Here is a 72,089-nt window from a genome sequence, read left to right on the forward strand (position 1 = left end):
CAAGTGAAATCTGTTGGCTGTGAAGCAAATGAAACACTTCTGATCATTATGCATGCTTTGTGTCACCTCTTTCACATCATGGGAGACAATGAACTTTTCCAACTCGAGATTTTCTTCTCCCTTCCCTGCTCCCTCCTTCCATTATATTTTCCACGAGATACTATGGCTAAGAGCAGCCAGACTCATGTGAGGAAGAAAAGTGTGGATAAAATCTTGCAGAAGAGATCCAGGAGACAGTACAACTTTGTGAGAAAAAATGTTGGCTTTTGATACTTTCTGGCATACTAGGTGATTCGTCTGGAACCCACCAAAAATTGAATGTTGGTGAGGCTTGGCTGCTGCCTGCCTTACTGGTGTTTCCTAGCTCACACTCTATCAGCACTGAGCATGAGGATACTTGTGGGATCCCAGAATCATGTGGTCAAATGTTCAAAAATAACCACATTTTTTGTCAATGCTGCTAATGCTTTTCTGCAGATTTCAAAACCATTTTTCAACCTTAGAGTGGAGGAAAAGTTCTGATAATTTATGGTACCCAGATGTTTTAAAATTCAACAGCTTTCACTACCCATAAATTTAATAGCATTAAACACCTGCTGGCTCAGAGTAGCAGTTCTTGCCAAAAAGAAAAGGAGGAGCAGAGAGATACACTACTAATGTGCTCTCTGTATCAGAACATTATGTATCAGAACTAAGGCTCTGAGTTGAAGCCTGGCACAGCATTACCCCATACAGAGCAAGTTTTCCTGCCTCTCTACTTTAGAGTAGAGGACTCGCAACAACTCTAGACTGCCAAATAATGAAAAAAAAATGAAGGGGGGAAAATGAAAGAAAAATAATTTTGGAAAGTTAGGAAAGATGCTTTTCTTAGGCCCTTACTGAAACTCAAAAAGTCTGATTATTGAAAACTGTGGAGAAATGTATAATGAAAAATCAAAGCCTGGGGGCTCTTGGTGGGGTGAAGGAGCACAGGTCTGTGACAGTCAGCGGCACTTATAGCACTCTGAGAGCTGAATCTGAAATGTCAGGTAAGTATGAAGGATCTGATTGCAACAAACAAGTATCATGGTGTTGATGAGCTTCAAAAGGACAGGTTTTAAAATCCATGGAGAAACTCATGAAGAGACTGCTGAAGGGAAAAGCAAAAATATTAAGCAATTGAATGAGATTGGAAGTCATTTAAGAGTATAGTTTTGGACGCAATACTGATTAGAAACCAGAAAAAATTATGTGCAGAGAGGCAGGCTTGGCTGAATGTAGCACACGAAAGTTTTCAGTAGCATCTTTACAAACAAAATCTTCAGCATGGTGTCACCAGGTTTATGAGCCTTTTATTTTCTTTTTAATGAGTATTTGCATGGATTCTTATTTATAGCAGACTTATTGTAGAAGAAGAGCATAAACAGGGAGGTGAGTGCTGACAGATTGCTGTGGGTGAGTTGCTGATGAAGAAACAGAGGAAAAGGACTCTGAGAGTGTGTGAGGGAATGGCAGCTGCTGCTGCCTTCTCTCTGATGGACTTTGGGGGCTGGCAGCAGGGAAGTGAAGCACAGCTTTGGAACAATTTTTATAGATGTTGCTGTGGTATTATGGTGGAATGGCCTAGCAATCAGGCTGTGTTTGCAACATGACATTAATAAATAAATGTAATAGAAATATTTTAAATTGGAGCTCTAGCAGAACAAGCAGTCATCTCTGTCCAACTGCTGCAAGACTATAATAGCCAGAAACCTGTGTGGCTAAGCCACTGCAAGCGGCTTAGAGTGCAGTTTGTGGTCACTACCCTCTCCCAGCAGGGAGTAGTGCAGAGAGCCAGGTGGTTGTTCTCTCATACCTCAGCCCCTGCAGCAGGACTGAACAGAAACAGCACTGCTTTTAGGAGCAGCTGATTGACAAATCAGTGGGAAGCACACGCCTCCAACCAAGTAATTTATGGGAATGAATTTTTTCAATGTAGCTTATGATGGTCCTCTACATGTACACAATAGCTTAGTTTGATTTGTGTACAGAAATAGTCTTGAGGTTTTTGTTTCAAGAAACATCTCCAGGTAGAAGCTATAGTAATAATGTTTCACAAATAGGAGGCAGTTTACATTCTGTTCTTGGAACAAACCAATAATGTAGCTCAGACTCCAAAGGGAAATGTATTGTTAATGGAAAAATTGTCTTCATGCTGTCTTTCTATTTAAGGCAGCCTTTGTTGCCAGTGTATCACGAACACATAAAGGTCTAATGTAGTACGGATTAGATGGTATAAAAGTAAGAGAGCAGCAAGAACTCCAGATGTTCATTAGTGGAGTGGCTATTGTAAAACACCACTGAGGAACTTCATCTGTTCTGTTCCCGCAAAGATTTCCAGTCATTAAATAATTTTCAAGGGACTCATATCAGCAGATTATATTGTGTTTTATAAAATCATTCCTTTTGAACACTGAAGGCTGAGTTTGCCACTAGCATCAGTTAAACAGTTTCACTGCAGTTGCACCCACTTGTGTTAGTGTTGAATTTAGCCTGTTGCATTACGCACACATACTGCTAAGGTCACTCAGGTGCAATGACAGATGGAGCCTCAAAACTTTATTGCCCTGTATCTAGAAATGTAAATAATAGTCAATTTTGTGTTGCTCAAACATTTTTAAAAGTAAATTGAGTTTTTTGATTGTATTTAAATCTTACATTTTTAATAAAGTATAACAGGCACCAGCCTTAAAGCCACATTTACAGGATTAGATTTTCCACTTAGACAAAGAAAGGCATTTTTTTTCTGCAAACAAGATACATTTATGCTTGCAATTGCAGTGAACTGTGTCCTGCTGCTTGCTGTTGTACCATGCACTGTAGAGAAATGCCTTATCTACCAAGAGAGGATTCCAGTTTTCATTTTGTTCAAAATGTCAGAATAACTTAAGTCATAGAAAAATCAGAGGCTGAACACTTTTTTTTCCAAATTTTTTTCATTCATTAGTGTGTATATACACATGAATGTGACTGGGTGGGATATTTAGAGTATTTTTATACCATGTTAAGTAGAGGAATGGTCCCCTGGGTCACCCAAAGATACTCACTTGCTCCATTTTCTGAGTCATCTTCTCTTTTTGTGCTCCTGCCCGCACCATCTGTCCTTTGCTTCAAAGTACAAATCTTGCCCTTATTTTTCACCTAATTTCTTATGTTGTAGCTGTTCTTAAATACTTTTTTTATAAAGTGAATAGTCTTGTAGTGACAGGACAGAACACTATTATTAACTTCTGTGACTTCATGGAGATCTTGCCTCTTATTGGCTTACAATTGATCAAAATACCACAAAAACACCAAGCACTTCCTTTTTAATTAAAAGACATGCAGTTTCTAATGGAACCAGTTTTTAAGAAATACACATGAAGCTTTCTAATTTTTGCTTCAGAAAGTTTTCTAATGCAATTTAAAATATGATCTTCTGTTACAAAAACCCAGCCACTAGTCTTTTGTTCCTCGTGCTGAAATACACAGTATAGAAGGCATAACCTTTCCTCAGTCTTTGTTGTCACAGGTGATGACACCATTGTTTAAGGCCACATTCAATCCTTGATTAGAATGAGAGATGGGAGCAGATGCCTTTGGGGGGAAAAGTGTTTTGTATCACAGAATCACAGAATAACCAGGTTGGAAGAGACCCACCGGATCACCGAGTCCAACCGTTCCTACCAAACACTAACATGAAATGGAAGGTGTCGCTAAACTTTTTGATTAGGCTTCTCTTTCACTATGTGCACATATGAAAAAAAGCCAAAGCTGTTCAGCTGAGAAAGGAAGCCAGACAAAATGTACTGAACTGTATCCTTACCTGATTTCCCTCAAAAACGGTTGTATTGGAGCGTATTTATGATGGTAGAAGATCTCAGCCATGCAAGTGTTGTTCCTACAATGTTCCTAGCTCTGTCAGAGCAGATCAATTCCACATTCTCACAGTGTAGTGGAATTACAGTCCTGACAAGAAAGCATATACTTTTGAATGTACAGACATGACATTTAATCAATAACTGCATTATTGTAAATTATTTCCTAATTAGGTATATACATTTATGCTGATAAATAGAATGGAGAGTCATACAGCTGGTCCCTAGTTTCAAGGCTCGTGGCACCATAACATGACTGAATGCTAAATAGCATTCACAGATTAATAGTCACTTTAAGACTTCCGTTTCCCTTGTTTTGAAACCTGAAAAACATTGATTATTTGCACCTAACCCAATGCTAAGCCCAATTAGTGCTAGGTCCAGTGTTAAACAACTGGGCAGCAGCTGCTCCAAGTGCAGTCCACAGTCTGGGGATAACTATCTCTAGTCTCTATATAGTTCCTGGGAAAAGAGTTTTTCCTCCAAAGGGCAAAATAAAAGCAAAAGGAGGGAGAACTGCAGCTAATCAGGACAAAACTCTCAATGGATTGGTTTTAACTCTCATCACTTCACAGGACTGAGAGGTCATTTTCAACTCTACAGGACTCACCAACTGGCACCCTTTCCTGAGGGCAGGGGCCAAGAAGAGTTTCTTTCAAATGTCTGAGGGTCTGAGCTAGGATAACTCTTATATAGCATAGCCAGCAGATAAAATTAACGTTTTGTAAATTAGTCTTGTGCTTAATGCACTCATCCGGATGCAAAGGCTCTGTAATGCACTCCTCCCAAAAGAGGTGAATAAGCCCATCTCCCATGTGAATGCCTTAAATCCCATGCCGTGAGGGTAAAAAGCCCAATTTTTCAGGTGGAGTAGTGGCATTGGTCAGTGAATAGAAACTGAGCAAAACACACGGGTGTGGCCCATAGATCCCATGTTATGAGACTGTGGTTACGTACCCTTTAAGCTGTGTTTACTTAACTGTAAATTGATGTCCTGTTCTTAATCTCTTCTCTCAGAGCTGCTCATATATATTATATTAAACTATAACAAACTAAAAAGCAAAAATAATTTTGAGAGCGACACATGCATTGTTCCAATGTTCCTCCTTAGGAAACTGCTAGCAGATCTCTTCAGAGCTTCAGAAATCTGATAATCCTGACTGACTTAACAGGAAACCATGGGCACATTGCACTTTCAAAACCAAAAATCATCTGGCTTGTGTGGCATGTGCCACAATAAGAGTACATCACTGGTATATTTGTATAAAACTTGGCCTAAGTAGGTGATGGTACTCACCCCTTCATGGTAGACTAGTAGTGTCTCCCAGTAAAAGTATTTTGAATAAAAAAGGAAGAGTCAGAGTGTTTCCAGAGCTCACAGGCTTGGTATCCTAAATAAGGGTCTTTGCCTTCTGAGCTAAAGCCAATACTTTAACAGCAGAAACCTGGTTAGATCATAGACACTTTTGTGTAGTGTGTAGGATTTGTGATGTTAACTAAGTGAACATTTAGAAAGGATTATTTTTGCTTTTTATTTGATCATCTTGTTTGTCTGGTTGATTTATCCTCCTGTCCTCCTTACACTGTCTACACTTTAATCTGTTTCTGGTTTATGGGAACTATAAAAAGACTTTTACACTGAGAGATTTACTTTATTTGAATGCAAATTAAAACTATTATCTTTCAGTTACAGGCCAAAGATTGCAAAATAATGTTTGTTTGTAACTTGAAAAACTAATCTTTTCCCCCTCTGTAATGCCATGTAAATTGTTCAGTTAAAGCAGTAATGTACAGTTAATTTTTGCCAATCATTTGTATGTTGTATATATTAATTTGCTGTAGTAGATAACACAACAAAGAGAGAGTTAGTTTAAAATTATATGAAACAACAATACTTTGCTGTTGATGACTCTAAATAAATACAGTCTTGGGCTCAATCTCCTTGTGGTGGTTCCACTGAAATCAAAGTAGACAGGGCAGTCTATGTCTGGCTCATACTTTTAGCATTAGCGCTTATGAGAGCATGAAATGGAAGTGATGGAAAATCCACAGAGAGGAGGAGAAGAGCAAGAACATATGTTAACTTTAAACAAATATGGTAGCATAGATGATATTTTGAAGGGACGTGAAGAAATAAAATGTATTTCCCAGACATTTGCCCCACTTCTTCTGTCTGAGAAACTGCTGGTATCATGATCACATCCTTTTGTGGGGTAGAGAATCTGACGATCCAGCAACTGAATGTGTAGTGTGCTTGTGTACATATAATGATATGCGTGCACTAAATTATTCTATGCCAAGTAATATCTGTCTCAGAACGAAATAATTCTGTTTCTTTGTTGTAATCACTAGCAGGTTTTGCTTTCCTTTCCACTTTTGTACTCTTAGTGGGAGGATTTAGATGTAGGAAGAAAAAAACTTGTTTCATGAAATGGGAACAGGTAAACAACAACATTACTTTACTTTGTCATTTATAGCTTGTCTTTGACATGGCTTGGTTTTGATTATGGCTTGTCTTTGTGCATAGTCCCTAGAAAACAAGCAAAGATCTGCAGGACAAGCCCCAGTGTAACACATCAGTGATTTTAAAGGACAGGAAATGTAGGATAGAAGCAAGGACAGAGACCTCTGGACATCTTTCTTTCAATTTATGAATGCAGATCCAATATAAAGGCCCAGCAGCTCCCAAAAATCATAGCTTGTTCTGAGATCACAGAATCACATAATCACCAGGTTGGAAAAGACCCACAGGATCATCGAGTCCAACCATTCCCATCAATCACTAAGCCATGTCCCTCAGCACCTCAATATGGAAGTAACTTTCTGATGCTAAAGATCACCAGCTAGGAAATACATTTTACATAGGGTATGTGAACAACTTTCATGATTCTGCCTGATTGTATCTGTCCCTTGGCATCTCCATCGCTCTGTGCCCAGGGAAAACAGCATCCTTTCCTGCAACAGGATGGTGTGGTCCACCAAGCTGGGGCTTGGCCTAAGTAAAGAGCTCTAAATCATGTTTCTTTGTCACGTTTGCTTGGAATCACACACCTGCTGGAAAAAAAAACTAGTTCTGTATTTCAGCTTGGGTGCATGGACTCTTCTTTGTGCATACAGTGCTTTTGTGTCTTCTCTTTTCCTTACAGTGTTTGAGTGGAATTACATGCATACACTTCTCCCAGTTTCTCAATATTGGATTAATTTATACCTCTGGCAGACAGAGATGAGGCAGAAATAAAGCAAGGACTGGAGTATCCATAAATTCCCAGATGTTTTTAGTAAATAAATTAAGAAATCATCTGTACATCTCTGGATATGCACATCAGAAGACAGAAATGGAGAATAAAACCTGAATAACTTAAATTCCTCTGGAAAAGACTTAGTCTAGTCACTCCTTGCTCAGATGTAATGACACAGAATAAGGGGCCTCAGGATTTCATGTTGCTCCAATAGAGAAGTCATAAGGAGACTGTTTGCTCATTCACACGTTGAGAAATTAATGGACACTCGAGGCCATGCCAGTAACTCCAGCTTGATTTAATTTTTCAAGGCTGACTGGACCTACCGGTGACAGAAGAAAAGACATTTATAAAGGTCAGACACCTCCAAATCACATCCTTTTTCTGTATTACCAGTACTGTAATTAGCTGACACGGAACTTTTTTGGAGCTGTGAGAGCAGTTCTCTTTAAGCAGTGAAAATAATTATTGATTACCAGCATTCTGATATTGGGTTTGGTATTGTCTGCTCACCAAGCAGGCAGTTCAGTTGGCTGAGGAAGAAAGGATTGTCATACTGAAAACTGATAACATAGCCAATAATGACTACCTTAGGTCCAAAAGGTTTTGCTTCAGATGAAACATTTTTTTTCCTATTAAAGACTGAAAGTGTGAAATTTCAAAGTCCTAAGTTCCTTCCAGAACTGGGAGAAAAAGCACTGTATTGGTTTCTTTTCAAAGTTCTTTGGAGGTTTTCACAATACAAAGCCAGATTCCCACCTAGCACAAAACATGCTGGTTTCTGCAGCGTGGAAACTTGGAAATTCAGTTCATGGCTTTGACTGCATTTGGTAAAGACATTCCTGTGGCATTAAGGTCATTGCTGGGGAGCACAAAAAACTTTAGAAAGAATAGCAATTACAGTCTTTGTTTTCCTTTTGTACTGGTCCAATCCTGTTTACCTTAAGCCAACCAAAATTAATATTTAAACTGAAAATATGGAGGCTTTTTCTTTACAGAAAAATACAATGAAAGCATACTGATGCTGTGGTTTCTCAATGCCTCTTTCAAGATAGGGAAATGTCTTTCAGAAAATTGTTTTCCTTGTTAGAAGTTTTCATGCTAAAAAATAATTTTGCGTAACCAAAATTCGCAAGAATAGAGAGGTCAATGTCACTCACAGTTTTAGGGAATTCTATCAAGAAATTCAGAAGCAAAGATGTTGATTCACACTTTCATTTTGAAGTAAGTTTGTGTAGATTTAAAGTGTTTCTTAATTACATAATTTTAAATTATAATACCTGAAATTATATTCAGTAGAATTGTTGATACAGCATTGAGAACATATGTTTCAATATGCAGGGAATCTTCTGTGTGAGCTAACTTTTTCTCTAAAAAGAAATCTAAGATGTATAGTGTAAAATTTATCTTAAAAACCTGTGGTTTGGAATTTATTTATCCTGAAGCTTTTCTTGATCATTGCTTAGTATAAACTGACTTGATTCCTAAATAACTTGAATTGGAAGGGGGATGGGGAATATAGATATAACCTTAACATATTGTTTCTCTTAGTGCTATAAGAAGAAGCTTGGCTCGTTTTGAGTGATATACTTCTAAACTCTGTTTTGAAATACTTTAATTTGAAGCCTAAACTGTGAAATAACAGGGCTAGAGGAATTTCCCTTCTCTTTTTACTGCTTTCCAAATTGAGTCATATGGGTAAACATCTTAAAATCCAGTGACAGTGTGTGGCTTTACTAAGAGTATCTATGTGATCGTATCATTCCCAAGAAAAGCATGTTTCAAATAAAAAGGAAATGTCAACCTTAAGTATTTTTTATTAAAACCCTTTTCTTCTCTTCAAGTTCAGCTTTAGCTGGCCACTTCCTTTGTCTAGTTTATTTTTATTAGAAATGAGCAGATTCATTAACTGTGCAACTCAGTGGTCAGGCAGGGACTGGATATGTCCAATAATGGGTAATAGTTGTTTTTTTTCATTGGAAGACCAATGTTTGCTTTGGAGATGGCCTGGGGAACAGATGTAATCTGAGACAGCTCTATGTTTACCCCTTGTTTCACTGATATGCTGAACATATTTGAAACCAGTGAGAAAAAAACCCAAACATTTCAGAAGAAAGTACCTGCAAGCACTCACTCTTTTCCCAGGCTGCATCCCTGGGCTCCAGCTAGAAACTCCACAAACATAGGACTGTGCACAGACATGCTCTTGAATATGAGTGTGCTTACATAAACACTCACACACACACACACACACACATTTCATATACAGTCATGCCCTCAGCCTGCCTGGTTCCTTGAATGCTTTCCAACTGATCCTATGGTCTACTTTTTTGCTGTGAGAGTGACTGAACACTAGGCAGGTTGCCCGGAGAGACTGTAGAATCTCCATGTTTGGAGATGCTTGAAAGCCATAGGGACACGGTCCTGGGGAACCAGCTCTAGACAGTCCTTCTTGAGCAGATGAGTTGGACTAGATGACTTCCATAGGTCCCTTCCAACCTCAACCAATCTTTGATTCAGTGATTCTATGTGCATGTAAGCCATTTGATGAACTACTTGTCAACTGATGCAGGTCAGCATCAAGGCTACCGACTAATATCTATCTGCTCATTGGAAAGCTTTTTTGATATACATAGTTTCATGTAGTGGAATTAATATTTATTTTTTACTCCTGCTTGTGCTTTATTTCTCCTCTTTCCAGCTATTGTCACTTTTTGTATGGATATTTATTGGTAGTCAAGGTCATTCGAAGTGCTTGCTACATAGGTGACTCAGATGAAATAAAACAATCCGAGGAACATGAGCAGAAGTATTCCAATACTATATGCAGTATTGAAATAATGAGATTCTTGTCTCCTCGTGTTTCTTTCAGCATTATTTTCCCTGTCAAAAAGACTAAATTTCAGATTGCAGTTTGCATGCAGGCAATGAGAAGCACTAATCTTTAGTAGAAGGAGGAAGTGGGTGAGGAACTGATGGCAATTCATATTGCCTATTTCCCAAAGCTGTCTCATTACTCTTTAATTGTTTCTTTTGCCAAGAACTCTTACTATGGCAGCAGAATAAAGCATTCATCCAGGCTTTGCACAGTTGCCAGCATATGTATTTGAGTTCAATCTTAATTGATAAAAACTGCTGTAGACTCTGAGAGGCATTGCCCACTTCTGCGAGCTACTGTATGTCCCTTGATGAATATTCAGTGGCCAGTGTGTTTCTTTCATGTGGGTCTAGTAAGCACTGGTCTTATTTGATGTCATGCATGCAGAGGGAAGTAGTAACTTCCCACTAAGGCTTTTCAAAATCTACAGGGTTAGTTTGTGTAATGGCTTGCGAAAGGAAACTCTCAGATATGCTTACAGTACATGATAACATGACACATTTTGCAGAGGGCAAAGTTTCTATGTCTACAAGGTAGACTGGAAGGAAAAGAGAAAGACCAGATCTAAGGGCAGAGTAAATCATCCTCAATTACAGCTATGTAGAGAAAATCCTATGAAAGACCAGCCTGTCACTGATATCTTTGTGGCACTCTGGACAAGTTTTAAGAATGTCCCTAAAACAGGCGTCCCAAGCTGGGAAGGACATAGCTAAGGGCTTTCCTGAGGAAACAGAAGCTGTTGTTGAGTAAACACCCTGTCAGTGCAATAAACCAGTGTGTACTGCATGCTGATGGAGGATAGGCTGCAAACCTGAGCTTTGAATCTAGCATCCACTTCAAGCAGGAACTGGGTTTGCTACAGGATTTTCACTCTGCTGGATGGGGGATGGCAGCCTTGGTGCGAAAACTACTGCCACTGATGAGCTGGATTCACCTGCATTATTTTCCAGTCGCAAACTCCCTCCTTCCTTGCAATTTTGTTACATCTTAAAAAGCTGTAATTGGGTGAAAAGGGGTTACTGTGAGGCAAGCTATTTATAAGGACTCTCTTTAGGGCTGGAATTTTTAGATTCTTCACTGCCCCAGAAAGAGTGTGAGGATTCAGACTGGGCCACCAGATGGAGGAGACAGACAGGAGTGGAAAGATGGGGTAAAAGAGACAAGGGACTGCCAGAGGCACGGGTGTTACCAGTAATGTTGCTTTGAGGAACAGGGCAAGGAAGACTTGCTAGCTTTGATCCTAGGATCTATCATGTCAAGAAGTTACATTAGCCAGTGCTTCATCAAGATGACAGTGTTGAAAAAGGTCCTCCAAAGAACTGTTAGTCATCCACATTTTGTCTCATCACTAGGTTGTATAACTGGCATGTGACAGGTATGAGGTCAAGGTTGATACTCTCCAGTAATTCAGATATGTTTGGGTACATTGGAGAGGAGGGCTTTTTCTGGGGCCAGGTCATGTCAGTGGGAGGTAAAGAGTGCATAGTATCATTATATTAGTTGGTTTTCTTCCCATTTTACACTATTCTGGAACCTCACTTGTCCCAGCCTCACAATGCATTCACAGAGAGATCACTACGAGTGATGGCAGGAGAAGCAGTCTTTTGGGTACTACGTAAGTGCTTATGTGATGAACTCATTGTGCCTTTCTGGAGATATTGCATATGTTTGTTTTATCAGTACCAAGCTCAAGGTGGTGTGCACTGAGCATAAAAGTATTTAACGCATGGTGTTCCAGCCTGGAGTGCCTTCATTACCTTTAAAAGCAAATCAACACAGTAGATATTGTCACAGCAGACGACATGGAAACATGGAGGACTTTGGGAGCGTGTCTGCTAGATTATCAGTGAACAAAGAGTTCCTACATAATTTGACATATTGCACATATGCTTGACTTTTCATCCTCTTCTTACTCTTGGAATTATTAGAGAAAAGTTTTACAGGAAAGATGTGGTGGATTACTTCCACATGTCACAGCAGGTACTATTTCACATATTCAGTCTATGTGACTGCTGCTCTCTTATATATTGAAATAACAGAGTACAAGTTTTGCAAAATCACAGTCCTTCCAGTACACAAAAAACTACTTTGGGAGCAAACAGGCTGCTGAGTAACTCCTCTTCCCATTTCTTTAAAGTGAAAAATGAATGCTAAGGGCGGTATTCAGATAAAGTACTTATTCTGAAGTCACTTGAATATTTGATTCCCTCTATCATCTCTGTTACATTTAGTATTTCATATGGACCCTAGAGGCTTGCTAGTATTGATGCCGTTTGGTAATTTTATGGCCCATCTTTCTTTTCAAAGGAGATTCTCTAGACAAAGAATGTTGATTTGTGTTATGTTGTTGAATGTGAAATCATTCTCATATTTAGATTTAGAAACAACATGTGAAATAATTTCAGCAAAAGAAGACCAGGATAGAACAGAATCCAGGTGATGATTATAATAATGATGATAATTAAATAAATGCAAAATACAACACATTATTAAATAGCAGATGTGTTTCTTTACAGCTAGTTTTTGCCACTTTCAAATTAAAATTAAGGTCAGATTTCTGGACTGAATAATATTCCATGCAATTTCGTTAAACTCAGAGTGGCTCCGTGGCATGTAACTTGGCTGAAGTTAGAGTAGAAGACTTTATGGTTCAGGTGCAAAATACTGCTCTGGCTTGCGTCTGTCTAAAGGTTTATTATACCTTGGACTGTACTTCTTTTCTTTGTTTCAAAATTCAGCAGATCAGCTAAACTGTTAATTTTCTCAATTTCCCTCCACTCCTTCCCCTTAATTCTTCCTTTACTGAAAACAGATTCATTTAAAAAATACTGATTTTTAGTCCAGAATGAGGACTAAGGTCAGTTGGCAATTTTAGAAAATTAAATCAGACAAATGAATACTGGCAAATTGGCTACTACAGCATACATAGATATTTGAATATCTTTTTATTTTTCAATGTGCAAGTCAGTAATAAGAATGTAATAGCTACCATTCATGCAATGACACTAGGAACATGTGAGAAAGGAAATTATTTGCTTTTGTTTTTCTTTCTCTTTACAAAACACAGTGGCAAGAATACTTTAAGTAAAACCGATGAATGTTCTTGCTCTGCAGGTATCCTAGAACCGGAAACTGCTCAATGATTTTCTTAGGTGTCTAACAACACATATCTAGCATTAAATTCTTACATATGAAAATATTTTGCCCAAGCATCTTTATTGCACTTCATACACACATAGAATCAAGTAATACCAGATCTGCAATGTACCTCAGTGTAACAGGGTATTTTATGTGACTATATTATTTGTTGTTAATCAAGATTGTTCTTACCTCTTTTGCTTGAAGTGAACATTCAATGGCTTGTACTGTGCGAACATGGATTCTGTATTTGTTCTCCTCTTGTATTTCCCTGCAAGGCTGCTGACACATTGCTAACGTACCAGCATTCTGGTCTAACAGTCTGCTAAATATAATTTTAAACTTACCTAAACACTTTTCTTGTAAAATTTTTATAAGGGCTGTATACCATATTGACTAATGGGTTTTAAAAATGTGAGGGAAAAATCTGAATATGTGAACGTGACAGGGGAGATTGTGACCCTGCTGTTGTGTTGGAGTAGTACAAAAAGCAGTACAGAAACACAGAAGAAATACTTGCAAAAAAAACCAGTTCAAGCACTTGGGTGTTTAATTATTTCAAAGCAGCCTTCCAAGACTTCATCCTTCTCTGGATGAAGCTTTTGGGCGTGTTGGTTTTTTTTTCACTGGGAGAAGAGCTGGGGGATGAAGTGGAGCTTTTGGTTAAGCAGCCTTCTATATGCTAGGGTAAAGAGTTTTCATGAGGACAAGAATCATAATGTAGAGTATGTTTTAATCAATATACCAGGTTTTCCAAAATTATTCTGTTGCTACGTTTTCACATGCACTCAGACACAAGGCCATCATACTCCTTGTTGTATTTATATAAATGCTGCCGCAAATGGTAACTGTCAATGAAATTTCAATATTTGTAACTTACACTTTCTGCTAGTATTGCTTTTTACATGCCTGGCTATGACTTTGCAACTGAGCGCTGGGTCAAAGGTTGTAGAAAAAATGCGTAGACCTTCTGGCCTTTCCTTACCATTTCCTTTTAAGGGAGCAACCTTTCAGCCAGCTGTGAGTCTCTTCAGAAATTTACTTGTGATACAATGTCTGAAATTAAAAAATCACAGTCTTTAGGTGAGAAAATTTTGAGGTGGCAAATCTACTTAGAATTTTTCAGAAGAGATCACAAGATTAAGATCTCAATTCCTATAAATATGTACTGTTCATCAAATATCACAGTTTTTAATTTCCCAAGGTGTAAGGCAACTTGCATATATTGCTTAGAAAATAAAATGCCTCATTTAAGGGCAGACAGCATAGACCTTTGCAAAAATGCAAGCATGTACAACATAACATGGTAATCCATTGTGGTAAAAACATACTCACAGTGAGTGTGAGGACTTTTCATACATACTTTGGTAATGTTGGCTTCATGGGATATGCTGGTTGAGAAAGGTTCAGCAAAATATTCAGGAAGTGGAACTGGATTTTTTGTTTTCTTTCACTCAGATCTTTTTGCAGCTACCTGTTCCAGAGTGGCTTCCCTGTACTCATTGCTAATAATGTGGTGGCTCTTGAGGTTAGGTGGATTGGTTACACAGGGCAACACAATGAGGGCCCTGACAGCCATTTAACATGTAATCTATTCCTTATACTATAGGGCTCTGAGCTACGCACACCAGGAGAGCGTATTCCTGGTGTCCCTGTTGTGTTATTTACCTCTGCTCTGAGCTGTTAAGTCCACCACAGCTATTTAGTAAATTATCAGTTTTCTTATTGGCCCTAAATTGCGCCTAATTAAAAATCTGACCTCCACAAAATAGTCCTCTTCCTAAAAAGACAGAACATAAACAGGAAAAATCAGCTAATTGCTGCAAAAACTGCTTTTGTGGCACTGTAATTGGACCTCAGTGAAATGAATGAACCCACTGGGGATTCCCTAATGAATGTTTAACTGCAAACAGTAGTCGGGCACTTAAACAGCTAGGCTGAAGGTCCCTAATGAAATCAAATAAAATCAAATAAAAGAATCTGGCACTTTACTAACCACAGTTTTGGCACTGGGACATAAAAATAATATAATTCTGGGTAAATAAAATTTAAGGAAATGTTATTAATAAGCAGCAAAATCTTTGCCAGTCTTGGTTGAATTCCTTCCTTTCCTACCATAAAAAGCCTTCAAAACCCCCTACATACTGTGTTGTATCTTCCTATAAGCACTAAGACCTTTTCTGGTTCGTATTAATTGTGTCCTCTTACTTTTTTTTGCAATATGTTTTTCAGAGATTAGCTGTGGAACTGCATGATGTAGGTAATTGATTAAGATCCTTTTCATTTTTTCCAGACTTTAACAAGGATAACTATTCTGGTGACCTCAGTAATTTGAGCTGTCCTTTGCATCCAAATATCTATTCCTTTGTGGATAGTTATGGCTGCCCCATCCCTGGAGGTGTTCAAGGCCAGGTTGGATGGGGCCTTGGGCAGCTTGATCTAGTGAGACACGTCCCTGCCCATGGCAGGGGGCTTGGAACTGGATGATGTTTTTTCATGTCCCTTCAAACCCAAACTATTCTATGATTCTATGTTCTATGATTCTATGACTCCACACAGTGGATAAAGTTCTGTCCTTACTGATGTCAACTGTGTAACTTGTTTTCGAAAAACAAGTATTAAGCCCGACGAGTGTGCTACCTCAAGATCGTATTAGTGCAGTAAGCAAGCTTGAAGAACCAGGGATGTGGCACAATCACATAACTCTGTTTTTCATTATTATATTTTAATGCTCAGTTGCACAATAATGGGACATTGTAAATTATTTAGAGTGTGGGTAAGGTAGGTTACCAGTTTTCAAAAAGGGTCTTAAAGTGGGTTTGTTTAAATTATACTTCATGTTATTCAACTACAATAGTTGTAGGAATGATGATATGAAAACCTGGCAAGCTGCATTTTCATTAATACCTCATACCTTTTGAATATTTGCTGAAACTTTGTGAGGTTATATAATATTTTGCAAGTACAGCAATTTAACCAAGTGAGAGTTGGAGAAAATTCAACTTCATCATTCATTGCAAATTTTATGTAGTTAGAGAAAAGTGCTACTTATCACTGTGTCTAGCATTTAAATACATATAGTTTCTTTACATACTGTAAATGAAATCTCTGATGCAATATATTTTCAGAATTCTGAGTTAGAATATCTGCTGGGTGTTTTTTGGTGTGTGTGATGAATTACATTCAAGCTACCTATTAACAACAGGTAGCATTATAATTTCTTACCATTGCCAATGAAAATGTTTTTCATGAGTAATTAACTCAAATGAAGTGAAGTTTGCAATAAGATTCAGTTTCTAAACTGCACAGTTTAAGAATACTGTGTCTGCATTGTTATGTGTTATGTGTAACTTAGTAGACTTATAATGCTGAAAAAATGCAAAATGTAAAAGTTTGATTATATATTTTTATATGACAGATTGGGAAGCTTGAATAACAGTTTTGTATACTGATTGATGAGCCATTGTGTAGACGAGAACCCGTGGTTAATATCACGATGGTAGCTGCTGCTGAGTAGCTATTGCTAAGATCTGAACAGTTAATCTGAACTGATTATATGTTTCTAGGAGTAATCATTGAAACAGAAGAGTGAGAATGAAGCAGATTTCAGCTAGAGATGGAGCTAGACTTCTTTGTTGGAACAAAAAAACAGTGCTGTGAATGGACAAAACAGTTCAGAGTATAAAAACCTGAAAGATTTATCAATATTCTTGTTAAGATTCCTCCATTCAGGCCTGGCATATGATAATGCAGAACTGGCTACAGACACGATCAGGTACGGTGGTGAGATAGTTGAGAATTGTTTCAGGCACTGGTAGGGAGGAAAAAGGGGATTGAGTATTGGTAGAATTGTTCATTATGATGACGGGCTAAATAACAGCTATGAAATTTTCTGGTATTTTGTGAAAGATATTGGAGAGCACTTGCTAGCTTTACATTTTTTTTCCAATACCTGTATTGTAAGTACATGGATAACAGAAAAATATCTAACCTGTCTCTTTTAGTTTTGTGCTGAGACTTCATGATAGTTAGGTGCTTTTTCATCAAAAGTGAAACATCTTCAGCGTCTTTTTCTTGGGCACAGCTTTGTAGAAGGAAATCAATGTTATTGTTAGAGAAAAGTTGATGAATATTAACTGACAAAACTTCTCAATTTCCTTTGAGGTTAGATAGCAAAGTTAAATAGGTGATAATGAATTAAGTGGTATTATGTGGTAAGAAGCTATTTCAGGTCACTTACTGTAGTAATCAGTCAATGGTATAGAATAATGACTGTTTTAATATACACATTCAAATGTTCTCACTGTATCAATGCCCAGTTCTGGGTGAAGATAGATCAGGTAATTGTGCAGACCCACCAGAAGACCTGCAGCAGGTCTGTCTTTAGTTCATATGCCATCACACAAGCTGATTCAATCTATGGATTGGGAACTTCATTGGTAAAGGCTGAATGTTTTCAATATCCAAAGACAACTGTGTAAAAAGTAAATACAGAAATCTCATTAAGAACACTTCTTTTTTTAAAAGATAAAACTTTAAATGACTACAGAATATGTCTCAGCCAGATTAAGCTAGTTATTTAGTTAGTGTTGTGAAGATATACAAGTTGATATGGGTAATGCAAAATTAATTATTCAGTTCAGGGTGCAAGATAAAAAATTTGAACTTGTCTCCTGTGTGTACTACACTGCTTCCAGATACACATCTATATTTCTACCCTTTTCCCATGCATTGCCAGTTACCCATATTTCTATTGTCCAGTTCTCTCAATAAATAACGTATCAATCTTCATAAACAAATTACTGATTTATTTGGGTTTTTTAAGATCAACTTATTATAATAATTTGATATATCTTCAAGTGTAATTTTATTTATCTAATCCTTTGTCAGAAGACGGGCTGTACACATTTGTTGCCTGCCACTGAACAACAGCCTGATGAGGGCAGCAGAATGGGTTTTATCATGGCTGAGGCCCTTGGATCTCACAAGTCAGTGGCAGCTGTACAGGACTTGGCCTCGTCAAGAATATTATATTGCTTATAAAGAAATTGGAGGCATTCTCTCCCTGCAAAGTAAGTTTAACTTAGTTGAGACTGGAAGATACTATTTTTGCAGGTATTTATAATTGATACAGGGTGAAATTTACTAGTTTTCCACAAACACAGGCAGTGGCAATAGGTGAAATTTATTCTTGTGTGTAAATTAATGAATTGGATATAAATGGGCATGTAACCAAAAATCACATTTTTGTGCATACAAATTCCAATGCTACTTACTTAGGAGGAAAAGAAATATTACTTCACTTCATAATCCTTTTTCTTCCTCCTCTCTCCCATCTGATTTTTTTCAAATAATCGCATTTTTTTCAAGTCTTTTGCTAATTTGATGACTGGTAAGTATTTTTTGATGTATTTTTCAAAAGAAAGGGATTTGCAAACAGGTAAGGAACTGAGCAGAAAACTCAAGAATACTGGTGAAGCACTTCAGGCATAGAAGTTTTCCTGTCAGAATTTATGGCTCTTGTTTTGTCTTTGACTTCTGAAATGGTTAAGACTCATGGGCCATTTCATGCCAAAAACTTTTTATGTGTCAGCATAGCTAGTTTGTTTACCCATTTCTTCACCCTGTCAGGAAAAAGGATTTGGATTATTTTTGAAGATCAGCTGGTAAAGGTTAGTCCTACACCTCCATAATTACATCTGCATAAGAAAATACCATTTTATAAAACATGATCTCTTGCTCTGGCCCTATGGCTGCCCCCATGGAAGTCCACAACAAAGCTACTTCTTATGCCAGTGGAAGAAAGCAGTATCAATCTTTATATGACAAATATGTTATATAAGCAAAAATGGGAAAGAGAATTGTTTTTTCTACTATTGAACATAAGAGAAACATACTGTGAAAGTAGCTTAACCCCTTCTTTCAGCATGTACAACTGTCATCCTCATTTTTTAATCACAAATTCTCCATTGGTAAAAAAGCCTAAATATTTCATCGTCTTTAGCTCCAGTTAAGGAACAAGGACAGACACTTTTTCTTGAAAAATCCTTAATGTTTATGAAGACAAATGTTAGATATAAAACTTTTTAAAAATCATCTCCACTATTAAGAGTAACTTAGCCTTCTTATATTCAGCATTTTATAAATAAATACATGTAGATGTTAATAGTTATAGTTGTCTGGACTGTGAACTAGCTGCTGGTCTGACAGCTCACATGTGGGTACCTTTTGTCTAGAGTGCGACCCTCTGGACTGGACGATGCTTCCAGATACCCCTCTGTGACCTGTTTACTAGGAAATATGGCTGTTAGGATCCTGTGCATGGATGATGGGAAAGTATGGATTTAGGGGGAAGGGAACCTCCAACCAATATTTTTTCAGTGGCCTGGGAGGAGCAATGTATTTGGGGGTTAACGCCAAGGCCAGTATGTTTGATATGGGCTCTGGGTTAAATCATTAATTGAACCCTGCTGTTTAGGCACCTTGCAATATTTGTCACCACATTCTCCCACCATTGCAGCTTGTGGCATTCAACCTTGGAGGCTTTAGCACAGCTCTGCTACGTGCACATTTGCTGTTGTCAACTCTTATCATGAGCAGAAGTCATTTTCATCAGTGATACATTAAGTGTTTCATTGACTGAAATTATGCGCTTCTGAGGCAGTCCTTTATTATAATTCCAGCTGGTAATCCCTGCTCTAGATGTCCTCTAGCAAAACTGAGAGCAGAGCCCCATTCACCCAATGTGTCACTATCAGAATGCTGAAAATTAATCAATGACTACAATTTCTGATTATTTGTGTATCTAGAGGAATAGTGTGTATTGATTCCCAATCTCTACACTAGCCTTCATGTTGGCAGCCGTATAATGAAGAAAAACAATAAATAAATAAAAAAAGGAGATAAAATAAAACAACTCTTGTATGGTTTAAGTTGTTTGAACTGAAGTAAAGCAGTAGTGAGTATGCTGAACTCCAGCCTTAACAATTGTAAATTAATTTTTTTTAGTATCAGGAAACAGATAAAGATAAAATATAAAATAATTGTGCATTAATACATCATTTGGAAATTAAAAAAAACCAAACAAACAAGTTTCTTGGTCAGATTCTCTAGTAAGTGCAGTGTCAGTGACTTAGTAAGGGAAAGAAGCTACCTACAATCTGGGGAGATAACACAAGGGAGCTGAATAACGTATGCGCTCAAACAATAAAGGAAGAGAATGTATTTTTTTCTTCATTTTAAGCTTCCAATATTAATAAGCAAAGGGGAACTTGAGAGCTAAATTTTTTTATGATAAAAGGCTCATTTGCAAAAAGACAAAGTAAATGGAAAAAAAATAATTTATTCAGTGAACTGCTAATCCAGCTGTTTTGCTTCTGGGTTTAATTGGATTTACCTAGAATTGATATTTGGTGTCAGCATGTGTTATATCATCAACACAAGCAATAGTTACCAAACATAAAGAATCCTATCTAAGGCAAAATATTAATTTATTTTACTCATAATTTTTGTAATCACTTTTTATTCACGTGTGCTACTACATAGTATTTCGGCTTGATGTGTCTCATATATATGATCTAGTCTTGGCCATACTGTCTTAATATCTGAAGTAGTTCAGCAATGTGGAAGTCTCACAGCTGAATAAAATTGGCTAGGAAATGATTATTCATCTCTTGTTTTGCCTTCCAGGCAGCTGTGACAGCTATAAAAAGGTGTGTATGCACCTAATGGCAAGTAGGTAACATCTGAATTCTTGAGTAAGACATGTACTGTAGCCTTCAGTACCTTTAACAAGAACTTTGCTGGTTCACTCTGGAAATGTTGAACTATCCTCTGTGACTAAGTGAGATCTGCCAGCTAAGAATCCCTGTTTACGTATGAATGTGAATGCAAATCTGTCCTGCAAAGCAGGGAAATGGTACTCTTTGTGCAGTACAGGGGAAGTGTGGTGTGGGAAGGATGTATTTTGCAACATAGATTTACCAGAATGGCCAAATTGACTGCATTAGCTGATAAATATAGTATTTTTCTTCACGGTGAGATAATAGTGTTCCACGATACATAATATACAAGTATTCAACAGATATTTAGACTCTCTCCCAGCCTGCAAGGTTTTGTGGATCTGTTCACTTTCCTCATTTGTGGTGACTGGTTTCCTCAGTAACAGTTTGTTCTGGCTGTCTTCTCTGGTGACAGAAAATCTTGAAAAAGCAAACAAATACAGCAAGTGATGAATACCACAAAATGAATTGTGCGTGTGTTTGCTCATGAAGGGATATCCCTATTTGCCTGTGAGCACAACCGGACCCATTCCTCGCACACCCTCCAACTATTATTTAAACAAGTTATCATAGATGACACCCCATTTCAGGGTGGTGGGTGGGTATGTGTCCTCTATACCTTCATGACAGTATATGGTAGGCAAATGGTCCACACCCCTCAGCACAGGGGTTGATGTTTTCTCAGGGAAAAGACAATGAAGAAGGTGATTATGGGTGAGCATTTGCAAAGAGTCTCTGCTGCATTTGACCAGCTGTGCTTATGAACCCAGCCATAAATCTGAACTGATACTACACCTGAGCAAAGGACACCAATGGCTTACTCCCCACCTTCTTCTACTGCTTGCAGCCTATGCTTGCAGTCTACCTCTTTGCATGTGCAAAGAGATGGGGGAGTGACTGGAGACTCTTTAACTTGGCATGGACTGTGGTATGACAGCAGTGAAGCCCCAGGGCATGCAGACCTTCCCCAGAGCATGTACAGGGAAAAATGTCTCTGCCCCCAGGTCCTGCAATTCATCTGACAAGGCATCACTATGTGCCATGGCTACAGCCCCCCTCCATGTTGGTGTGCAGTGAGAAAGCTGTTCCTTTCGTGAAGTGCAACAAACTGGACCTCTTCCAAGCTTCGTGATGAAATACTTATTGCAACACAGGCAACGTTATCTGAGCTGACATTGTTTAGATGAGTTTGAATTAAATGCAAATAAGATCATTCCAAAAGCAGTAAGGGGTTATTGTCATGAGATTATGTTGTAAGCTGGCAAATAGGAAAACCCAGAAGGCCCATCTTTTAAAATTTCTGTTACCAGAAGTAATATACGTAGAGCTGCCACTCTTTATTAAGCACTATAGGTAGATCTGGCTGCTTCACCAGGTATGCAATGAAGAAAGCATTTAGATGCTTGCTGTAGCTGCAGCTGCAGCTAATAGACCTTTGGCCACTGCCCCGTCTCTGAAGAAGAGGGGCAGGGTGTGTGTTTGGGAGTTGGAAGTCAAACAGGAGAGGATGAATTTCTTACAACAGTCTTGCCTTGGGGCATTTTCCAGAAGTGTCTCATTTTTGACTTCTGCAGAGATTTTCCAGGAGGTAAATTCTAACTTCATTTAGCATCATATTGTTATTATAATGCAATTCATTGTTAATGCAGCTCCACTGATTTCAACATCTTTCTATTGAATGACCTGTGGAGGGAAGAGGTGTTTAGTAGCTTGGGACATCAATACCTATTCTCAAGGGGTGATTATTCTGTCACAGCTTACAAGCCAAGTACCACCCTTCAAAGTCAATATGGTGTAAAAGCATGAGAAACATTTGCAAAAGTAAGTGACTAGAGGGGGTCAAAGTGGGAGAGGCAATAGTTTTGCTGCAGGTAGCTTTACTAATTGTTAAGATAATAAAGATTTACTGGCATTGAGATCTTTGGATAGAGTAACAGAATATGAAAGGGAGTATTTTGCTAGGTACATTATTGCAGTTTGTCAGGGAGTATGGAGCTGAATTTATTTTTCATTCAACTGAAATACTTCTCTTTGATATGGCCGATCCCAATAGAGGAGAGCTGCCCATCTTTCAGAGCAGGCATTAATGAGGATTATTCCTCTTGTACCTTTCCTGCCACGGGAAGTACCTCTGCTGGTGACATTTCACTATTGGGAGCTGGTGGCAAGGGACAGCTGTGGCAAGAGAGGGACAATTTCAGAAAACAGACCCAGGAAGTGGTGTCTAAAAGAATCATCTTTCAGAAATCCTAAATGCTGTTTCTCTCCTGTCTTTACACCCCAGCCTCTAAATAAAAGATAGATTTGGGGATCCTGATTTTTATCAGCTCTAGAATTACTGTTATTTTGCTTATGCCTACCTTAATTACTAAATAGGTCACTTAATCACAATCGAATTAAAACATCCCCTGCTTTCCAATTGCATCTAGTCCTCTAGTGAGCATGCTATTTCAGTACTGAACGAGGACCATTTCTTCATGAAGATATGAACAGTTTCCATTTTGGGATTTTTGAAATGGTTATTATTTTTCATAGGTGACAAATACTTCTAATACTTCTATCTCTTCAAAGTTACCATCTTTCTGTCTGCCAGTTTTACCCACTGGTACAGGTTCTGCCTTATCATTAGCAGAAATGTTAAGGAAGAACAAGCGATGTTTACGAGCATAATATTTTTAAAGCTTTAAATGCATTGTTCTTTAGGGATAATAAAATGAGATATATATTTATTTATTTATTTGACCATTTTGAGAATGCAGACAGTAGTACGCTGAGGGATATTTACATGGGGACCGACACGAACAATTTCTGCATATGTACCCTGAAATTTAGGAAAACAGTGCGAATGAAAATAGGTTCTCACAGCCCACCAAAATAAATACATTCCTCCAACAAAACACAAGAAAGCTTTGATTGAATGTTGCAATAGACAACTACTAATGCTGTTTATACATCGAAGAAATAGATGTAGGAGAAGATAGTGCCAACTTAATGCTATAGTCAAAGATATAATTTTTATTTTTGTTTATTGCCGAAAAAGACTGCTTCATTTACTCAACCAACCACGTTGTGGGGTAATGAGACTTTTGGTTTTCCTTGACACCGCCGTAGAATGCAATATCGACTGAAACTCCATAGATGGCAGCATTTCACAAAGAACCTGAACAGCTACTTCTTTTCCTTCCTTCCTTCCTTCCTTCCTTCCTTCCTTCCTTCCTTCCTTCCTTCCTTCCTTCCTTCCTTCCTTCCTTCCTTCCTTCCTTCCTTCCTTCCTTCCTTCCTTCCTTCCTTCCTTCTCTTCTTTTTTTTTCTGTTTTCCTTTTTCTGTCCTCTTTTTTTCTTTCTACCTTCTTTCTCCTTTCTCCTTTCTCCTTTCTTCTTTCTTCTTCCTTCTTTCTTCTCTCTTCTCTCGTCTCTCTTCTCTTCTTTCTTCACCCCTTTCCCTTCTGAAACAAGTCACTTAATCTGCTGATAGGATTAAGAATTCCTTTGTTTTACAGGAACTAAGTAAATACTTTTGGAAACCTCTGAAGTATACCAGAGTGGTTACAAAATATTTACGCTATGGAAAAGGTATCGAATAGATATCTATAGCTTTAGAACATTATCTCAGGTTGGTGTGGACTGGACTCTGAGAATGGATTGTTTGTATTACACACTTCCAAAGCACTTTGTCAGATCCTAGTGTGATGAGGCCATTCTTCAAGAGAACAATATACATAGCTTCATGACAAAAATCTTAAAATTCTGGTTACATACAAGAATGCCTTTTCATTCTACAAATGTTTATGCTAAAAGAGTTGTAAGTTTTCCCCAAAATTAACTTTTAGACTGGAGTATATCTTCTTATTCTTAGTATTTTTTTACATTTTTTGAACCTGGAAAGACAACTATGAACCTATTTTGTACTTACACATGAATGAAGAAGATGATTTTTAAGAAGCAAAAATATTATTGAGTCATAATTGAGTATTGGAATTATAAATGGAACCACTTTAGTGGTTATTGGTTCTCCAAAAGCAGAGTATATTTTGAAGAGGTGGGAAAAGTTGTTCAGAAACAAAATGTAGAAATGCAGAAAATAGAATATATGAAGCTCATATAAAATACACACTTCCTCAGTGACATAAACATTTGAATATTCATATTTTTTATAGAGGATTTCATCTCATGTGAACAAATGTTTCAGTATATGTCTATTTGCTCACAATCTAGTTGGGTTTGGAGTCTGGATGTTTGTATTTAAACTAATCCCTGTGGATTCTACTGAATTCTTCAGTCTAAGCATGTCAGAAAAGTGTAGCCATCTTTCCATTCGGTCTTGGTTTCTCAATGTATTATTTTGCATCCTTTGTTGGCAAAAAATACCGCTGAATTTGTTTGATATGAAAAAGCACCATTTAACTGGGAAGGATTTGTTTGATCCAAAAGAACTTAGACAACTTCCATGCAATTATTCCATAAAAAATTGCTTATGAACTGTATTTTCAAGTATTGACATAGCTGTCTCTGTCTTACCAACTTGATAAATAATAAATTGTTCAAACTATATTGCAGAATTTTCAGAAGATTGCTGAGAATATCTGTGATTAGGGCACTCATTGGAAAGGTGGCAGACCACAGACGAAATATGTTGTTGCCTATTTTAGACATTTAAACTAGACCTTTTGAATACTCAAATATGTGGGAGAGTGGTGGGTAATCATCACTTAATTAGACTTTTTGATATGTGCGTGTGTGTCTCTTGTCTAATAGCCTATTGTGGACATGCAAAACCTTTGTAATAGACGTGCTAGATTTGACTAAATAATTCTTTACCAGCTGTAAGCGGAACATATGGGTTCAACTCCTAGTTCTGCCATAAATTTCTCACGTAACCTCAGGCAAAAAAAATGTATCTGCCTAAAAATTAGGCATCTAATCTCAGCGAGTCATCTAGTCTCCCTCTGCAGTCAATGGTGAGAGATAGGCACCTCCAGAAGGCAGCTCATACCTCCTATTTTAGACCCCTGTCTTTGAAGAAGATGAATCACCCCCTGAAGGTGCCTGTCTCTGACGCTGTTGATACTGAGGGAGCCTGGTTGTCTCGTCTAAACTAGTTGTTTAACTATTCAATAGCTAAATAAAAATAAAAAGCATTTCACTATGGGTGGTTTTGTGCCTCATTTGCCTGTGTGCACCAAGAATTCAGCCCATATGTGAGTGATGATAATACAGACATATATGTGCAACATGTTTCTGGTGGTTTGCATAATTTGATTTGTCAACATCACTAGCTTTTCACTCTCAACGTATATGAACCAACTGGATAATTTGGTCTTCAGATATGAAAGTATACCCTGTGTTTGCAAGGGGAGGCACTCTCACTTTCTGTTAGCCCTACGGATAAAGATATAGAGCAGAATGAAATCTACATGCATATTTAATCTAAAATGCTTTTGGGTGCAAATGTGTTTAAAGAAATCAGTGATCTACACAGATTCTGTACCTTTGGACTAAATGTTAAATGACACTAAACATGAGCAGTGACATTTGTGTTCAACTCTATTCTGGAAACAAACCAACCCTGAATTATTTAATTCTGCCTCTGTAAGAAGGATAGGAGTACGAAAAAAAAAGGAAGTTCTAAGTTGGTCTACAATTTTTTTTACTTTATCCTGCACTTTTATATTTATTACCATCTACCTCAGGAGGGTTTACTCCTTTCTTTTAGTCAGAGCTTTTGGACTCTTGTATGTCAGCCAATGAATACAATGCTGGTACTGCCCACCAGATGATTATAAACCTAATGTTTTCTGTTTAATTCCTTAAACCTCAATAAGGGGGGGGGAACACCCACAAAAACCAGACATCTCCTCGGCAGTGTGATGAATACATGAAGATCAACCTGGTACTTTGAATATGACCTGAACTCACAAACCAGTACCTAACTAGAACCATGATGTCCTGAATCAGAGTTTGGAGTGTTCTGCACCATAAAACTAGTGTGCGGAGCAATCACAAGAGACCAACAGTTCTTGACTCTGAGGGAGTAACATTCAGTGGGAAGGGATGCATTTGTCAGTGCAAAAGAGACAATAAGCTGTGCAGTCTTGTGCTATAGCCTAGTACTGTTATCTGAGCCTACACTATGTAATAGTCAGAAAGGCAATGTTACCCTTAGGTTCAAAGATGATTTCGGGGAAAGGCAGATATTTATTCTTCTCCTTGTCCACGTGCATTGGACAGGTAGACTGCCTTGGATGAGGGATTTGGGAGCAAAAGGGAACAACGGAAGAAGCATTTTTCTCTTTTCATGTTTCCTTGGGAATACTGTGTCTCCACACTGCTGCAGCTGTATCTCTCTTACTGAGTATAGCGGATCAGCAAGTAGATACTTTTAAACGCATTTGAAAATACATGACGTATGGACAGACAAGAACATATAAGTATAGCAAATTGGAATTAGAGATGTTTGAACATCATCTTTTTCATAAATGTGATATTACTTTTATCCGTACTGTGATTTTAGAATAAAGCATACAGAAACGTGGAGAACTTTTCCATATTCATTCATTTAATTAATCTCTGAAATGGACAATTAAAAGGGGCATGAAGGTGAAGCGCTGGCTTAGATGCTGAAAAATATATTTATTTTCAAAAGGAAAATGTAACTGAAACACTTATACTTTGAAATCAAGCCTAAGGTATCTAGTAAAAACTTTTAGACAGAGAACTTTGATCACATTCTTGACAATGAGGATTCTGTGGAGGTAAAGAACAATTTGCTGATTTAAGCATATTCTTTTTTCTCATACCATTATGTGAAAATCATGAAGAGACAATTTTTAGGTGTCCTTTGTCTCTGCCTTTCTTTTTTATCTGCTGTAAAACAATCTAAAAAAGAGAAAAGAATAAAAAAACACGGTGCATGGACTTAACTAAAGGTAACCAATTTCTTTATTTCCTTAGAAAACAAGGCTGCAGTTTCAGATGACATTTTTGGTTTTGACAAAATTGTCAAAAGAGATTTAACCCCTCTGATTCCAGATCACAAGACTTCTGTAAAAGCAAGAGTGCCCAGCAAAGGAATTCCTCTGACTATTATTAAAGACAGATCACATTTACCAAACTCTGTGTTATTTTGAGATAAGAAAATTGCACAGAAATAAACAACATTTTGCTTCTTCTTTACATTCTACCTAAGATGCAAACCACATGAAAGTAGGCATGTTGATTTGGAAATACGAAACATAATAAATCTTTGTTTTGCTTTGTTTTCAAACTTGAAAACAAAGAAATTGTATGCTTCCCAGTGAATTACCGAGTCAGGTTTCCCCGGGTAACCTATGATTCTTCAGAACCTATTTTAGTGTTTTAGAAAACTGTTAACCCAGGCTAGTAATTGTTTATTAGTCCTCAGTGTACAGTTCAAGCCAAATAATTACAAACATACCAAATTCTTACATCATCTTAAAACTACCGATCTTGAAGAGAACCTGTTTCTTCTTAGAGGAAAAGGTATGTTTTCTTATTGAATGGGACAGTGAGTGATAGAAATTGTGGCCCCATTCCAGTCGGTGGAAGGTTTGCCCTTGCTTTAGTGGGACACAGTTACACCCACCTGGATGTTATATTCATTTTTGTACAGTGTAAGTGCAGTGCTGGAAGAGCCACACACACTGAGTGTTCCAGTCCCAAAGCATGCCCCGTTGTCCTTGTTAGAGTCAGGTTTTTAAGGACGAGAAGAAGGAAATATGGGTAGACAAGGCAGGTGCATTTGGACTCAATGCTCTCAAATGTCTTTTCCAACCAAACTATTCTATGATTCTGTGAAATTAGGATGGAAATATTAAAAAAAAAAATAATCCACAATCTAGCATTGAGGTGCGCACATTTTTATGAGTTAGTGATGTAACTTAAACCTTTACTCTTCATCAGCTAATTTTTGTGCAATTAAATCAAGCTACTTGCCATTCGCCTGGCTGGATTTTCTACCAGACTAAAACGTTTTTGGAAACTAATCAGTAAATTAGATATTATTTCATTATGTGCCATTTATCTGGAAAAATATATATAAAATAAACTTTGGGAAAATTCCTAACCTTTCTTTACTTTATTATTTCTTGTTATGCTTCTCAATGGTTGTAGGAAGTTATGAAGGATTTTCTTCACTTGTGTTGCCAGGGTCTCTGCTTCTTTCCAAGAGGAGCTAAATAGTTTCTGAAGAACTAGGAGAAGAGCGTGACCCAAAATGCAGCAGGTTGCTCAGGCTTAGGTTGTACTGACACTATGGGTAAAACTTAGGAACTTGTACTTCAGATCACCTCTGAGTCTGGGTTTGGAATCACTTAAAAGTTGACATAAGCCATATGATTTACCTAATTCATTACACGAAGCCTCTATGAACTCATCTAATGTTCCTCATTTTTGATATTAATCCTTTTGTATGAAAAGCTGAGATAAGACAAGCTAATTCTCAGCCAAAGGATGGATTAGTTAATATCCAGATCACATTTTGCAAATAAGAGACATAATACTATGGAAAACTACAGATAAGTATAATTTAAAATTCTTAAAAACATCTGCCTGATAAAAAAAGTACCTTAACAGTCCTCTTTAAAAATAGGTGTGCTGGTACTATGGGGGCACACTGATGGAAGCTGTATTAACAAGTCATATAAAACCAAAACCCACATAAAACTACTGTATTTTGTATAGTGTCGTATTTAACTTTTAGAAATACTTAGGATTGTTCTACAGTCAGAATAATTAGTACAGTGAGACTAATTAGTTCTACAGTCAGAATGATTAGTATCTTGGATGAAGTGGGCTTGCATCAGAAATGACTTGGCCAGCAGGTCCAGGGAGGTTATTCTCCCTCTGTACTCGGCACTGGTGAGACCGCTCCTCAAATCCTGTGTTCAGTTCTGGGCCCCTCACCACAAGAAGGATGTTGAGGCTTTGGAGCGAGTCCAGAGAAGAGCGACGAAGCTGGTGAAGGGGCTAGAGAACAAGTCTTATGAGAAGTGGCTGAGAGAGCTGGGGTGGAAGTGTTGATCTGCTGGAGGGTAGGGAGGCTCCGCAAAGGGATCTGAACAGGCTGGACTGCTGGGCTGAGTCCAACAGCATGAGGTTTAACAAGGCCAAATGCCGGGTCCTGCACTTGGAGCACAACAACCCTATGCAGTGCTACAGACTAGGAGAAGTCTGTCTAGAAAGCTGCCTGGAGGAGAGGGACCTGGGCGTGTTGGTTGACAGCCGACTGAACGTGAGCCAGCAGTGTGCCCAGGTGGCCAAGAAGGCCAATGGCATCTTGGCTTGTATCAGAAACGGCGTGACCAGCAGGTCCAGGGAGGTTATTCTCCCTCTGTACTCGGCACTGGTGAGACCACTGCTCGAATACTGTGTTCACTTCTGGGCCCCTCACCACAAGAAGGATGTTGAGGCTCTGGAGCGAGTCCAGAGAAAAGCAACAAAGCTGGTGAAGGGGCTGGAGAGCAGGTCTTATGAGGAGTGGCTGAGAGAGCTGGGGTTGTTTAGCCTGGAGAAGAGGAGGCTGAGGGGAGACCTCATTGCTCTCTCCAACTACCTGAAAGGAGGTTGTGGAGAGGAGGGTGCTGGCCTCGTCTCCCAAGTGACAGGGGACAGGACAAGAGGGAATGGCCTCAAGCTCCACCAGGGGAGGTTTAGGCTGGATATTAGGAAAAAATTTTTCACAGAAGGGGTCATTGGGCACTGGAACAGGCTGCCCAGGGAGGTGGTTGAGTCACCATCCCTGGAGGTATTTAAAAGATGGGTAGGTGAGGTGCTCAGGGATATGGTTTAGGGGCAGATAGTAATGATTGGACTCCATGATCCAAGAGGTCTTTTCCAACCTGGTGATTCTGTGACTAGTGTTTGTAGAGGCTGTTAACAGCCATGATAATATTGGAAGAAAGAAAGGAAATATCAATGGAAAAAGTTTTCAAGTAATACACAGGGTCATTTTGAGAAATGTGAAAATGCAATTATTTTGGCGTTTGAATTTTTAAAATATGTTTATTTGTTTTAGCATTTTTATTATCCTTATTACAATGAATCCTCATCTACTGTAGTACCCAAACATTACATTATAAAGGGAAAAGGAAAGAACATACTCATATTAAAGACCTACTTGGAAATGCAAAAATATGCTTTTTTTAATGGACAATTCACTGTCCTGTAAACTTGAATTTTCATTTAGGAAACTTTCAGGAAAATTTCTTTTATACCAAAAATCTTTCACCTGAGCATTGTTGTTATAATTGTGATATTTGACCTGAGTTAATTGAAGCATTAAACTGCGATCTTGTTGGGAATCATAACTTAGGTTTGCAGTCTGTCCTGTAGACTTGTTCTTGGAGATTGCCCTACTCTTCCTGTAGTTCAACGATGATTCTTTTTGACTTATTTTAGTCAAATGCCATGAATGTCACAACTCTCTGAATCCCATAAGGAAATACAGCCTGGCCAGGAAGACAGGTCTATAGGAGAGTGAATATGTTGTACATTTGACCCAGTGCTATGAAATAATCCATCTGATTGCTATGTGTGTTTTAGTAATGAAGCTGACCACCAGTGAAGCACTTTGGATTGATTCATAAAAGTACATGAAACATTTGGGTAGAACAAATTCTGAAATGATTGCTCTAAGTGAAAAAGAAATATTGAAATGAATGGTACTACTCTTTCCAAATCTTTTCTTCTTGATTTGTATTCTGTGGTTTGTAATTCCTAATTTCTGAAAGGTTGCCATTTCTACCTAAAATGAGAAGAAAGATGCAGAAATAGCTGTTTCTTCAACCTGAAAACTCTGTTTTGCACACCTCTTCTAATAAAATATATGTAGACCTCCACATATTGCTTTGCTTAATGTAAACAGTCCTTACCAATCCCTGTGGTGACCGACTAGGTGATAAATTTTCTGTCCACAATCCAGCCAGGCCTCTAGATCAGTGAGTGATAATGTTCAGCTTTGACATTTACATGAATTGCTAAAAGTGGGCAAGAAGCTTAGTGTGTATGACTGGGGAGGGCGGACTTTTCATTCCTGGTTGGCTGCACACTTTATTTTATATCAGGATGGCACTAGAGAAGGGACAGGACTGCTGCTCTCAGCTATACCAGCTGAACACCTTCTTCACTAAAGTATATCCTTCATAGATCCAGTCCAATGGCCTCTATTTGTTTTTGCAACTGCCACATGGGATAATGATGCCTTCCTTTTCATAGTATTGCCTCAGATACATTTAGTGTTCAATACCATATGATTGCAATCCGTAATGTGCAACAATTTAATAAACCATTTTTTTTGTAGTCCAGCAATCTCATGTAAGTGTTGCAATGCAGGGTGTTCTGCAAATGCTGACTGTATTAGCAAACCCAGATATCTGAACATGCATGAGCTATCTGCTACAATATGCATAGCAGACAGAGGATCCAATCATGTTTTCCCATTAAAAAAAAAAAGAATAATTTTGCCATTGATTGTAATGGGAACAGGGTCTTTCTTCCTGGCACTGCATGAAGGGTAGGAGAAGTCTTTTAGTGGTAATGGACCAAGACACGATGAATTAATTACAACAAGAAATCACTGCTGGGCCTAGTTAGTATCTCCTGCATCTTAACTACGTGCTCTCGAGAGAAAAAGAGAGACAAACTTGCATGTTAATAATTTATTGTGTCTGATGGCAAAATCAAAGTGGAAAGTAATAGCGACACTGCACTTCTTTTCCTCCAGATTTACATTTTATTTCCTTTGCTGTAAAGTTTGTGTGTACACTGATCAGCCACGTTTTCCTCATTTTCTGACTTCATTTACTAAGTCAGGAGAGAAAAATTTCCTCTTTTAACCAGCGTGAGGCTGACCGATTTTTTATTTTTTAAAAAACACATAGTGCAACCTATCTTACTATCCTGGAAGCCTTTCTTTTCCCATGCATTCCAATGGTGATCTCCATTTCCTCTGCTTTAATCAACACCATCAGGATGGGGCAGGAGGGGGGAAACCAAATGTGCTTCCTATTTGATTTTAAAGTCTCCTAAATTTTTATTTATTTAAGATACTTTGAAAAAGGTTTTTTTTTTTTTAATACCTACCTGTTCAACAAACCTTTGGTTCTGTGAATGATCCATTTCACAGAAATTGTTCCTCTGCCTTCACTTTTCCTCTAAGACAGAAGTAAGTGTGATGGGGGAAAATTTTTCCACCAGCAAGAGTGAAATTGGACTAAAGAATAAAGATTGCTCATCTGGTGTAGCGTGTCAGGATTAAAGCCTCCTCATGCATTCAGATCATGTTTTAGAGTATCTTTCCAGGTTTCCCAAAGCCTTCTCATAGAATCATAGAATCACCAGGTTGGAAGAGACCCACCGGATCATCCGGTCCAACCATTCCTATCAAACACCAAACCATGCCCCTTAGCACCTTGTCCACCCATGTCTTAAACACCTCCAGGGAAGGTGAATCAACCACCTCCCTGGGTAGCCTCAGCATTCATTTTCTTGAGACTTCATCTCTAGACTTCCGTGTCCTGAATTTGAGTCTTTTTTTTCATTTGGGAAGGTGATCCTATGTAGTGCCTAACCCTCAGTACCTCATTGAAGGATGACTGGCAGGTCTTACAGGCTGTAGCTTTTTACAGGCTCAGTTTTGTAGGCCTAAATTAGAGGGATATTCCACTAGAATTATATGCATAAATAGATATTACTTATGTCAGTAGCATGAAGTGTCCCTTACCTATTTTTTTGTAATGAAGTGCACTTGATGTTATTCAATTGCCTAGTGCATTGTGGTAGAATTGAAATAGAATAGAGTGTCATATTTCAGAACTGTAGCGACTTATTATGGTCACGGTCTCTCCTCTAACTATTTACACATTAGCATTTTACTAACAGGGGAAGCATATGCTAGATTAAAACAGGAAGGCTTTTTTCCTTTTTTTTTTTAAGAAAGGCAGAAATGGCAAAAATTATGCTCTTCAATTTTGTTGTGAAATATCTCTCCTTTTCAGGGAAAAATGTTTTTTGGATGGATTGCCACCTGCAGAGTATACTATACATCTTTGTTAAATTATTTTCTGTCTCTGCAGAAATAGCAGTTTAGTTTTGTAGTATTTTTTAAACAAAATGACTGAACATTTAGCACAATTATGTTCAGCACTATAATCTTTTTTTTTCTTCTTTTGTCAATCCATCCTTTAACAGGGAATAAAAAATGAGACACACTGTAAGCTATTTTGCATAAATGAATAATTATGATTGCCACATATTGCCAATTGTAATTAGAGATAATAATGCTAGGTTTTGGAGCTTTTACTCATGCATTGGTTTTCCAAGCTAAACAGAACTTTTGTAATGTTCATTCAGTTAAGTGAACAGATTGGTTTTTCTTCTCTCACCAAGGACACACACACGTGCATTTTTTTCCTCTGCCTATTATTTTTAAATGATAGCTTTAATTAGTTGAAGGTAAATAAGTAAATAAAAGAGACACTATAAATAGTAGGCTCTTAGCAAAATTAGAGGCACATTAAAGATAACACACTTTTGGGACTTGCAGATCAGTTAGCATGTTGTTTGAGCATTAGAGGGAAATTGGCAGCTGCTTACAGTTAGCAACCAAAAATGCTGTAGTTAGTGTATGCATGTGCAGATCATTTAAGGGTTTGGTTTAGCTTATTTACATTCCAGCACCTTTGGGATTTGAGGAAGGGTTGTTTTTTTGTGGGTAGAGAAGGTATATTCCTGAAAACTGCTGAGCCAAAAGCCAATGTTAGGCATATCTTCTCGCAAAGCAAGTTGCTCACTGCTACAGTGGTAAAACCTGCAGTTTATACAGTTCTCGGATACTGTGCATCCACATTGACACAAGAACTTGGCATGGTGCTAGACTAAAAAACAATGCTGTTTAATCAGGTGTGGAGTGCTGGCTTATTACTATTGCCAACAGCTTTGTTTTACTTGGACTGCACAGCGTTGTAAGAATTCAAAGCCATTGCAATATTGCTGAAGAAGCTTTCTGAGATGTATAACTAACCATAATGCTGTATCTCCAGGGTACTGAATGAATGCAGCAAACAAACTGTACTTTGCAACTGTCTCATTTTCCTAGGAAAAATGGACCAACTTCTGGAATTGTTGTTCAGCTCCCAGTCTCAGTGGGAGTTCTCTCTGAGCACAGGCAGACTAAAGCCTAAACAATGAGCATTAAATTTGGCCCCTTCATCTCAGGATCTCACAATTCTTTGGGAAATGTTAACAAATTAAGACTCACACCCCCCACCCTGTAAAATAATACTGTTTCTTTTATACAGATGGGCAAAGAGAATCATGAATCAGGGACAGCAACAAGAGCTAGAGATCAGAAATCTGACTCTTGAGCAGGCCACTCCATTGTCTTCATTGATTATTTTTCATAGTTTTGTTAGATCCCCAGTCTCTCATTATGCTTCTCAAAAGTTTTCATAACTGGAGTTGAGGATGTTTGGACATGGTTTTCCACATGGTTCATTTGATGCATTTTCCTCATTTTGCATATCCTAACTTGACTTTGTCACTTAAACCCTAGTTGGAAGGATGCTGCAGCCACTACAGCTAAAAAATCCTGCTATTTTACCTACCACAAATGTGAACATAATCTCCGCTCCTTGCCCTGCAGAACCTTTCATGCGGTGGCACAGCTCACAATTAGGCCACACCTAGCTGAAATCTCCCAAAGGAGTGCAGTTACAAGCCATTATCCTCTTTAGGGACTGGTAACCTGGCATAGATAAAACTAAGGAAGGAAAGATACCCTAAACTCTCTTAATATGTGCACTGATTTTTTTTTATGAGATTTTAAAATTATAAGACTGTTGTTGCTTCTTTCTTTCCTAGGCAGGAGTTACATCAAAAAGTTCTCAGAGTAGTTTATTTTGAATAAACCATGTAGCTTAATTTGCTTCTCTTAGAGCAGAATCTCTAGGATGCTTTCATGCACTAGACAGCACTTTATCAGAGTTTTACAAGCATATGCATTACCAGCTTCTCCTCCTTCAATACCTCTCAGCAAGGCTATGGTAACAGCAGCCACAGCTTTTGTAGAAAGTATTGTTAGAAAAATACTTTGTACGTTTCACTTGCTTTAATTTGTTGTTGTTACCATCTATATGTATTCCTAGTTACACTTTCTGTAATATTTCCTTCCTATCAGCTGTTCTCCATTCCCTGCTCCCTCATCACCACCATCTTTCTTTCCCGGGCATGCAGTATCCTTCCTGAAACTGGTTCCCTTCTTTTTCTCTTAAGTGAATTCTCTGTATCATTCCTTTCTTCTGCTTACTCCTTTGTAGGCAGATTCACAACATGGTCTTCTTTCACTTCATCCTTTCTCTCCAGGGACCTTCTTGAGGTTATTTCAAAGTTTGCTGATTATCTCAGTGTAACAACTCGAAGTCCCGTGCTTATCCTCTAGTTGCAAAGCTGTTAGCTGCTGTCTGGTCTCTGATTATGAGATGATTCAACAACTTTTACTCTTTCTCCTTTTTCTTTTTTAATTTTCCTGGACAAAAACACTTCTGTGCTGCTACCTTCTTACAGATAATGTTGCCAATATCAATTTTCTACCCCTTTGATAAACCACGGCACCCCTTCTATTTACATTGCTTGAACAGGTATGTTTTCTTTCAAGGTTTTTTAGCATATGTTTCACTGATTTTATGTTCGTTTTAGAACTATTCCTGTGCTCTCTCTTATTCTGCCTTTCATTCACAGAAGGACCACTCTGTTGCCTCTCTTTCAAAGCCTACTTTGACATTCTCCTTGCCTTTCTAAATTTCCACAGATTTCACAACATTGAGTCTATTGTTCACTCCTTATCCTTCTCATCAATATTTTCTCCCTGTTTCCTTTTATTGTCCATTAATGACTTTCTTTATATTGCAGTTGTAACCTCTTGCAGCTCTAACCATCTTATTAATCTTTGTATAATGCTGATTGTCATGGAGCTCTCACTATCTAGGACTGGTTCTCTTAATTGCTGTGGTAACACAGGTAAAAAGCTAATGCCACTTCAATCTATAGTCCTGTGCCCCAGTTCTCATAATCTGGTACTAAACATCGGGATATCCATCTGTCCTGAAATCTCAAAATTATAGAGATTGTTCAACCACTCTTTAGTCCTCACATGCAGCGAGACAATACCACAAAAGTTGCCTGTATAAATTCCAGGCTTAATAAGTCAAGCTATCATTTTTTTTCTTCTTACAACACTACATGCAAAGATCCCTTGTAAATACTTCGCAATGAGCCTGAAGACTGTATGGTATGAGGAACAGGGCAAGGGGAACAAGGCCTCTGCAGTAATTGCAGGTTCCTTTCATCAGTTTTAGACCACTCCCTTCTGCCACGTTCACATATACTCAAGCTAATAATACAAGCTCAGTGAAATTTATTGCTTTCGATACATGTTCAAGGATGAAGACAAGGGAGTACAAGCAGCAAAAAGGAGAACATGTCAAACAGGATGTTTGCTGGTATCAATTATTTCATGGATTTTTTCAAAAGGAAAACTGAACCAAGGATGACACCAGATTACAATGATGCTGAGAATAAGGCAGTTTGACTTTTCAGTTTGGTGGGTGAACAGAGGAAAGAGGGAAAAATAATTTGTGTTAATCCAAAGTAAAAAAATGTTTCACTTTCCTCATCCAAACAAGTGAACTCATTTTAATTTAATGACATCTTTCACGTGATGAATCATAGAATCGCAGACTAACTGAGGTTGGAAGGGACCTCTCTTCTTAAGCAGAGTCTTCTGGAGCAAGCTGCCCAGGACCACATCCAGAACTTCTCCAAGGATGGAAACTCCACCACCTCTCTGGGCAACCTGTGCCAGTGCTTGATCATCCTCACAGTGAAAATGTGTTTCCTGGTACACAGATGGAACCTCCTGTGTTTTAGTTTGTGCACGTAGTCTCTGGTCCTGTCACTGGGCACCACTGGCAAGAACCTGGCTCCATCCTCTTTACACCTTCCCTTCAAGTATTTATAGATATTAATAGGAGAGATGCTTATAGCAGAGGTGGTACATTCCCTTCATTATCTTACTGATCCTTTAGTGGAGACTTTCTGGTGGCTCCATATCTCTCGTTCTGGAATTGTTGTGAAACACTTAACCTTTCCCCTCTTAAGAAAGTAATTTTTCTGGATGAAACCAACTGACTACTTCAACAAACCTATATGAATAACTTTTATCAATCCAAATAATTTTCCAAAGGACAAAATATTGACCATTTTTCTAGTTCAAATTACATAAATGGATTTTAAGTTTGTTTTTTTACAGACTGCAGATTTCACAGGTCAGCCTTTCTGTGTTATATCAATATGAATCCTAGATAATTTCAATAAATTAATACAGTCATTCCTGGTTTACAAAGGTGCAACTCTACTGAGATTTCAAAATTTATTATGTAAATAGACAGAGTTTCTCCTTCTCTGGAACTGAATTTAAGTGTTCATAGTAATTTATTATGCCTGGTATTATTAATGAATTTGAGGTCCTAGTATTTTTAATATTAGCAGTTGTTATTTATTATTATTATTATTAGAGTAAAATGTATTCTGATTTTGCAGAGCCTGGAAAACACAAGAAAGCACTCTAGCGAGAGGAAAAAACCCTTCTGCATGTTAATAATAGTTCATCCTTTAATTAAAATATATATCCATGCTCATTTTCTGTCTGCCTTAGTAAACATATGAGTAGAAGAGAGTGTTTGATGGGAAGCTCATGTTTGCCTATGCCCTTGTCTTCTCAAATTAAACTTAAAAATCTCTCAAAAAATATCAATTCAGTATCCTCCTTTTTCTTATTTTCCGTTTAGCTATATTTTTTTCCTGCAACAACAAAGCCATGAAAAAAGACAGCAATCCCCTTGCTCATGTGATATAATTCCACACTCTGAGTGTGAATACTGGCAGATCAGCAGAATGAGCCATCTGCAAGCTATAAGCTGTGTCTTTGCATGAGTAGATTTAGGATAAAAAAAAAATTGTCTGACCTGGAAGCCAAACGTTACTTGGCATCTTACTAGAGATTCCTGTGAGGCTAGCCGCTGTTTGTACTGAATTTGTTTCCTTTCTAAATTATATGTCCCTCCCTCTTGCCACCATATTTTGTTGTACATGTACGTAAGTGCACTCACGGAAATGCACACACACAGAGCTGCATGATGGGCCACCTCAGAAATGCTGTACTGTAGTTTAATGAATATCAGACTTCATGGTTAGTCTCTGTTGGATTGCTGTGCTGGTGAATAATTAATATTATACTTCAGAGTTAACCTCAGGTGTCTAGTTTTCTAGTTTAAACAGTCTGGGTGTCAGTCCTGAAATGCTTGTAAATGTCTACAGTTCATGCATTCTACTGTGTGCATTACACCTCTAAATCCCCCATTACCAGGCCAGTAACTCCCACTGAAGTCAATGAGAGATGGTCAAGAATGTAACAGAAGATAGATTTGTTCCTACAGTCTTCCCCCCTCCAAGTTATTATCTCCCAAACTGAAGTCCCACCTCAATTAAAAGAATTATGCATGCTGCCAATTTTTCCTTCTCATAAGCTGCTGTCTCCCTTTTAAGCTTGATCTGCTGGCTCTAACATCCTAGTGCTCTCAGTTACAGCTTGCACCTTCAACTAATGAAGTCATTGGCAAAATTCCCATTGACTTAATTCAGAGTGTGATACAGCTGAACAGTGCTGGTTCCAGAGAGCTCCTGAGCCCTTGTAGAATAAATGTGAGTTGTGGAGCCACGGGATTTGTAAAGATTTGGCCCTAGAGTATAGAACATTTGGGGCAGGTGGAGTCTATCTTTTCAAATGGTTTGTGAAGTGTCATTTTCACCCAAAGTACTCTGGAGATGATAAAGTGGCAGTGACACATGTCAAATGACACAAAAACTCAAACTAGTTGTGGGAGCAGGGAGGATAAAGTAGCCATTTCCTTTCTCTGCACATGTGGAGATGCATATAAGAAGGAATTAAAGCAATACTTTTAAAAACATATGCTTTTTTTCCCCTCTTGTTTGTCTTTTTTGTGTCTCTATTTATCCCCATTGGGAGAATTAAAACCTGATCAAACCATTCTGGTTGTTCTGAAAAAAACCCAAACATTTTCTCCACTCTTATGCCTGCTTTAGACAAGACACTCTAAACTGCATTAAATTTTCCTCTCCCATTAACTTCAATGGCAGTAAAACCAGATTAAAAAAAACCCAAAACCAAAAAAAAAAACCTCTCCAGCATTAAAAGAGGTTTATTTAACATGAAATAGATTCTTGCAAGCTCCTTCCCCTGCAATTACAGAAAGCATTACTGCTGCCCCACTGCTCTTTTAATATAAACTAAAACGGCTAAAGAGATTCTCGGGTCTTGGGCTTGTAGGTGGTGATATCCTTCTTGCGCTACAAGAATTAAAATCCGGCGGCTGGCCGAGTTGTTAAGGTGCGATACAACCCTAATAGGTACTGAGAGGGAAATATCGAGTATCTAAATGTATGATCTTATTGACTGTGGAGAAAAGACCTACAAAAGGAGATTTCATCATGCCGAAGTAGGAGTAAATTGTGACTCTGGGATAGGTAGTGCTTTAGAGGACAGTAACTAGTGGGCTTGACGCCTGCTTGTGGGCATCTGGGAAACATTGGTAGCGTTTGACAGGGTAAAATTTCCCTTCTTTATCCCTTTCCCCTCCATGCTTTATAGTGACTTTGTGCATTTCCCTTTAAGTTGTGTGCACTATTGACAGTCTGTAGACTGGGGCCTTTGCTCTGCCTGTGCTGGTGCTTATGAGACATCCATTTTTGTGCTTCATGTCATTTAAATGCTAGAATGCTGGACTGTGGTTCATTGTAATAATATGGTCTCTGCTCTGCCATCTAGAGTTTGGGGACATATTTTGAGCAAACTTGCCTATTATTCTGCCTAGGAAGTGTTAGCAGAAATGTCACAATGGAGGCAGAAAAAAACATTAAAAGGCACGTGTTTCTTCCAATACGGCTCTAAATGCCTAATGCTAAGCAAGTGAAGCTCCATACGGGCGCGTTGCTTCCACTCTGCATAGTACCCCACTCATTTTTTCCACAAGGAGTTAAGGACACAGACATTTAATGCCAGAAATAACCACATCCTACATTTCAGCAGAGGGCGTTCAAAAGAGCAGGCTCATTAGCAAAAACAGAAGCTTGAAATCAGATATCCAAGTAGGTATTTAACTATATGTCTGCTGTGTTATTTTCCTAAAGAGTTTAATGCTACTACTGAAGTTTGAGGTCAGACACACTGGCAGGAGAGGCAGTCGTGTTCAGGGTCAAGGGCCCCAGGAGACAGAAACTTCTGCCCATTCACTGACTCATTTGGGTCAGGCAATGCTTACAAGAGTTGAGAAAGCTCATTAAGAGGAGGAACTACAGGAGTGATGTTGGCTTTGGAGCAAGGAGAGAGACAGCAAAGGAAAATGGCCCCTGCAGCCCATGTTTTGTGAGAGATGGTTTCTTTTTCTTTTCTTCTCTTCCTCTTTTTCCCCTGGATTAATAAAGTGTGCCTGAGGGAAGAGCCTGAAAAAGATTTTGGCATGATGCTAGCCCTTCCTAGGTTGGGGAAACAAGCCAATAGCCTTACAGGCAGCTGACTTTTTAATCACATGTTTAATATCTCAGAGAAAAATATTCTGAAGCAGCTAAGTGACCTCTAGAACCAAAATCTATTTCAAATGTTACTCAGAGATTTAGGAACCAGGATACCCTATGAAAATCATCATCTTAGGGCTCAGAGTTTTAAAGGTGTTTTGTTCCCAAAACTTTTTTTTTTTTTTTTTTAATTTCTGGTCCTATACCATTTTGCAACTCAGACTTTGGCTTCTGCATGACATTGTCATGTTTGAAAATATTAACCTTGATTTTCTATGGCCATCTGGGTTCAATTGGTTTCACAGGTATTCAGACCTTTTGACCACCTTTCAAAGTATGAGACTATGGATTTAAGTAGTTGAATGTAGACTTCTCTTTCCAAGCTCAGGTCAAAATATAAACATAATTAATAAAACCAAAATCTATTATTTCTCCGTTCAGTGGACTCAACAAATCCAGACTGAGTTTATTTCACTGTTAATGAGAAAGTCTATCTGGGATTGACAGGGACTATTTGGTGGTCCACACACATCTGAAAACTCTTTAAAGGGCCTCAGGAACCTGGGCCACGTGATCATCAGAAAAAAAGGAAAAACTGGGAACAAAACTGAGAGCTTGAATACATGTAACTGGGTGCTGTAGTTCCTAGCTTGATACATCTGCTGCCTTTACTAATTCTTTCATTACAAATCATTCTCTCACAAGAAAGTAAGAAATATTGAATGTAGTTAACCAAGTTACTTCAGTGTGGTTTGATCCCTCAAGGGAATTTGGCTGAAACTACCTACACCTAAGAAGTTTATTCTTGCTCTGGCTCTGGGAGCAGGGGTTGTTCTGAGGTTGTAGGGTAGTGGCAGAAATCAACTGTTTGTTTAATTTGATAAAAAAATGGCCGCTTTTTTACTTTTCTCTTTGTTCAGCTGAATTTAAAAGTCTGAAAGATTGCAAAAGGTAATAGCTTTCATATATGTAGATGGGACTTAAAATGGTGCTGATAATATATCTGTAGGTGTCACAGCAAAATAAGTAAGGAGCCTTGTGTGCAAAAAGCCAGCTAAGTTACAGAAAATATTAAAGGAAAGCCTTTGCAGTCTTTTTAAATCTGGAGTTCAGCAATTTAAGTTCTGACCTAAAGGTGAAATACAAAACACTCATACACTGCTTTTGGCTCCTAATTTTAAAATTTTTCTAATTACTAGAAAGCACTGGAAAATAAGTCACTTTATTTTTTATTTATAAAAACACTGGGAAAAGTGGAAAATAATGTGAAATCTCTATTAAGAGACCTTTTTTTGGATGGCTTTTTTCCAGCAAAACTAATAAAGTAATCTGCTAGAGGAATTCTCTGATGAGGCAAAAGAAAGCTGAAATGACAAAGGATGTAGTGCCACCACAGAAATTTAAAGCATGATTTTTAAAAAGGGACTATCTCAGGACTTCTTTTATGACTTCAAAGCCAGAGATCTGTTTAATCACAGGAGCAGGAAATTTAATGCACTGTTAACACTCTGTTTTTTACATTTATTTATTTTGCATTTACATTTGAAATTGTTTGAAAACATTTAACAGAAAATCTCATTGCAAAAACCATGCCTTCTGTGACTAGTAGCTATAAGAAAATTAGACAAGTTCTGACCACAGCTCCAAACTGCAAATGTGTGTGGCAGAGGACAGGGGAGAAGGAAGCAGACAGGCAGCTACTGATTCAATCAGAGCACAATTAAGAAAGAACAGGAGTGGTGGCAGAGAAGAAAGGTAACTGCTCTGGGTGCATTGAGATGGGGCAATAGCAGGTTATCATATTGTAGTTAAGCCAGGAGCAGCTGCTGCCAGCAAAACAAAACTTAGCTTGCTCCTTGGCTGAAAACTTAAATATCAACACCCTTTAATTATGCATAAAAAGATAACAAAGCTAGCAGCTTTAAAGTACTGTTATTAATTGCACCAAATGTTAGTGAAAGACTGAATTATTCATAGTTATAGTTCTCAGGGGTTTCCTGATTAAGGAAAATAAGGAGAATTTGATGTGAATATCTCATTTCACATAGCTTTCTCAGCTTGCCTAATCCAAGAAACAGGGATATATTTAACATGTCAGTTCTGCAGAAAACGCATGTATCTGCTAGTTCCTTAGCAACCTTCTGGAATATGCCTGCTTCTACTCTCATAACCCCTGCATATCGGAAATTATCTCCAGTGGGTTTCCAGGGATCACTGGATTTTGCCACGTAATAATATTGTTTATGTGCAGTTAGAGTAAATAATTTTATTTACTTACAGGATCATTGCAGTATTTTGAGGTTTTCTGAAGTGTGTCACTAGGAAAGTAATATGTAAGCATATTCCATCGAGAGCCCTCTGTGTGAATGAAGAGGGCTGTAAGCTGTACTAGCTAGATCTATTTTTCTAATAACTAGAAACAAATAATGTTCATTCAGAAGTGCACCTGTACTCATCATAGCCCTGGTCCTCTTTCCTCTCTGCTTTTTTAGCTAAAGGGAGTAGCTAAAATTAGCACAAAATTCTGTAAGGGAAGATTTAAAAAGAACAATGTATCTTCATAGTTTGTGCATTTTCCTCTTTGAAAAGAGAAATCTTCACATTTCAGTTAAACTTACTGGATGTGTGCCTTGTTATCATTGTGGTATAATTTGTGAGTGATCTGGACCTTATCAAACAACCTTGTACTTTGCTAAATTGCATATGGTAACAGACAGTAGGCAAGGGATGTCTCAGATGAGTAGTTTTTACTCATGTGGGTAGTCGATATTAACTGGAGTAGGGACCCTTGCTTAAGACAGAGTTTTCAGGATTCCAATCATGCTTAAAATTTTCACTGCAATTCAGAGCATGTGGATCTGATCCAGTAGCTCATATGGTGTGTATGAAAAGTCATTGAATCCAGCTGAAAGTCTTATGTTCAGCTGTTCCTGAATTTGTGCTTTATCAGTGCTGTTTTGATGTTAAATATGTTCTGGTATTTTCATTTAGCATATGCAACACACTTTCAGGAACAAGAGATCCATGGCTGTGGACCCTCTTACTTCTAGTAAAGTTAATGAAGTTAAGCCTGTTTGTCACAAGAAAAATCTCATCTATAATGCTAATAAACAGCTGGGGAAAACTGCATCTTTTTATTAAAGTCACTGAAGGCTTTATTGTTGCTTTCGTGGAGTCAAATTCACACTTTTTTTTTTTTATTAAGTGTGAGAAGAATAACGTATTTGAGTTAAATTTTGTCTGAGAAGCAAATGGTGAGTTATATTACTTTAAGTCACATTTGAGTATGATAAGATCAAGAAAGATTAAGACAAAATCAGATAGGTCATATGTATAAGTACCTCTGTAAATAAATATAGAGTCTGTCTATAGAGATAGATGTAATATATGTATTAAGGCATATACTTTAAATATATATAAAGTATATATAGAGACACAGGTATGTGTATCCATTTCACAGAATCACAGAATCACCAGGTTGGAAGAGAACCACCAGATCATTGAGTCCAACCATTCCTATCAATCACTAAACCATGCCCCTCAGCACCTCATCCACCCATCCCTTAAACACCTCCAGGGAAGGTGACTCAACCACCTCCCTGAGTAGCCTGTTCCAGTGACCAATGACCCTTCCCATGATTTATATATTCCATTTATATAGTTATACAAAACATTTACACAGAAATACATGTAACATCTAATTTTCATGTGATAAATACTCTAGATTTTTTTCACACATTATTGTAATAAGGGTGTATCTGTATTCTAATTCCCTTACTACAAATTAATAGCATGTTTAATAGTATGTAAATATGATCTGTAAATGCAAATAGCTTTTAAATATGATAAAAATTATAGTTTACCTTTCATATGTTAATTCCTGCACAAAATAAAGAAATATTTAGTCCAGGGTTGCCTACTTTCTCAGTCTGATGGTATTTAAAAACTTTTCTGTGGCTAGAATCACAAGACACGTCTGAGGGGAAAGGAATTTGATGTGGTTTCTAGGCAAGGGATGACAAGTATTTCCAGCAGTTACCATTTCCTTGTATGATGATGCTGGACTGGACGTGAAGGTGGGTCCCCAGGCAACTAAACTATTGCAGCTCATGATAGCTCACTTCAACCATATCTGTAATACTATCAATCTTATCCTCTACCTGAGTAGTTGCTTGATCACCTTTAAGCTGGCAACTGCTTCATAGGACGAATCTTCTTCTTAAAATAAATGAAGTCACAAACAACTGATATCGAAAATCTTGGGCAGCAAAGGACAAATATGAGGCATGATAGAGTTTTCATGAGCTTTGATATGCGATTTTGTTGTGGCTCATGATGGGGATCACTGTCCCTCATGGCATCCTTTTCTCTTTTACTACTGTTGAGAAGTTTTCAACCAGGTAAGAGTGTCTTTCTATTCAGCACTGTGGCAAGTTGCCCCACATTGACTTCTTTGGCTTGTCTGCACCATGTAACGACATGGTACAGGAGTGTTGCAATCAAACCTGCCATGAGCTGTTACATTCACACTAAATTGCAGTGTCACACTCACTGGCTTGCTGGTTTGAGTCCTATCAACAGTGTAGTACAGTAGTGTTATTTCATGATCAAGCTTTCCGCAGTTCTTCACCAGCTCTAACATCTCTTCCTTATATTTGCTGTGATAAATTTTTGTCATTCACATGTTTCTAATTTTTGATCATTTCAGTATATAACTCCATTTTAGTTGTGACACAGTTAGACCTTAATGGGACATGATAAATGGCCCCCCAATTTTAAAAAAGCTCCAATTAAAAACAAGATAAGAACAACTTTTGAAATACACTTTGGTACTTGTGCCACACACAGAAAATGAGAGCAATTTTAACTTTTTAGATATAAGAATGTATTCTGTTGCTTGTAGGCTACCAAGCATGGCCAGCTCCTGGGCGGTTACTTGCCCCAGTACTAATGTGTAACAAATAACAGCAACAATAAAAATAACAGTTTATTACTACGGCTGAATATTCTGATATTTTTAAATATACTTTTTTTTCCCCAAAGATGAATTCAGGCCAACTGTTACACTACTATCAGTCTCAAAGTACCATATATAAATAAAGGAAGCAGGAGACAACTACTAGGAAAACCTGAGCTCCACACTAATACTCAGAAAATCATAAAAGTTAGCCAGGAGTGTGGTTTGCAATTCTAATACTGTTAAGTATACTTTTTGAGTAAAAGTCTCCCCTGACTGCATTTTTACATTTTTTTGCAATGTTGCATTCAGACCAGAAAAAGATCTTATTACAGAATTACTGTTTCTTGTGAGTCACGAGAGCTCATTGCCTCCACGAATCATGCCACTTCAGGACAGATGATACCTTCAGAAGTGTCTTTCAGCTAAGTAGAGACATCCATGTGCTCATCCAGAAGTCAACAACAGTCTTGTGCTGATGCATCAGGGGAATTGTTATCGGATTGATTGGTACCAGTTTTGCCCCAAACAGGGATAATAATTTGCTCCTTAAACTTCCATCCAGTGCCTTGGCAAGAAGAAAGCCTGCATTACTGCCAAATCTGTAATTACTTTACTAACAGTGATGACATGTATGCTTGTTCTGCATGATCCTATTTTGTTGCTTCTGTTGTTGGCTATGAACAATTCAGTGCTTCAGCTAATGGGAATCTTATCCCTGCATCTGTCTCAGTGGGGTAAGCTTTAACCTAGGCTTTGAACATGGGAAAAATGCTTCAAAGCAATAAAGAGGAAAAATACACAAAGAGACACCAACTTGGTAGATACTGGAGAAAAAAGAACCATATGTATTGTCTCAAGGATAATAAAGGCCATATTGCTATAGTGGGATCTGCACATACATGGGGAACATTGCAAGGTGGAGGCCACCTTTGCTGTGAAAGGCTGCCAGTGTCACAATACACTCTTAATGCATATGGATTGCATCACATGGCATAGTAACCATCAGTTCCTAAGGGCCTGGTTTCTGCTATCACTGCTCTGCTCTGTACTACCCTATTCTATTCTATTCTATTCTATTCTATTCTATTCTATTCTATTCTATTCTATTCTATTCTATTCTATTCTATTCTATTCTATATTCTATTCTAAACATTTAATAAATAAATAACTAATCTTAAAAGATTATTAGTTTTTGCTATCCCACAGGGAGATGTCTGCAATATGTAATTTTATCTTAAGAACCTTTAATTTATTTCCTTTGTGTCCTTATTTTATAAATGTGCATGAAATTAATTCATGATCTCCAGACAGATGATCTTCAAATGAGGACTCCTACCTTTTTTGTGTATTTGATTACAGTGTTATTGCATTTATCAGAACTCTTTCATAATCCAGTTCAGCTCACTGCTTTATTCTTGATGGGTTTGTTTCACTGTTTGTGTACATGTGTATACATATAAAGACACATGTATGTAGCCATAATGGATTGAATTGGAAAAAATATTCAATCACATGTAGCAAAATGGTCAGTGACCTGTAGGTGTCATGTGCATGTTATTTAAAATTCACTCTAAGTTTTTCTTGACTTTTTTCTCATCCACTTTCTTTGGTAGAATACACATTTTTAAATGACCAAGCAGGAAATATAAGTCCTTTTTTCTAAAATTTTTTCCCTTCTGTGCAGCAGAAGCTGCCTGCCATGTTACTGGTTTTCTTGTTTGTTTTTTTTTTAATCGCTAGCAGTCTTTTTGGGTGTGGAATGCAGAGGATTTGCATCTAAATGGTGAATGGCTAGGCCAGGTGTAGGTACACTCAGCCACATCAGGTGAGGTAGAACAGCCACTTCCAGCTTACCTGGAGTAATTAATTCAATAAAGAGTTAATTACAATGAAAGGGAAAAAGCAAGCTTCTATATGGTAAATTTTAAAAAACTAAAAGTATTTTTTTTTAAATACCATTATAGTGTGCCCTAAATGGTATACAAAATTGTCTCCTCTTGCTATATACTTAAGCGAGCAATTGCATGTATTGTTTCTGCGTACTGGCTCTTCTATGCTTTTTGATACATATTTCTTCCACTTTTGGATATTAGTGAGTTTTTAATTATAGACCTTTTCATTAACATATAGTTTTCCTGGGAGATAATGTTTGTGGCTTGGTTCCTGGAGGAGCTGCAAGTCCTTTGTGTCCATCAGTCACTTCTCTTCTGGAAACTTTTGAACCTGGGAGTCAGGACATCAACCAAATTGCAGAGAGGAGCAGATGTCTTACAAGAACAGAGGCTGGGTAGCAAAGAGCAACCCTGTCAGCTCCTCTACCCAGAAAAAGCTGTGGCAAGCTTAACCCTTTCCCAAAGCATTTGACTGCCTCAGCTGGCATGTATGTAGGTAACTGGGCCCTTTATAGAGAGGACAGTCCACATGCATCCTCTGCTTAGCTGATAAAGTTGAGTGAAGATACAGAAAGAAAGAAAGAAAAACAATCTGAAGATGGGCGTAAAACTCTGTTCCTTAGTAGAGTTAGGCACTTATGTTGATGGTAGAGGTCATAAAAAGTAAAGGGCAGAGCTGGGCTTTTAGCGGTAAGGTATGTAGCTGCAAAATGTTTTAATGGTACTAGGGTAATGTTAAAAATGTTGAACTCAAGGTTCCTTGCTATTGTGCAAATTAGCATTAAGTTTTTAACAGTTAGCTGTTCAGACTTTCAGAAATGAGAAATGCATATGAATGCATATCTTGGAAGAATCCTGATTTTTAAAAAAATATTGAAAATCTATGTGAGAAAGCTGAGATTTTGACCTTAATTCCTTTTAAAACAGCACTTTGCTACTCAGTACTGACTGCTACAGTTGATCTCTGACTTAAAGTATTTACAAATCAAAATATTGAACAGGCTGAATTTTTTTTCAAAACTTACCTAGTCATTCCTAGTGCATTTGTGCATTATTCTTCTTTCATTGACTTCAGTAGGAGATTGTGCTTTTTTTCAGAAAGGTGATTATGTCAAACTAAGCAAAAATACATTGCTGAGGGGGCAAAAGAAGAAAGCCATTGCTGTTCTCAGGGACAGGTCTGATCCTACATTAATTTAGTGCTTTCCATCAAGCCAGTACATACAAAGTGTTTGATCAAAATGGAAAGTCTCCAGCTGGAAGAATTCTACTGAAAACATTGTCAGAATTTGCATTGTTTTCAGGACTGGACCCTTAATGGTACATTTAGGAAATTCTGGTCCCATTGTTCTCAGTAGTCAGGGTTGGTGTCCTCTGTTGCGTAAGGGAAAAAAGGAAGGGAGGGGATAATTAATTCTATAAGATAGCAATTTCCCCACACACACCACATCTGCAGTTAATTAAAAGTTGCTAGTGTAGTTTATCACACTGATAGTGAAGACAGACTTCCACAGCAGACCTGGGTGGCAGTGCTGGCATCAGATGGCACAGCCCAGGTGTATTCAGCACCCTCCTTGGGATTGTTCTTGCCCCTGCCTCACTGTGGCTTCAGGCACCTCTGACAGCACGGTGACCATGTAACAGCTATAAGATGACATGCTCTGCTGTCGAAGAAACAGCAAACGTAGAGACATATAGCAAAAACACATGTTGTGGCTTGTCTGCAAACTACATGCTAAATGATTTTGATGTGAATGTTTTACTGCTACATATAATGATAAAACTGGTGACATTCTGCATTCTGCCCTCTCCAGTATAGATCTTCCATTCTCCACAGAAGGTAGTCATCAAGAAAACTTCACATGGTGAGGTTTTATGTGCTCTATAGCAGTCTTACCATTTGCTGCTATTCTGCACTAAATTTAGTGAACATTGTTTGATTTTTCTTTTTGGTTTTTCTTTTGGAGCAAATAAATCTGTCAGCATTTTAATTTAAGCTTAGTTTATATTTTACAGTTAACATGCCTCAAGCCTTTGTGTTTGATATTATACTTGGAAAATCACTTCATAAATATAGGTGAGGTAGTAGGGCTCATTATTACAATATTTAGGTTGTTCAGTGCATGGGATGGGCCTATTGTGGTCCTGAATCAAGACCATGCAATGAAGGAGACAGCTGTCTAAGGGACCGTTGCTCAGTGGTTTGTCTGATATATCTGAAAGATGTAGGTACACAGGGCAGGGTGTTGCATGTGGAAACTATTACTTTTATAGTAAAGGCACTTAAACATTGCCTGAATCATGAGGACTCTGTCATGGTTTGGCCCTAGCCAGCAATGGAGTACCATGTGTCTGCTCATTCACGCCTTCGCCCTGGTGGTGTTGGGAGGAGAACTGGAAGGAAAAGTGTGGAGCTCATGGGTTGGGATAAAGACAATTGTATAGAGCAGCAAAAGAAGAGGCAAATAACAACAACAACAATAATAAAATAACAATCAAAGGGAGTAATGCACTGCACAATAGATCACAACCCAAAACCCAGTGATCCCTCTATCTCTGGCCAATTTCCCCAGTTTATGTATTGAACATAATGTTGTATGGTATTGAATATTCCCTTGGCCAGTTTGGGTCTCCTGTCCTTGTGTGCCCCCTCCCAGCTTCTTGTGTACTCCTTACCCTCTTGTTAGCAGGCCAGTACGAGAAGCTGAAGAAAATGAACTTTACCCTAGCCAATCCAAGGACATATTTCTTCTCTGTCCTTACCATCAGATCCTCATAGGACTTCAGGTAAGTTATTTCAGGGATGATTTCTAATTTTAGTATCTATCTTCCTTTGCCTATCCAAGATGAGAGATTAGAGTAAGGTCAGAAGAAATATGTCATGGTTAGAAATGTAAATGGCAGTGCTCTGCACTTGAAAAGATCTATAAAAAGCAGTGGCATCACAGCTTGGGCATCCAGAATAGACTTCAGATCTAATTTTTTCTGTGTCCCACTTCTTCATTTATAAAATAAAGATAGTCAATTGCTGTCTCACAAGGATATTGGGAAAAAAATTCATTGATACCTATAAAACACTGGGGTACAATGATGATGAAGGCATAGGAAAAACTGTGAAAAAAATATTTTAAGATCTAGGTAGGGTGCCAACCTAGAGCTGAGGACCACACACTAAGCAATAAGGAGAAAGAATATTGCAAAGTAACTCATTAAATGTGTACCATCAGTCTGCACTGGATAAGGTGAAATTCACTTGACTGTAATAGTATTTTAATTACTGACATGCTGTCATAACACATACAAAACCAGTGTGGCTGAATTAGGTCTTCAAAGAAAATGTGAACTTCCTAATTTTTGAATACTAGATTTTGCAACCCAAGTAATTTTATTCTGTCACGGGAAGAAGGAGGGAGATAGGGCTGTTTGTAATAAAATGTAGAGTCTTATAATCATATGTATGGTTTCTAGTCTCTACTTTTTCCTTCTGTGATACTCATAGGATTACAAGTGGATGAAACAAAGAGAAAATAGCCTCTTGGTCATCTAAGAGACTGTTAAAGGGAATAAAATTATACTCAGATCCTACATTTTTAATATGATAAGAATACATTTTAGAAACACCCCTAGGATTCTTTGAACAGTATCATTAGATATTTGATGTGAGCTATTATATTTATTTTCTTATAAATAATCATTTGTGTTATAGAACTACCTTGAGGCACTAACCAAAGGCTGGTCTCTATTCAGCAGGGCACCACGCAGGTATATGACAGAGGACAATCCTTACTCCAAAGGCCTTTGAAATAAATGATACATTTTCTGGGTTGGTAGAAGGGCAATTGCTCAAATGGTTGTCACAGCCCTGTGCTGTGCAGACAACAAGACAACTTATTCAGTGCATATTTGTACACAACACTGTATAGTGATACGTACCCCTGTTGAGCTAACTTGAACTCCAGAACAACCAAGGTTATCAAAGTACTTAGGCAGAGTTAATATCATCAGCTTTCTCGATCCTGCTGAGCTGTATAGGCAAAACCAAGAAGGCATCATCAGGAGGCAAAAGGATGGGAAAAGGAAAGTAGTAGGGCCAGGATGGACAATGCCAGTGAATCAGGCTTGCTGCTTCTATATCAGCATGTGGGATATGGGATAGCTTGGAAAGAAGAAAACAACAGTTGCTACAGGGATGATGGTCTTAGTGTCCTGGAAATCCCATGCTTCCTGACACTGTCGTCAGTAGTGGCAGCAGCAGCTGTCTGGTTTCCCAGGGACTGTGAAAATAGGCTAAATAGGCAGCTCCTGTGCTGGCTACATCAGCCTACTGCCTTAGACAGCTACGTGCCTTGCTGTTGCAGCAGGGCCAGAGGGAAGCAGTCCAAAGAGAAAGCTGGTTTTTCATACTTGAGCTGGGTTCTTCAACACTTGCTCTCCAAGTAACTCTGCAGAGCTGTGTATCGTGCCATAGCTGAGATACCACTGTACCTCAGCATCACTAGCTGAACTCTTTTCAACTGTATAGCTGAAAGATCTGCTTGGTAAAACCTGCCTTTTGGCCTTCTTCATTCAAAGGGACAGTTCTTGCTTAAGTATTTTCTACAGTGGGGATTTTGCAAGCTGAAGCTGCCTCCCACCACCCTAACTGAGATATGAGTCCTTTGTTTCTATTTTGGTTTTTATTATGCTGTTTTACTTGACAATCTTATCAGTATTCATTACACTTAACTGTAATACATTTGGTAATGCTTTTGTGCTTTTTTTGCAAAATGCTATTTTATTTCTACTGCTTGGAATTATATTTAACAGTGTCTAAGACAGTGTGCAGATAAGTACCATACCTTTGACAATGTAACTACATTAGGTTTCCCTCAAAGGAAACAGACAGCCTAGAACACACTAGCCACAACAGGTGTCTTGTGTAAGAGATGCTAGTCTAGCAGAAGCTCTACACACTTTTCAGTGTATTGTCTCTCACGGCTGATAATAGTTCTTGTGAATGTAGGAGAGAGAGTACAATGAGCATCAAACTGACCGACTGCAGAACGTGAGGAGAGGGGTGTATTTACTATTAACAGAAGTCAAGGAAGGAGATTGAAATACTAAAACAGGCACTTGACCTTGCTCTGTTCCCTCTCCAAGATTGTCTGAGGCAAGAAGAGTGAGTTTAATTGTTTCGTGGTTGGGATATTTTTCCCTTAATGTGTTTTCTGTGTTGCAATGGAAGCAGCTAAAGGCAAAATCTAAAGAAGGCTGAGAAGAAAGTTAAGGAAACAAATACTTCTCAGTCTCCTAACAGTAACAGCAATGAGAAAGGATGTAGTAATATCTCAAACAGAAGATTACTGTTAAATGTAAACCAACTAATAATCAGGTGTGGGAATGGCAGACTTCTTTATTTAGCTAAAAATAAGCAAGCTCTTGTTTTTATTTTTTCCTATTGGATTCTAACAGTTTGGTAGCACAGATGAAAAAAGGAAGCACTGTGCTGTCAAAAGGGATGATGCCCCACACAGTATTTGTGCACTGGCAGTCAGGATGCCTGGCTGCCAGGCTGATTGTCTACCCACAGAGGACCTAGCAAGCAGAGCACCTTCCTAGATGCTGTGGGGAACCAAGTACAGGTGTGTATGTATCCCACTAGAACTTGCATCCATCCCTGCACTCTGCTGGGTCTCACTGTTCAGAAGAGACTGGAGAAGACTGGAGGGACAGCAGGGAGGGGTTGGGGACTATGGGTGAGGAGAGAGGCCTGGGGGACATTTTCTGCTTTGCTGGGTCCTCAGGCACATTGCTTTAGACATGGCTAAAGTCTGAGCTGTCTGCTTGTACAGTCTTTAAACTCCATGAGTGCTTTACCGTATCTTAACTGTCTCCAGATGCTGACAGACTGTGCTTTGCTTGTTGCTAGAAATGTCTCAGCCTTCGTGGCAAGCCCACACTTAACCTCACAGGGAAAGCAGGAATTATACATTTTGCTAGGTAATTCCACTTAGGCCAGCCTGGTAGCTGTCTGTGAAACAGGTATAGGATGCAGTCCTGTGAGCACATTCAGCAGCTGAGAACTGTCCTTCCCCAGCCAGTGCCCTGGGATGTTGTCTTTGGTCCTCAAGCATGTTTCTGTGGAGTAACATTAGCTTGACAGGAAGAAACTAAGTCCCCTCGCTCTCCTGTGCCTGCTAACGTCACCATCAGGCTACTGGCTTGGGCTCCCAAGAGCAGGATATGCAAGCTTGTGACACCTCAGGCAGCAGGAAGAAAGGAAGCAAGGTCTCCTGCATCCTGCATGAGTGGTATGATGACTGCATGAATGCGTAAATCCTCCTTGATGACAACTGTGTGTTGTAAAAAGGTAAGGTTGAACCTTGCTGTGCTTCTGAGGGAGACATGAACTGTGTGTGCTCAACTGAAAGACTCATGTGCTGGGCGCTGGGATCCAGAGGAGAGGGGACACTGCCATGAAGAGACAGAGGAGTGGAAGAAATTTAGCTGCCACATCTGACCCCAGCATTTCTTGCTGGACTGAGTCTCTATAATGCAAATATCTACCCTTCAGTGTGCTCTTGTTTCCAGTGTCATTCTGGGGAACCTGAAATAAAGGAAAATGTAGAAGTACAGTTTATCAAATTGCAGGTATCTCATCTCTGAATTGCACTTCGGTGAGACACTGTTGATAACTGGACCTGTCTAAGAAAACTCTCCAGAGGGCTACCAAGCACCACACAGGGAGCCCAGGTGACTCATGGGGACTGGATTTGTCTCTGAATCTGTAAGTGCAGACTTCCACATATGAGCTGCGGCTGGGCCGCACCTTTAGGCATTTTAACTCTCTTTTGGATCTAATGTTTGTTAAACTCTTTCAGTTCACAGTTTATACAATGTGGGTAACTCTGTGCGTCCCTGCCCCAGAGGAGTCTTACAGTAACTACACAATTAGGGTTATGAACACGTGGGACCTGTTGAAAGCGGGGGCAGAGCAGAGATGCCACAGAAAGAGCCACATGTTTCTGGCCTTTTCTCTTAGAAAATACTATTTCCACTTAGTATCAGACAATACAGTTCACCAAGCAGATACTTTCGCCCCGAGAAAACACAAAACTATAAAAAAAGCTGTCAAAAATATAGGGTCCAGATTGAGGCAAAACACTTGCCAGTGACAAACAGGAGCAACTTTTCATGCCTGCGTAGAATAAGTTGGGTTCCAGAACATACTTTGAATGATTACTTACATGGAAAGTCATTTTTAAAGTGCACTGAGTCCAATTTTTCACTGTTTCAAAGAGAAGAAGCTGTATTCCAGCACATTTTATCAATAAAAGATCATATGTAGTCAGCAGTAGGATTTTTTTTTTAATTGCTTTACATCATCTCTGGGTAAAGTATTTACCTCAAGAACTATTTTGCCAGATGATGAGTAGTACTTGTACTTATTTTCATTGTGTCCAAGCCATAACTTTGCCTCATTTGCATCTACTAATTAATTTTGCATTGTGCTTACTGACTAGTTTTAATTAGCAGTTAAATCAGTTCAGTTAACAAAAAAATGTAGGTGTTTACATGAATGCAAATCATGATGTGTTCTCAGGGCTTGATTCAAAAAACAGTTCCACACCATTGGTGCTGAATTTCTGCAGGCTTTATTGAGGAATTGTGCATTTCTTCTCCCCCAACAACAAAGTGTAGGGCTTTATGATTCATTAACTGGGCTCTGCTTTTTATTTCTAATTCTTTCCTTGCTGATGTAGAGAATGAGAAATGGAAGCAGATCAGGTGGGACTCCAATGCTTCATTCTTTGGGCATACACTCAATACTCAAGCAAGAAACGGCAAGAAAGGACAAGAAAGAGTGTCTTTGGCTTAGTGTGTGCAACTCCCTCCAGTGTCCAATTCCAGCTGTTATTACAGCTTGCACTATTTTTAGCCAGTTATTTTTCTGTTTGCTGAGTGTTTGCTTACATCTGGCCAGGGCTGAAGCCATGAGAAATGGATATTATGAGAAACAACTTCTGCATTCCACTGTCAGCCAGACTCTGGTAATACAGGCACAAGACTATGAACATGATATACATTCTTATTTCCATTGTCATTAGTCTTGTGTACATTGAATGGAATATATCTGGGAGCAGACCTCCTTCTGGTGATGCTGGGACAGATGCCAATGGCTACTTTCTTGCTTCCTTTTGAATGAGAGGTGCAGAACAAATTGAGAGCAGTACGACCTTATGTCCACACAAAATTCACACACAAATTGAAAGAAAATTCTCCTGTTTATCGGTATAAAATCTATCATCTGCTTGTGCTTAAACATCTATATATGTCTAGTCTCCTGTGTGTCATTATGTTGAGCTCTTCCCCACAGGGAGTAATAAAGTCTCTACGTTGAATCCAGTCTTGAAGGCAAGATAAAATAGACGAGGATAAATTTGTCCTGAGACCATAGTTACCTTACTCAGCTTTCCCAATAACCTTACTCTAAAGGGAAGATCAGAGACAAGAAGATAATTGGTGAGATCATCAAAAAATTACTTCATAAGCCCAGACCTTTCATTTGAAGGAAACTGGCAACCTGCCCTCCTAGAAGAAGGTGTTATTCCACTAGTAACTACAGATCAAAGTGAGCAGGGGTAATTTATTTGAGGAGTTAAGTAGGTAATTGGTTTGGGAAACAAAAAAAGAAACCAACCCAACCAAAAAACCCTCAGTCTTTGGAGCCTGAAGAAATTTTAGCTGGAATGTATGCTGTCTGTACTTTTGTTTCAAAATTAAATTTAATTTCTTACATGTAATTTCATAAGCTATTCATCAGATGTCTCATTGAGGGACCCTGTGCCAAGCACATGTGACACAACCCTCTTCCCAGGCCTCCCACGGGGAATAACTCTTACATGTTTTTCCCTGTGCTTTATCTTTCCTATGGAAATGGAGCCCAGTCCTATCCTCACTCACAGGCACTGTGCCTGCAAATCACAAAACAACACGATTAAACTTTTTTTGTTAATTATTCTAGACTCCAATGACGCCCATCTAACACTGTTTTGTAGTGCTTACACTTCCAAAAGCCATGGAGAGAAAATGAGGTCATATAAAGGAAACGGGTTTCTCCGCAATTTTGAGAAAATGCATTTTGCTAATCCCATAAAACCCACACCATAGCTGTGTTTGGGATGCTAGTGAATGCTCAATCAGCCAGTAGTCTCCCCTTCTGATATGTCCTCCCCATGCTAGCTGCTCCTTCCTTTAATGGCATCCTGTAACCTCTTCACTCATTAGGCATTTACATTAATCAACAAGTGTCTTAAGGTAGTAATGCCTACCTAATGCAGAACCTGCTGCTCTGACAGCCCGCTTCACACTAGTCTTGAAACATCAGGAGTGCCAAGTTATTAAAAAAGGACATTCATCTTTCAGCCAAAAAATAAAAGCCAGGAGTTAGGGGGATTGTCTCTGGTCTTAGCTGATTTCAGTGGTCCAAGAGATGATATATCATACCCTCACACTTGGTTTTTTACTGATTTTCTACTTGTTTATCTAATTGTTGATTCAAGTGTCATGTGGCTGTATGAAGGAAGTGTTGTTCCTTTCTCCCTCCAGAATGTAAACAGATGATTTTTGGAGCTGTTGCTTTTGTAATTTGTAATTTCCCACTCAGAGTTGTAAAGAGCCTTGTACTGCACAGTTGTATCTCTGAGCAGAAATATATCACCTGGTACTTGGATTTTTTTGGTGTTACAATGCAAGCTTGTTGTCTAGACTATATCACATGAGGGCACTGCATAGCGTCATTTACAATGATGAAGGAAGTTGAAAAGAAAGGCTCAGTCAACTTCCAAAGCAAGAAGAGCTTTTATAGGTCAGCCTTTCATTAAGTGAATTCCTAAATGTTGACAAAATTCTTTCAGATGCAAGCAGCTAATGGTTCAGGATGCATGTGATGCACTTGTCATTACACAGACATTGATAAAAACTCTTGAAGCTGCCTTTTTCCCAGGAAGTTTGCATGAGTAGAAGGGAGAGGAAAAAAAGCAACTTCTCTTCAGCGGCTTCTTTCATGTCAGAAAAAGAAGGGTCATGTGTTTTAGTTTAACCAATACATTCCAATAAAATTATTTTCAAAGGGACAGGACAAATATTGGGCATTTTACATATAGTGGCTAGTGCACATCAGATGGAGTTAATTTCCTCATACACAATATATCTGTTATTTTTCAAGCTGGTTATAATTCATTTTAAGTCTCTTTTTATTTAGTTTTACCTTATAAATGAATATAATGACCCAGTGAAGTCTTTACGGTTTTTAAAATTTGGGTTAATTATTTTAGTCACCATTTTCATTAGGAAATAAAAAATACATGTCATTCTCCCACACAATTCCTATTCAATCAAAAAATTATTTCTGAAAAACAAGTCCTCCAATCTAGGCCACATTATGCTTTTGTGAATCTAGATATCAAGATAGCAGCCTCTTCTAGCTGTTATCTCACTTATTTTACGCATGACATTTAAACTTGCTTACAGAGTTACTTGCAAACAATTCTCCATAATGCATACACTTTTGTTCCTGACAGAAAAATAATGCTGCTACATTAAACCAGTGTACTTTAGACTTGACATTTGCATAGGCTGATAAAGTTCTTTCCTTTACAGAGTCTCTTAAAATGAGGTCCTCTTTGCTGTCTAGTCACTGGAGATTTTCATTAGTGTCCTAACACTTTGTCTCTCAAGTTAGTGCATTTATCCACTTCCTTGTCTTCTCAAAGGTGATATGACATCTTTGCCTCTCAACAGTGTGACAAAATGACAAACGAAGCATCCAACTGGCCTTTGTGTGTCAGGGGATTGAGGAGGAGGAGTAAAAGAAGATTGCAAATAGAACCTCCAACCCAACAGCAACAAAAAAAAGTTTGCATTCTGCTGCTTAATAATCAGACAGAGCAGAGAAGCTTAATAGTCCAACAATGGGTGGAAGCAGCTTCTCAGCATCACAGGAAACAGTATGCAATTAGTCAGGGTCAGGATACTCAAGATCAGATTTGCTTAAGGCTAAAGAGAGACAGAGCAAGGCTATGGCAGCGTTGCAGTCTGCAGCCCAGTTGTCTCCCTGCAGCAGGATGCCTTTTGCTTCAGTTTCTAATTAAACAACCAGGCAACCAAGCATGTCCACTCCTGACTTACTTGTTATAACTTGTTTTGCAGTCAAAGACCTGGAGTGCTTGGGAGGGTATGTGCTAAAGCAGAGGATTAAATTACAAATATAATTATTAAAAGTGGTAGATAACAACAAATAGTTTTCATTACAATGAGAAATACTGAGTATATCTCCTAAAATAAACATAGTAATTCAGCTTTTAAAACTAAAAACTCACTGTCTTAGAATGATTGTCATTTTCTCAGAGTCATATTAATGCAGTCCAGACTTTCCTCTCCGGAGCAATATAAGCACAAGTATCCCTGACTGTGGTCAGTAAACAGGAGCCTGGGGAGTGAGAGTGACAGCAGGAGGAGCATGCAGGGACGATCACAGAATTACAGTGTTTCTAGCACAGCCTCCCAGATCTGAAAGCCTGCCTTTCCTGAGCAGGGTGTTGTATTTCTGTCTTTGTGAGTAAGATGTCCCAGTGGACCTTTCCTTCATGAGTCTAAGGATATTTGAACTCATTTATACTTTTGACATCCTGAGCATCCCATTAATAAAACCAAGTCTCTTGAGAACAAGCACTTCCTTTCATTTGCTCTAAATATGCTGCCTGTTGCTTTCACTTGTGGTCCCTGTTTTATAGGTTATGGACATACACATATTAAACATGTAAGTTAACACAAAAGGTTAGTAATCCATATTACTTTTATTTTTAATAATCCATATTACTTTTCTTTCTGACATTCATGATTTTATGAACTTTTGTCACATTCTATCATTTTAGGTGTCTCTTTCAAAGGGAAAGTGTCCCAGATTATTTATTCTCTCCAGACAGGGAAGCAATTTCATACTTCTGATCATCTCCATTGCTCTGCTCCCTACCATTCCAGCTCTCCTACATTCCTTCTGAAGATGTTGGGTACCTTAAAGCAAATGTTGTATAGGACACAATTCAGTTATATACAGTGACATATGGTTTTCACATATGCATTATTTTGGAATTATCACCAAGGTATTCCATCTGCCATATTTTTACCCAGTCACTCAAGATTATGATATCATTCAGCAGCTGTTCACAGTCAGTTTGATGACCACAGATCATTTTGTATCAACACCGAAGCTAGTCACCTCATTGTTGACCCTGTCTTCCAAATCATTTGTGACTAGGTTGAACAACAGATGTTCCAGAATAGGTTCAGTGGGATCCTGATGTGTCCCACTCCTGCTTGTCTCACATAATATGTTCATACTACTGACATCCAATGCACTTTCTCTATGATTAAAAAAATATTAAATAATTCATTATTGAATACATGAACTGCTCTTTATTGTCATAATGATCCAACTTGCACATTGCTGGCCTTTGAACTGTTCTGCTGAGCATTTGATATTTATTAATCCTGTGTTGCATCTAAGCTCATCCCTTTTGACAGTCCACATCTTTTAACTAGTTGTGACAGCTTTCCCTGTAGTATGTTTGACAACTACTGATACTGAAAAGCAGCAAAGTTTCAAAATATTCCACATACTGTAACACTACTATCCATTGGTTCTTTCAGATTAACTCTCTTCATTTCCAAGAGGGGTTGGGTGGAACAGTACGACTAAGTATATTTTCCTAATCCATTAATATCAGGCAATATTTCTGGTAGCCAGTTTCTTCCATGCTGAGCCCCAATGTGCATCTACTATGCTCATTGTCTGCTCGTTTATTCTCATATAAAAATTCAGAATCAGTATACTTTGGGCTCCAAACTGACAGAAGACAAATTCCATCTGTGTGTGGTAAAACTCAATGAACATTTGTTGATTTGGGAGATCTTGGGAAGAAACTCATTGAAAGAACTTCCCTTTCAAAATTAAAGGAAATAATATTCTGGCGTATCCTATAACACTAGAAGAAAAAATGTTATGTTATCTGGATAATTCCTACAGAACAGTTTGTGGCAAAGATGGTCAAGTGCACCACCCTTCCCTCAGATCTCTGGATCTTGGAATAGGTAGAAATGCAAACTTGCATTTCTTGAACACAAGCAGAGGAGAAAAAAATCTTTTTAGGCCATAGCTGTTACTGTGTCTCAGGCTTAGGGCTGTTTTGTGCTTCTGTTCACTCCTGGTACTTTGCACTGGTCTTTAGTATGTATTTGGTTATCTGGTAGTATTTTCCTCTGTACCAGAACAGCGACCATTTTCCTAATGGGGAGCATCATAATTTGAAGCATATTTATCTAAGAGACCACAGCCTCAAAGTGCAATCCAGAAGATGGTTATATGATAGATAATCCTTGACAGGATTTAGGAAAACATCATGTATCAGACATACAGATCGACAGTATGTAAGGGGACTGCTGCCTCTGGCAGCCTCATTATAGAAGATTTCTAATCACAGGTATTTCAGGATGATAAGAGGCTTGCACAAATTCTTTTAAAGATTTTGAGGGCTTTTCCAAACCAGAATGAAAGCCATAGTTTGTTGTATTCTTTATGTAAAGAACTATTTGCACCAGCGATCCTAAAATATTCTGTTGGCCCTTTCACTCTTCAGAAATTACCAGGCAGATGTAATAGAATTTTCTGATGTGAACTTTCAACAGATTTAAATACTTAGGTGCTGCTGTATTCTTGCCCTCTTCCCTCCACCCCTTCCTATTAACGCACAATTTTGTAACCACAGTTATGCAACCAGCACATTTGTGCTCCTCATGTTTATTCTTCTTGCCTTCATAACCTATTGGCAGAAAATACTGTTCTTGGGATCCACTGGAGTTTTCATTGCCTCTCTTCCAAGACATTGCTAGGAAAAACAGACATGAGAAAAACTTCCCCACTTAAAACTGTTGCTTCATGCTTCCATTTCTTCTGATTTTCTTTGTTTTTTTTCTCTTGATGTCAAACGCATACCACAGTCCAGAAGGCAGATGATGAAAGAAAGAGGAGAAAACTCATTCTACAGGGAAGTTCTGAGCATTAGACTCACCTTCTAACGCAAATGGTACAACTCAACAGTTCCCTGCTCTGCCAGCATTACAAATGCTTCCAAAAGCTTGCCAGGAGAGTGCTAACTTATCTTCTAGGGGTTTTTTTAACACGTCTTTTCAGACAAGCTCAAGGGTTGCAGAATTGTTTATGTGTTCTTAGGGCCTGGCCTGTGAGCAGCCTCTACCCAAACTTGTTAGTGAGTTGAACAACTTAACTTAGCTCTCAAAGAAAGAAATACAAACCGTCTTAGGAGCACATAGTGTGATTATTTATTGGAAAACCTTCAGCCTGGATTCCTTCCGTTCTGTGTGCTGTAGATGGACTTGGTCTTGTCCTTGTGGATAACAGAGCCTGGACTTTTCTGCTGTGCCTGCTGGCATGTGTTGCTTGTGTCAGTGAAAGCAAGATCTCAGTTTGCTTAGACTGAGACTCAGAACACAGGGTCCACCAGCTCAAGCTTATGGTTGACCATGGTCATTACCACATTTCTGGCAGTAACTGCTAACAGATGCTTCAGAAACAGAAAAGGCAAACAAAAGAATGCATCTGTCCAAAAGCGAAGTATAATAGCACCCAATAGGAAGGATAATTATTTTCTGACATTTGTTCTGATCAATGTATGCCTTGAAACAAACAATGCAATTGTCTTCTGTTTAAGAATAATTACATAAACGGTTTTCATGGAGAAGCTTGATATATTTTCCTGGAAGATAAAATCTTCAGATAATCAGAAAAAGAAACATTTCAGAAATGGAGCATGAAATATGCTGAGTTATTTAAAATTCACTTCAATGACTTAGGAGAATTCAGTAGGGAAAAGAAAAAAATGTGTTTTGAATTTAAAAAATAATGTTGGTTTTTTTTTAATGTGAAAAAATTCAACTACATGTTTCATTTTGCCACTATAGTTTTTGGTTGGTGTTAAGTTTCATAATATATTTCAACACGATGTTTCATGAACCCAGCCATAAGTACCAGGCAAGCATGTGATTACTTCTATTGACCTGCATGTCATAGTGTGTGAATGGCTGCTCTGTTTGCAATGGGTCTTCAGATCAGGCTTGGATGCATTACCTAATTGACTGTCTGCTTGATCCCATAACTTTGGGCCCACTGTACTTCTTGTAGTCTCTCTCCCCCCAGCCTATGTTCCTTCCTCTGATCTTTGTTTAGGAAGGAATGAATACGAAGCTGCTTTTTGTCTTACTAATCAAACTGTCTGGGCTTCTTGGCTGGCTTCTTGTTATATGGAAGTTTTGATTAGACCATATGCTTTTGAGAAGTAGAAATACATTAGGTCCTCTCTAGGGCAAATAGGCAATACTTTTGGCTACAGTTTGATTGGAGGGTTCAAGGAATTTGAACCATCATTTTGCTTAATTGAACTGACTTTGAAAATATGTGGCACTTTTTTTAGTCAGAGTAGTGTTCACAAGCTCAAAAATATAGGATTTGGCATCTTCATCACTCAGGTACTGCAGTCTAAGTAGGGTATCTTCTACTTGGAAAGGTATGGGATATAATTAATCTTTCATGTTCAGTCCTCTTTTGCTGAAACTGCTTCTTTGGTATTTTTCTTAGTGTGTTACAGCCTCTCTACCTGCTACAGTTTGTCCAACTTGTCCTTTTTTGCAGGCCTGTAAAAGGTAGGCATAGAGTAACAACTTTCAGCCCCATTATAGACCTGGGTTTGACTGGAGAGAATTACCTGGGGCAGAGAAGTTCTTCAGCATTTCATTATGCATAAAAATCATGATCTCCATTGCCAAACATGTCTTTAGGAACAGAAAAACAACAAAGAATGTGAAGGTATTTTCAGACATAAGAGGGTCTTCATGTTCATGTTTTTACTCACAGTTTTATGCTTAAATGTGTTTCTATAGAGGAGTAATATGTTTAATTTTATCAATGTGTCCTCAAATATTGGACTTGCTTATGTTCTTTTAAACAGAAATATATATAACTATATAAACATGATGTTACTCATGTTCTTAGGCTTTACAGCTACATTTGTATTGCTCCCCAAATGTAATGCAACACCAGGATGCATTTTCTGATAAATCAAAGGCAGTAGCCTAGTACAATTGAAGTAGCAGGCTTGGATCTGTTGGCAAAGAGGAGGTTCAGCAAATCTTTAGGGAGCTTTTCTTTGTACAGGAATCCCCATCTACATGAGTGTAGCCACCTGCTATGCCAACATCCCTCAGAGTCCTCCCACCTGAGATGTTCTTCCTTGTGAAGAAAGACACTGAACCATAAAAATTACTTTGTAATTCAAGCTGTTTGTAGGCAGAATTGAGAGACTGGTAATGGATAATACAGCTCAATTTTGGTTTTTTTTTCTGAAACAAATTATATATCTGAAATGTTTGTCAGTACTCTGCCAGCTCTGTGAAGAGGGGATGCTGTATTAACTCAAAGAACACTGTACACTGTTACGATAAGTCTCTGCAGGCATAAACATGTTTTAGTGAGCCCAATTCACCCACATAGTCAAGATGCCTCCTTTTTTTTTTTTAAAAGAAAAAACAAAAAAGAAATCCAAAACCAGAACTACTTAAAAAAAAAAAAAGGGAGGGGGGTGGGAAGGAAGCTATATTAGGCAGAAAGGGGTAATTTTTATTGTTCTTTTGTCTCAAGAACTTAAAAATATGGGATCCCTTCCAGGATACTGGAAAATTGAAATGAACCCATATATTCTTCTTACCCATTTCTCACCAGCCTGACTGGAAAACTAGATGTCTATCCTCTTTGAGGGAAGACTGGACCTTCTTTGCCACTGTAGTATTGCAAGCATTGTACAACGAAAACAATTAGAGAGCAAGTCTTGCTCATGTTAAACTCCTAGATCCTATGAAGTCAGTGACAAAACTCCCATCAACACTGAATGTCTCAGGATTTTGCTCTGAGTTTTTACTGAAACAGAATTGTCATTGAAGCTCAAGATTTGCCAGAGGATAGACTTAACATGATTCAGAGTTTGTTCCTAGACTAGGAAGTTTGCTAGCCCAAGTGTGTAGTTTTCTGAAGCTCTCTTGTGACTTTTTTGCACATATGGATGAAATATAACTCCTAGAATATGTGTCTGTGCATTTCTTATTTACCTACGAACCCTGTGGGTCAAGCATTAAGTACCATACAAACTATAGCTATAAATAGAGCAGAAAGTGTCCTCAAGAGAAATGTTCCCCTGCCTTATTCCCAGCTAAGTGATTCTAAGATTTGTGGTTTGGTTTTTCCTGTTTTTTGTTTTGGGTTTTTTTTGACCCTTAATAGCTGATAGTTTTCTTGATCAGAGTGGAAGGGAACAGCCATTTTTCTTCCTCAAAATTGTTCTGTGCTGATTTCTAGTCAGTCTGCTCACACTGATTTCACTGAAATGATATGGACAGTTCATCACCCAACCTCCATTTACAGGGGGGCTTCACCATGAATAGACCCCAACATAATGTGATGTTGGTAGGACAGAGAGTTCAGATCATAAGCACACATCTGTTTTCCTGTGATATACCCTACCCCCACCCCGCAGCTTGCTCTGTTCATAAAAGCATGGTTTATGAATTTGTCTCTTAAAAATACTGTCTGCTTTTCCAGTGCACCGGGTTTACTTTCTGATTCATATAGAAAATATGTTGTGACAGTGCAATATGTACTCAAGGTTATTCTTACTGGTAGTAAAAAGCAGATTATCTCTGAAAACATATGTAGTCCTGCACATGCACATATCTCCTGCTGAACTGCAAGAGGCAAGCAGAAACAAATGCAAGCAGCGAAAGAGTAGCTACAAGTTGTTTCTAAAGCATGCACAATAAGAAAGAATACTGTTAGGCCAATGCAGAGAAAAGCTGGAAGGAAAAGCAAGATAAAAAACATCTTAGTACAATGTACGCTGTCTCATATATGTCATCCTGTCTCAGTTACAACTCCATTATACACTGAAAGATTGAAGAACGTGTGGCATGGAGAAGCCCATGTCGCACCCAGTAACAAAATGATGAATGAGGAAAATGGGAAAGCATCCAAAGTGTCAAGCTTATTTCAGTGAATGCATGTGCAAGTTAAAACTCCAGCCAAGCAAACAAAATAAGGTGGCAAACAACCACAGATATATATTTTTCTTTTCTACCACGCAATATATCCCTGGTTTTACCAGACGCTGAGGTGGGGGAAGATACTTTATGTGGAATGGCACTGCACAGCCCCTCCATGGCTCTTTCTAGTAATTTTTCTGGGATGAATGTTGAGGTCCTTTCTTATTTATAGACAGAAGATCAGATGACAAGCCATCTCAGGGCAGTGGAGAAGGACTGTTGTTTACACTGAAAATTTAGTAGTTTTGAGAATCAGAAAAGATAAAAAAGGCAGTGCTAAGAGTCCAGGGGACTCTGCACAACAAAAAGCAGGAATTTAGTGAATGACCTCTTTCATTCCTGAAAAGGTACTAAAAATCCCTTTTTAGAAGCACTCTGTAGAAGGAACACGATTGTTCTGCAGCCTGAATACTACCAAATGATCATAAATAGCTGTACAAGAGAGGTACCATATGAAGTGAGAGCCTTGGAGTCTCTCTTGATGTTTTTAACACTTACAGAAATTACAGATGAGCGTGAAGCCAGCAAGCCAGCAACATTTACTTCCTTTGTTATCCTTGCTGCTTTAAATAAGAACAAACAAGTCTGCATGTACCCAAAGTTATTTGCAAGGCTGAACTAGTGTTTACCTAACAGATGCAGGACACGTGGTTTCCATTGCTGCTACAGATGGGAATTAGGGTACTGATACCTGTACCTGGTATTCCTACAAATTTTTCAGGTGACTCATAAGGATTACCTCATCCCTGGGTCAAAGTCCATAGAAGCAAAATGTTGTGTTCTTTTCAAGGGACTCTGAGTCAGGATATGTCCTGTTGTGTCTGAACACCCTCTGCAAGAAGATATGAGGTTCTGGGGCTCTAACGTCGACGTCTGTGGAGGTTTTGTACTGGAACTTGAGGGAACCTTGCTACATTTTCAAAAGAGTGGCCCCAAGGCAAGCTGCCCAACTGAGCCTTTATTTGAAACAGGGCCAGGGCTACTCAGCTATCCAGTGGGGTACAGCAACTCATCCATTAAAGTCTGTGTGTGTGGTGCTCTGCTTCTGAGGCCTGGAGAACAACAGAGGAGTTAATAAATAAACACAATTAGAAAACAAATCAGGTCTCTCATGAATGCATTGTCTTCTCTCTTTGCTCAAATTCTTTACATTCCAAAATCATATTGGAAAATGGGAGGCAAATGCACAATAAATGCTGTGAGCTGCTTTTTGGGCCATGTTTTTTCCATTTCTATGGCTATTGCATGAATGCAAAGCACTTTTAAACACTCTAACAATCAATACAGAAGAAACAATAGGAGCACATTTATTCTTGCTTTATTCAATGTTAGTATTGCTGAGTTTTGCCTGACCAGATGTTGTGGAGTTTCAAATCTGTTCAACCATAGCTGTTAACAAAACCGTCCTTCTTTCACCAAAATTAAAAAAGAAGTACATATTTATTTTAGAAAATACATGGAGTTTGTTGTTGTTGTTTTGTTTGGTTGGTTTCTGGTTTTGTTTTTTTTTTTTTTTTAATAAATGAAATAAAGATTCAGTTTATCCATCACTAGAGCTAATCCTCATTGTGATCTCCGAGAGCAATGGCCACAAGGCTCGGTGTGTGTGCTGTTGCACAGTATTTACACATTTATTTACAGTTCTGAATGCCCAATTTTAACTCCGTGAAACTGTTTCTGCAATTTCAGGGTTGGGTTTTGGGTTTTTTTCTTATGAAAGAACACATGTTCAAGATAAGTAGCGATTTTTCAGATAGGGGCTGGAAAAGCTTAAGTCTTTCCTTTCTGTGTGGTAGTTTCCCTTCTCTTTCTTTTCCCGGACAGAACTGACAAGCAGGCATTGTCCCTCTAGTGAGCTCTGCAGTATTACTTTGACCCTAACCCATCAATCTGCCTCAATTGGATAATGATCTGTAATCACTTTCTTTCAGGGGAGTCCATAAATTTGCCAAGGCCCCATTCTTCTCTGAAGGCCTCCTTATGTTCACTCCCATTTGTGCAAATGCTCTCTCTTTGCAGCACTAAATAGCCATGCACATGGCCCTTTCTGTTCAGAGGCACCAGGCTGCTCACTGTTGATTTTCCATGGCTCTGCTCTTTAAAAGGAGGCAGAGCTCTACATGCCAGTACTCGGCGGGGTGCAGGAGGAAACCGAGCCACTTCAAGAGCAGCCGCGTTTTTCATTAAGACTGACCCATCATTAGGCTGCTTTGTGCTGGCCCTTGTAATCGATGAGAGGACTGTGTAGTGTGAAAAAGCTAATAAAGATGAGCATGAGGTGGTAGAGAAGGGGGCCGGGGGAGGGGGTGGTGTTTGGAGCGAAGACACTAACCCCTGTTAACAGAGACGCCCTTCGATGCCCTCCTTCCCCAGAGCTTAGCCACATGACTGAGGGGCAAAGCTCAGGATAGCTGGCAGGGTGCAGACCCCTCTCAGTCATTTCTTTGATTATCTTGCACTTAATTCCCTGAGCATCCTTGTACTGTCCTCTTTATTGGACCTAAGAAATAGAACACACATGAAAGAAAGCTCATATCCTTCTTCCTCAGCCGACTTCCTTCTGATTAAAGAAGATCAAAGGCTGAAAAGCATCTAACTGAACTTGTGTAAAGCATGAGAGAAAGTCCAAAGTGTGTGTGGAGCACTGAAGAGGTTTTTTTTTAATATCCTCATGAGAGTTTCTAAGGTGCCGAGAACATCATGGAAAAGATCAGAGAAGGTGAAAGACACTAAAGTTGCTAAGGTGTCTGGGGAAGCACTAAGTGTGTACTTTCTCTGTGCCATGTTGGATACATCCAGCAAGCACTGTGGAGAATACGAAGGAACAAACAAGAAAATGAGTAAGCTCTAACAAATGAGCAGTGTTGAGGAAGCATCAGCCTTGGGAAGCGGCAAAGATTATATTCTCTCTGTCTGTACCACAGAGACAGCCACACATGGGGTTGTTTAGCCTGGAGAAGAGGAGGCTGAGGGGTGACCTCATTGCTCTCTACAACTACCTGAAAGGAGGTTGTAGAGAGGAGGGTGCTGGCCTCTTCTCCCAAGTGACAAGGGACAGGACAAGAGGGAATGGCCTCAAGCTCCGCCAGGGGAGGTTTAGGCTAGACGTTAGGAAAAAATTCTTTACAGAAAGGGTCATTGGGCACTGGAACAGGCTGCCCAGGGAGGTGGTTGAGTCACCTTCCCTGGAGGTGTTTAAGGCACGGGTGGATGAGGTGCTGAGGGATATGGTTTAGTGTTTGATGAGAACGGTTGGACTCGATGATCTGGTGGGTCTCTTCCAACCTGGTTATTCTGTGATTCTGTGATCTCTAGAAGTGCTGTGCATATGGAAATCACACCAGATTTAATAAGCAGCAGGAGTTTGTGGATATGACAATGTGACCTAGTAAAATGAAAGGATCCTCTTGCTTGGGGGAGGAGGATTGGTGGCTGTAACATTGTATACATAGGTAGGGTGAGGTTGCAAATGGATAGTGTTAGATGTTGTGCAAATGTGGGAGAGCTCAGTAAGGGACAATTTCTCCCTTCTGAATGGGTGCCCTGCAGACCCTATACCAGTCTTCAAAGCAATGCTGTTCATGCCTTCACACGCACTCTGTTTTGCTTTGTGTGCCTCCATGGAGGAGAAACACAGTCAACACCTCATCTTCTCTGCTGTGTCGCCTTTTCCCCACTTCTCTTAAGGGCAAAAAAGCAGAGAAAGAGCAAAGTATGATATTCATCTTCATAGCTTGAGAGTGCATTTATGGCCGGCTTCTGTGTGAGGAGCAGCAATGAGGGGGAGATTGCTTGTACTCTCTCTCATACCTGTTGCTCATATAAGTCGTATAAGTCTTTGGTAAAATGCTCAGAATTTTTAATGTTAAGTTCAGCATTTCTCTTCTTAAATACAAGAAAAATTACATGGACAAGATCTTTGATCATAAGCTGGTAAATTAATGTTTGCACATCAATAACGCTAAGTCTGTCCACAGTCTCAAATTACCAGTGTTGTCCACAATAGTTCTGTCCCATCTTCCTTGTGACTACAGAAAGTCACAGAAAGGCTAAAATAGAAGGGAGTCGTTACAGTTGCTCACGTGCCCAATCAGCACTTTGCTGATATCAGTGAATCTCACTGTTATTTTTTGTTAGTGGCATCATTCTTGTTTAGTGAGTTGAAGCCTCTCTGTTCCACTAAACACCTTCATCCTGCCCATCATGCATCATTTGGTCCTTTACTCCAACTGAGCACTACAAATTAAGTCAGAATTTTAGAACTGCTGTGAATAGGCTGTGCCTAAGTGTGGAAATATCATCTGAGTTGAGAAATGTATGGGAATTTGTTCGTAATGGGTTTTGTTTGCTGAGGCTTCTTTTCCTTTTCATCCTTTATAAGAAGTAAATTCTTAGAGAATTGCATAACTGAGGTACACACTTCAAAACAAAAGCTGCTTGATGCAGTATCTTCTGCTAGCATTCTGAGTCAGCTGTGCCATTCAATGTGTTTCACATGGATTTTGTGCTGCTCTCTAAGAGAAGCCACATTTGATTCGAAACAGGGATACCTAGCAAGTCGTTATTGGCAATCTGGATGAATATGTGTTGGCATTTGCCTTATTTTCATTCTACTCAAGATTCCAAATGATAGCCATCTCAAAGGTAATTTGTTATCATTGTGTTAAAAATTCCATTGGAAAGTTGCTTTTTGTTGTAACTTGTTAAATGCTTAATTGATATAATGTAATAAAAAAGATTCAAAAACCCCTCTGCTCCCTCTCAGGAGCTCAAGTTAGCTCCAGTGGAGCCAGCTCCATTGCCATTTCCAAGTTCTTCTGTAGTGATCTAGCAATTCATCAGTGTCAATGACACATGGGAACTCTTGTGTTTATAAAAGCCTGCAAGGTATGCATGTCCTAAATTTCAAGCAAAAAATCATAAAGTCACATTTCAAGGTGGTCAAAGTTAGGGAAACATCAGGCAAATAATTGCTAGCCCTTTTCTAAAGTGAATGGTAAAACATAGAGAAAAACACAGAAGAGGTTAGAGGATGCAACACAGGGGTGAATGCTTCTTTGAAGTACCTAGAAAACTGGAAATAAAGCACATTGACTACTGCAGGAGTAGGAATGGTAAGAGAATCTAAACAGGCAAAGACATTAGGACATACATGTCACAGAAATCACAGCAGAGCAGTCATGGAGCTACTAATGAAGATCTTCCATGATTCACTGATTTATCTTCACTGCCTACATCATGGCAGAGATATTTCTCTACCCTCCTTCTACATGTTACCACTTGATTGTTTGTGTTCTTGTCAGCGGTTGCATTAAGGCCGCAAGGACATGAGCTGGAGTCTGCCTTATGCCTTACCATCACTGTGTAGGAATAAACACAATTTAGCCTCATAAGAACAGCATCATGAGATTCCTTGCTACCACTCATGATGCTTTATGGGTAAGCACCTCAGTTTCTCACC

Source organism: Phaenicophaeus curvirostris, chromosome 3 (assembly GCF_032191515.1).
Source record: "Phaenicophaeus curvirostris isolate KB17595 chromosome 3, BPBGC_Pcur_1.0, whole genome shotgun sequence".
NCBI classification, from domain to species: domain Eukaryota; kingdom Metazoa; phylum Chordata; class Aves; order Cuculiformes; family Cuculidae; genus Phaenicophaeus; species Phaenicophaeus curvirostris.